This window comes from Arachis stenosperma, chromosome 1 (genome assembly GCF_014773155.1).
Source record: "Arachis stenosperma cultivar V10309 chromosome 1, arast.V10309.gnm1.PFL2, whole genome shotgun sequence".
Taxonomy (NCBI): Eukaryota; Viridiplantae; Streptophyta; class Magnoliopsida; order Fabales; family Fabaceae; genus Arachis; species Arachis stenosperma.
In genome coordinates this window covers 7,682,565-7,752,708 of record NC_080377.1, presented here as the reverse complement: position 1 = coordinate 7,752,708, position 70,144 = coordinate 7,682,565, and the positions used below count along the sequence as shown (strand labels likewise).

The 70,144-nt window shown below is 33.8% G+C and overlaps 9 protein-coding genes and 1 pseudogene across 9 annotated transcripts; 4 read left to right on the top strand and 6 right to left on the bottom strand.

The window, feature by feature from the left end:
* Window positions 1–5,094: 5,094 nt before the first annotated feature.
* Window positions 5,095–6,072, bottom strand: LOC130974496 (uncharacterized). The gene has a single exon (XM_057899372.1). The coding sequence runs from the start codon at window positions 6,070–6,072 to the stop codon at window positions 5,095–5,097; it is 978 nt and encodes a 325-aa protein (XP_057755355.1).
* A 7,572-nt stretch (window positions 6,073–13,644) lies between these two features.
* LOC130946506 (exocyst complex component EXO70B1-like) lies at window positions 13,645–15,983 on the bottom strand. The gene has a single exon (XM_057875273.1). It carries the CDS (start codon window positions 15,825–15,827, stop codon window positions 13,917–13,919), a length of 1,911 nt encoding a protein of 636 aa, XP_057731256.1. The 5' UTR covers window positions 15,828–15,983; the 3' UTR covers window positions 13,645–13,916.
* Window positions 15,984–22,548: 6,565 nt separating this feature from the next.
* On the top strand, window positions 22,549–23,543 carry LOC130974487 (probable ribose-5-phosphate isomerase 3, chloroplastic; annotated as a pseudogene).
* A 3,822-nt stretch (window positions 23,544–27,365) lies between these two features.
* On the top strand, window positions 27,366–29,983 carry LOC130965625 (exocyst complex component EXO70B1-like). Its single transcript, XM_057890642.1, has 3 exons — window positions 27,366–29,190; window positions 29,462–29,572; window positions 29,805–29,983. The coding sequence occupies exons 1-3, from the start codon at window positions 27,497–27,499 to the stop codon at window positions 29,941–29,943; spliced, it is 1,944 nt and encodes a 647-aa protein (XP_057746625.1). The 5' UTR covers window positions 27,366–27,496; the 3' UTR covers window positions 29,944–29,983.
* Window positions 29,984–34,214: 4,231 nt separating this feature from the next.
* On the top strand, window positions 34,215–36,753 carry LOC130969582 (laccase-3-like). The gene is made up of 6 exons (XM_057895369.1): window positions 34,215–34,364; window positions 34,468–34,619; window positions 34,765–35,009; window positions 35,123–35,251; window positions 35,352–36,296; window positions 36,391–36,753. Exons 1-6 carry the CDS (start codon window positions 34,251–34,253, stop codon window positions 36,519–36,521), a joined length of 1,716 nt encoding a protein of 571 aa, XP_057751352.1. The 5' UTR covers window positions 34,215–34,250; the 3' UTR covers window positions 36,522–36,753.
* Window positions 34,468–40,269, bottom strand: LOC130969590 (SWR1 complex subunit 6). Its single transcript, XM_057895382.1, has 6 exons — window positions 39,813–40,269; window positions 39,039–39,233; window positions 38,489–38,675; window positions 38,254–38,356; window positions 37,766–37,872; window positions 34,468–37,646 (listed from the first exon to the last, which is right to left on the bottom strand). Exons 3-6 carry the CDS (start codon window positions 38,582–38,584, stop codon window positions 37,443–37,445), a joined length of 510 nt encoding a protein of 169 aa, XP_057751365.1. The 5' UTR covers window positions 38,585–38,675; window positions 39,039–39,233; window positions 39,813–40,269; the 3' UTR covers window positions 34,468–37,442.
* Window positions 40,270–41,619: 1,350 nt separating this feature from the next.
* Window positions 41,620–45,820, bottom strand: LOC130974477 (cation/H(+) antiporter 24-like). Its single transcript, XM_057899358.1, has 3 exons — window positions 45,527–45,820; window positions 43,651–44,658; window positions 41,620–42,762 (listed from the first exon to the last, which is right to left on the bottom strand). Exons 1-3 carry the CDS (start codon window positions 45,818–45,820, stop codon window positions 41,620–41,622), a joined length of 2,445 nt encoding a protein of 814 aa, XP_057755341.1.
* Window positions 45,821–46,440: 620 nt separating this feature from the next.
* LOC130976149 (serine/threonine receptor-like kinase NFP) lies at window positions 46,441–49,758 on the bottom strand. Its single transcript, XM_057900952.1, has 3 exons — window positions 48,821–49,758; window positions 48,171–48,565; window positions 46,441–47,449 (listed from the first exon to the last, which is right to left on the bottom strand). The coding sequence occupies exons 1-3, from the start codon at window positions 49,578–49,580 to the stop codon at window positions 46,700–46,702; spliced, it is 1,905 nt and encodes a 634-aa protein (XP_057756935.1). The 5' UTR covers window positions 49,581–49,758; the 3' UTR covers window positions 46,441–46,699.
* Window positions 49,759–51,914: 2,156 nt separating this feature from the next.
* LOC130962785 (photosynthetic NDH subunit of subcomplex B 5, chloroplastic) lies at window positions 51,915–53,768 on the bottom strand. The gene is made up of 4 exons (XM_057888954.1): window positions 53,360–53,768; window positions 53,225–53,287; window positions 53,008–53,066; window positions 51,915–52,934 (listed from the first exon to the last, which is right to left on the bottom strand). The coding sequence occupies exons 1-4, from the start codon at window positions 53,643–53,645 to the stop codon at window positions 52,707–52,709; spliced, it is 636 nt and encodes a 211-aa protein (XP_057744937.1). The 5' UTR covers window positions 53,646–53,768; the 3' UTR covers window positions 51,915–52,706.
* A 1,944-nt stretch (window positions 53,769–55,712) lies between these two features.
* On the top strand, window positions 55,713–61,115 carry LOC130946613 (acylamino-acid-releasing enzyme-like). The gene is made up of 17 exons (XM_057875416.1): window positions 55,713–55,928; window positions 56,010–56,150; window positions 56,251–56,557; window positions 56,682–56,912; window positions 57,004–57,222; window positions 57,308–57,376; window positions 57,537–57,675; window positions 57,794–57,945; window positions 58,000–58,082; window positions 58,185–58,306; window positions 58,378–58,456; window positions 58,606–58,774; window positions 59,247–59,307; window positions 59,552–59,872; window positions 60,172–60,240; window positions 60,488–60,564; window positions 60,714–61,115. The coding sequence occupies exons 2-17, from the start codon at window positions 56,018–56,020 to the stop codon at window positions 60,796–60,798; spliced, it is 2,316 nt and encodes a 771-aa protein (XP_057731399.1). The 5' UTR covers window positions 55,713–55,928; window positions 56,010–56,017; the 3' UTR covers window positions 60,799–61,115.
* Window positions 61,116–70,144: the final 9,029 nt, after the last annotated feature.

Sequence of the window (70,144 nt, the reverse complement as noted above, 5' to 3'; positions counted from 1 at the left end):
CATTTCAAGCAACCATTTTGCAAATGACTTGACTATCTCAAGTGTTGGTAAACACAGACTCTGTGCCCAAACCACGCTGCTCTGGTCCACGGACATAAGAGAATTGCGTGTTCCACGGTCTCTATTTCTTCCCTGTAGATTCGACAGATAGGAGTATTAGTTATTTTATTTTTAAATCGGTTATTATATACTGGTATTATATTATGTGCAGCTTTCCATAAAAACATTCTTATCTTCAACGGAATGTGCATTCCCCATATATCTTTCCAAAGATTCGTCATATTTGTGCTTGTTGAAGGCGCCACTTCCTCACTATCTTGTCTTTCCTTCTTTGCCACATGATATCCTGTTTTAATAGTGTAGCCTCCATCCCATCTGAATGGCCATATTAATCTGTCTTCGCTCCTTAGTAAATTTATGGGCGTTTGTAGAATTTTGTTGCTAATGTCCTTAGGAAATAAGTCTGTTATCTTTTCTTATTTCCACCCTTCTCCCTCAATGATTAACTCGTTTACTCTGTCCACTGAATGATTTCTGCTCATAAGGATCTTACCCATATCCATAACCCAGTTGTCTTCCCATACCTTTACTTTTGAGCCCTTTCCAATACTCCATCTCCCATTCCTTCTCAAGAAATCCTTGCCCTGAATAAGACTCCTCCAAGCCCATGATGCCTCACTTCTAACATTTGCATCCCAAAAATAACTATTCTCAAAATATATAGCTTTTAAGATTTTTACCCATATTGCATTTGGATTCTCAACCATTCTCCATGCTTGCTTGGCCAGATAGACTAGATTCTGATACTGTAAGTCCTTGAAACCTAAACTGCCATCCTTTTTATTTTTGCATATCTTGCTCCAACTCTTCCAGTGTATCCCCTTCTCTCTTTCGAGATTGGCCCACCAAAATCTAGCAATTTTTTATCCTATTCTTTGGCAAAAGCTTTTGGACAGCAAGATAATCCTCATAGCATAGCTGGGTATGGCTTGAATTACTGCTTTAATCAAGGTTTCTTTCCCTGCCTGATTAAGCAGTCGTTCTTTCCACCCTTCAATTTTGTTGTCTATCCTTTCTTCTAGCCATGCCAATGCTTTGTTCTTTGATCTTTTCCAATGTGCCAGTAATCCCAAATATTTTTCCAATTTTCCCAAGATTACAAGCCCATTATCTCTTCTATGTTTACCCTTGTTTGAATTGGTACCTGTTGTCCAAACACTATGCCCGATTTTTCTAAATTTATCTTTTGTCCCGATGCATTCGTATATCTATTTAGAATTAAGATGATTTGATATAAATCCTCTTCTTTGGCTTCTGCAAAGAGAATGTAATTGTCTGCAAATAGAAGATGGGTGATGACTGGTGCCGTTGGGGCAAGTTTGACGCCTGAAATACGTCCTTCCCTCTGTGCTTCCTCCATGAGTGCTGTGAAAACCTCTGCTGCCATTATGAAAAGGTATGGAGATAATGGATCATCTTTCCTCAAACCTCTTTGAGGCTTTATCCTTTTAGAGAGTTTACCATTTATTTTAAATTTATAACTTGCACTTTTGACACACTCCATAACTAATTGTATCCAGCACTGTTCGAAACCAAAAGCACACAAAACATTTTCCAAAAAATCCCACTCTAACCTATCATAAGCCTTGTTCATGTCCAATTTTACAGCTAAGTTTTGAGAACCAAACCTACCCTTTTTGTTTAAGTTGTGGAAGGCCTCCTAAATGATAACAACATTGTCTTGTATGAGTCTTCCTCCCACGAAAGCGCTTTGGGTAGGAGAGATTAATCTATCCAAAAACTTTTTTAATCGGAGGACAATAATTTTTGTCACAATCTTGTAAATGTAATTACAGGAACTAATGGGTCTTAGTTGGTTTAGGCGTTCCGACTGTTTAACTTTGGGGTTCAGGACCACCGTAGTTTCTCCCATGTCCTCTGGTATTCTCCTACTAGCAAAAACTTTCTTAATCACATCACAGACCTCTCTGCTTATGATATTCCAATACTTTTGAAAGAATAAACCGTTTAGACCATCTGGGCCAGGCACTTTCAGGCTTCCCATGCTAAAAGCTGCATCCCTTATTTCCTTATCCGACACTTCCTTGAGAAGCTCCCTGTTCATTTACGTTGTGACCTTTTCAGGATAATTCAGGTACATTCCTCCACATTGCTCCTAGTGGTTGTAGCAAATAGATTAGTGAAATGTCTCTCCACCAGTTCCATGATGTCCTTGCTCTCTGTGAACCAATTATCCTATGCGTCCTTCAATCTCTCAATCTTGTTCAAATTTCTCTTTTGAATTGTTGTTGCATGAAAAAAGGAGGTATTTTTGTCCCCAAAACTCAACCATTTTAATCTTGCTCTTTGGCCCAAGTACTTTTCTTCTTTTTTCCATAACTGTGATATTTTTACCTTTAAATCCTTGATCTTTTCTTGCTGTTGTTCTGAAAATTCCAGATTCTGTAGTTTTGAGATTTTTTTTTTCAGTTGGTTAATTCTCTTGTCTACTCTAGAAAAGGTTCTTCTACTCCATAATTTTTCTTGTAGTTTTTTCCATTTATTACTGTCTTCCCATGCTTCTCCCATCTCTGCTTAATGATATTCTCACAATCTTCATGATCCTCCCAGTATGCCTCAAACTTGAAATGTCGCTCAAATTTCTCTCTCGGTTCTAGCCTTAAACCAAAGGGCAATGATTAGATCCTATTGTCGGGAGGGCTGTGAGGGTCGCATTTTGATATAATCTCCTTCACTCCCAGTTGACAAGAGTCCTGTCTATCCTCTCTCTTGTAACAATGCCATTCTTAGGATTGCTAAACCATATGAAATTTTTTTCTTTGAGATCAATATCCATCAATCTATTGCCATTCACAAAGTTGCTAAATTCTTCCACCTGCTCTCTTGGCTTTGGATGCAGGCCCACATTTTCTTCTTGATTCAAAATATCATTAAAATTCCTAATGAACAGCTGTGGTTTATTTTTATTCTGATTTTGAGCTATCAAATCCCTCTATTGCTTCCTTTTTTGCCTAAATTTAGGTCTCCATACACAAAACAACAATCCCATTTATTTCCTTTCCTATCTATAATATAATTCTTAATAAAATTATCACACCAAGAGTAAATATCAAGATTCATATTTTTATTCCATAAAAGACTTAGACCTCTGGACAAGGTCTGGGATTCTACACAAAAGGATTTCTCAAAATGGAGCTCTCTCTTTAACTTTCTGATTTTGCATTTCTTAGCTCTTGTTTCCATGAGGAAAACTATGGCCGGCTTGATCTTTTTGCAAAGATCTTTTAATTTGGAAACTGTCGTGGTTGCCACCACGCCCCGACAGTTCCAACTTACTATACTCATGGCTGGGGTTGGGGCATGTATGGGCCCGCCTCCTCAGCCATTGTGCTACTAAAAATAGTTTGCATTTTTCTCACAACCCTGTCTCTCTCTGTTACCTCTTCTTTCATGGTCTTCTTGGTCTCGGTGTTGTTTTGAAGTAAATCTTCTTCTTCTTCATCTCCTGCAGCTTTTATCATCAGAGTGTCCTGCTCAGCCCTCTTTCTTTTGATATTCAATTTGCTTATGACCTCCATTGTTAGTCTCTTTTCTCATTTATCATACACAGTATGTGTCTCCATTCTCCCACTTTTATCTTTATCCTCCTCTTCAGGTAGCTTCACAAAATATGTGCCTCCCCCTACTGCTCTCTGTATAATTAAATTCTTTTCTTTTGTCATACCATCCTTCTCTTTCCCCTTTTCCCAAAGTGCCCAAATTTTCTTGCTGTCCTCTTTATTAAATTTTAAAGACTTGCCTTTGTTTTGTTGTTCCATTTCTCGTGCTGCATTTGCTGTATTTTTAGCATCAAAACTGGCCTTAAGAATCTCCCCTATTATTTTTGGGCTCGATTCATCTTCTGTTTTGTTGTATTGCCTTTTACACTCCTCTTTTTCCCTGCCCCTTCTTGTGTCTTGTTGGTCCACTTCCATGAGACTTGTCTGGTCTATATTGTTTGGGCTTCCTATTTCTTAGTTAATGCTATCCTCTTCTCCAATGACGGATCCCGAAAATTTTATCAGTGGGGTAAAATATATATAGTATAATAATAATAATTTTTATAATTATACTATAGTATTATAAAATATGAATATTCCTCAAATTATTTAACTAAAAAGTTAAAATAATAAAATAATAATTTAAATAATAAAAAATTTAAAATTTCATTCTTCTGAGTTTCATATTTTAAAAAGATTGAATAATATTTTATTGTCAATACAATCAAATGTCTCTCTTTCTATGTATGTCACTAAACAATCATTTAAAAGTTTATCTCGCATACGGTTGCGAAGCCGACTCTTTATGATGTTCATAGCAGAAAAAGTTCTTTCAACTGATGCAGTTGCTATAGGAAAAACTAAAGCTAACTTCAAAAGAAGAAACACTAATGCATAAATAATATTTTTTCGAGTCTCAACCAATTTCTGAGAAAGAAGCACCAATCCTATTTAAGTTTGAGAATTGATCATCAAAATGCACATCTAGTATGAAGTTCTCAAATTGACTATCAAGTGCAAAAAGTTGAGTAGAAAAAAATTCTAATGGATAGAATTGAGCTAACCGAATTAACTTCTCCTTATCAAATGCAAAAAATGAGTGTGTTGGATTCAGACAAGCTATACAAAGAAGTAATTCAGTATTCACCTCTGTAAAACGATTGTTGAGTTCTTGAAGTTGTCTATCAACTACGTGATAGAATATCTCAACTTAAAAATGATGTAAATTTGAGATCTTTTGAGCTTTGCATCTTGATCTTCCTTGTGACACAAATATATCATCCATTTTTGGAATAGTAATATTATATTTGTCACAAAACAATGAGACTTCGTCAAGTAAAAGAGACAAACAATCATCTCTTATAGTTTGCAACCGTTTCTTAGACACTTTAACCAATGCCATAGCATTTACAATGTCTTGATCGTTCCTTTGTAATGCTTGAGATAATTCATTAGTATTCCCAAGATATTTTTCATCAAGTGCAAGTTAAAAATGAATTCAAAGAATTGAATGACATTCAATAAATGACATGCTTCATCTCTTTGTTCCATCTTCCTCAACATATTCAAGAACATTGACCACGGAAGAAAATAAAGAAATTAATTTAAGTATAGTTCCGTAGTGTGAACCCCATCTAGTATCTTTAGCTCTTTTCAAAGCTATTTCTGGATTCAAACCACATCCACTAGCAATTTCTCCACTTTGTAATGCTTCAATTGTCTTAGTCATCTGACTATTACAAAGCATATTTCTTCGTTTACACGAAACTCCAGCAACATTGCACAAATTGGTTAACAAATTAAAAAGCAAAGCAATTTCAACTTTTTTTTTTGCAACAGTTATAAGAGCTAATTGAAGTTGGTGAGCAAAGCAATGTACATAGAAAGCATAAGAGTTTTCTTTCAATATCAAAGTTTTCAAACCATTAAATTCTCCTTGCATATTACTTGCACCATCATATCCTTGGCCACGTACTCTTGATAAACATAAATTATATGTTTGTAATAATGACTCCAATGTTAATTTCAGAGATAAAGCATTAGTATTAGAAACATGAACAAGACCAAGAAAATGCTCCTTAACTTGCCCTTCTTTATTCACATACCTTAAACAAACTGACATTTGCTCCTTAATAGAAATGTCGCGGGCTTCATCAACCAAAATAGTAAACAATTCATCCCCAAGATCATTAACAATAACTTTTGTCGTTTCACTTGCAGCAGCTCTTACAATATCTTTTTGAATTGAGGGAGCTCTTAGTTTAAGATTCCCACGAGCATTTTTGAAAGCACGATCAATCTCTTCATTATGTTGCGCAAGAAAGTTTAGAAGTTCCAAAAAATTTCCTTGATTAACAAAATCATCTGTCTCATCATTACCACGAAAGGCCAATCCTTGTCGCAAAAGAAATCTAATACAATCAATTGTGGCTGTCAAGTGAATTTGATAATTCTTTTTAGCTTGCTCAGATTGTTTTTCAATAGCAGCACTAATGCGATGTTTTGGTTTCATAAGTGCTTCATATTTTTTCCAAGCTTGATTATGAGCACTATCATAAATCCCAACATGAGTTTGTAATCTTTCCTTTTTTTCCAATTTGAAAAGCCATTGGTTACAAAAGCATCGCCACCTTCAATCTTAGGTTTTATAAGATAACAACAAAGACAAAAAACATCATCTTTTGATATACTATACTCTAACCAATTGCCATAATCATCAAACCAATTAGGATTAAATCTTCGAAAAGAAGAATCACAAGCAGTTTGCAGAAAATCATGAGTCCTTGGTTGATAAGGACCATTTTGTAAATATGCACATCTAACTTTGTCTCTGTCATTCGGATGATAACTTGAAATCTTTGGTTGTTGTCTTGGATCTGCTATGAGACTCTCTACTTCAAATTCTAAAAATCTCCTCTTGTTAGAAGAGGTCGATGAATTGTTTTGGGATCTAATCTCCAATGATAAAGTTCTTTTAAAATATTTCTCCATTACTAATAGAATAAAATTATAAACCTAAATTAATTCACAATTCTATACAAATTGAGAAGTTCGGTATAAAATTATAAATACAAAATTGATCAATTAATAAAATTAATGAAACCTATATTAGAACTCCATCAGAACACAATTACATCAAAACTCCATTAGAATTCCATCATACACAATTACATCAGTCATCAGAACACAATTGTTAATTAACAAAGTAACAAACAATTACATTAGAACTCCATCAGAACACAATTACATCAGAATAAATTCAATCACATCAGAATAAATTAATGAACTATATCAAATTGAATGAATTAATAAACTATATCAAATTAATAACAATGAAGCAAATGAGAATAAAAACTGAATGAAGCAACTAAGTGAACTAACTATATGAATTATGAACTACGTGCTAACTATTGAATATTATTCAATCACATAAAAATATAACACTCCAATAGAACTTGAATCTCAATGAACATAATGGATTTGCTTAGTTTAGTTGCTCATAATTTTTTGTTTTAACTTAATAAGAAAACCAACACAATACCACCTAAGAGGCTAAGACCTAACCAATGCCATGTTCCACAAACCATTCCTTTATTCTGATTCTCCATTCGGCCATTCCCCACCCCAAAGCTTATTTATTTATAATATACATATGCTATAATTAATTAGTTACAGGGTAGACTTGAGAATTGTTTGGTATTTACCACTCTTGATAGGTTGATTTGGGTTCCCAATTATGTACCAAGACTCCAAGAGGCAAGAGTCTAAGACTGAACTCCAGAAGAGGAACGTAGGTACGCAGCAGCAGAACTGCACAAATCATAAGCAGTACCCAACAGCAGAACCAGCGGCACCCAAGACCCAGGCACGGAGGCACCTAGCGGCAGAACCAGCGGCACCCACCAGCAGAACCAGCGACACCCTGAACTACTGAAGACAAAACCAGATCCAGACATCGAAGGAATGGAAAGACAAAACCAGAAGAAGAAGAAGAAGAACTCACCAGACGCTGAAGGAACGCAGCGGAAGAAGCAGACATGGGCACACAGTGATGTAAGGAGAAACCGACGGAGGCACGGAGCCAACGCGGGAGAAAGGCTGAAAGGGACAGCGATAGAAAAACTGGCGGAGTGTGCGAGTGGTGGCAGACGGCAGTAACTCTGGAGGGCTGGAGTTTGGAAGCGGAGGTTGGAGGCTGGAGCAGAGGAACAAAATTAAAAATGGGGAGAAGGAGAAGGGTTAGCCGGTTAGGGATTTGGAGAGTGGGGAGTGGGGGTCAAAATTAATTGGATGGTGAGGAAAAATTAGACATTTCACTAAGAACTACTAATTAATTTTTTTCAAATTCACTGGGGCAGTTGCCTCCACTAGCTGCTGAGTAAATCTGTCCCTGCTCTTCTCCTTGTTGTTTTTTCGTCCAGTTCACAGCTTCTATTCCCTCTTCTATTGGGCTTGGCCCATTAATTTTTCTTCCTCTTCTGGCCCTGATCTCATTTAAATCAGTTATAATTTTCTCTAGTATCTTCTCAGTTCTTTTATTATAATTTTTCGGATTTTTTGCCATCCCCAGCTGACGAGGGATTTCCTCCACCTGCTCTATAGCCCTGATTTTCTTTTGCCATAACTGCTCCTGATTTTCTGCTGCTACTTTCTTTCCTTTTTTCTTCATCCCCTCTTTTAGATTTCTACCTACTCCGTTGGCTGCAGATTCATGTAGCTATTCCACTCTCTCATGGTTGTTTTGGATGTCACGCGCCTCCATTTCTTCATCTTCTTCGTGTGATTTGCTTTGCTTCCATCTTCTTCCCTTTCCTGTATTCAGTGATTTGACTTGGTCTACACCTAACTCAGGAGTATATCTGGGTACCTCTAAATTTCACGAAGCCATTACCATCTTTTTGTTGCATTCTTTTTCGATGTATCCTATGACCCTTCATACAGTAACTATCTTAAAGGCGCTCATATTTAAACTGAACCCAGACATTAGGGAGGTTCTCCCTTACCATATAGAAACCTGTGGGTAATAGCTTGAGAATATCCACGGCTATCCTCACCCTTAGGAAAGTTCTCATGAGCACATGGTTCCTCATCAGGTCTTCCACATCTATAATAATCCCCCATCATGTCTCCAATGATCCTACCGGTTTCGTTGTTCATGTTCTCCAAGGATAGCCCATGTATCTGAATCCAAAATTCTATATATTAGTGGCTGGCTTCTGATATTGATTCATGCTGTGACCATAGTTAGAGATTTAGAAGCTGGCTTTTTATGCTCCACGGTCCCCCTTTTAAAATTTGCCGACCTCTCCACATATTCTTGAAGTTTATCAGTATTTTGTCGTGTCCCACTTCAGAAATGGAAACTCCTCTTAGGTTCCTCCAAATTATTAGAATGGCATTTTTGTCTGCTGCTAAAAGAGATTTCTTTGTTTGATATGATTTATGCAACTAAATTGATGCTATCTACTTTCTATTTCTTTTGGCTCTTTGGTTTAATAGTGGTTGTTTTTTCTTCTATCGGTTCCTTCTAAAGTTGGGTATGCTTTGTGACATTTTGTGGAAATTTATGCATTGGCACTGGTGGATGTGTGTGGTTGTTGGCTTATGGTCAACGAAATAAACTGGTTTGGAAAAAAGAAAGGAAAGTGTGATCAAAGATGTTGGGTTGTAAAGTGGAGGTGAAAAATGGTTAAAGTTTTATATGATTTTTAATATAACTGTGTTTATGGTTGTTCCCCGTTGAAGCTTCTCCCTATTGGAGTAACCCTGTAGTGGTACTCTCCTGTAGAGAGAAAAGGTTTTGAACTTTGTTTTTCTAAGTTATATTATTTTATTTCAAAAGGATAACTAAAATCAACTATGAACCCAGGACATTATAAAAAGGGTATTCTGAAAAGGCTAAAATAGACAAAATCATAACAAAACATTAGATAAGAAAAATAATAAAAAAATAACTGGAACTAAAGTCTAAAACTCAAAGAAGCGGGAATCAAGAGAACCATGGGCTTCTGGCTATGGCGGAAACAAGAAACATTAGAGGCTACAACGAAGTTGCTCGACGACTGGGGAGGTATCGGCGGTACTCTTCTTCCGCTTGCATAGCCCAAATCAGAATTTTCTTGCGGGTTCACTTTTCCTTGTTGAAGATAGCTTCATTTCTGGCGAGCCAGGACTGCCATAGGAGGTATGTCATTTGGTACTTCAAATCTGGTAGTTCTCCCTCTTTTTTAGTTCTTCTATCACTTGATTCTACCAATTTCATACTTCCAGAGTTGAATTTCGACACTAGCCAACAGTGACAGATTCCAAGCTGCTACTGTTTCTGGGCATTATACCACAGCGTGAATTGGGGATTCTGGTACTGTCGAGCATCTGGGGCGATTAGGGCTGATTTGGGGTAGTCTTCTGTGTAATTTTTTCATTACTGCGAAAAGGGGTATGATCTCCAACCCATGAATTATCTCTGATTTTAACTCCACCTTGAATAGTGATATTCCATTTTATACCTTTCTCTAATATCTTCCGTCCTTCTAGTAAACTCTGTCACGCTTATGAAGGTCTGAATCCTGCCTTAACTTCCATAAAAGATGTATATCGAAAGTATTTATGCTTGAAAATCTTGTAAAACAAAGAGTAAAGCTTGCTAAGTAGTCTTCATCCCTACTTTGCCAACATGGTCAGATTGAAAGTTTTGAGATCTTTAAATCCCAATTCTCCTTTCGCGTAGTCTATGTTTAATATACTCCAGCTGATCCACTGCATCCTTTTTTTTTTCTTTTTGACCCGCCAAAATTGCATCATCGAAATGTAATTCATCCAAGAGAGAATCTGGTAATTTAAAACAATTGAGAGTGATACTGAAATGACTGAGTCTACCGCCTTGATCAGCACTTCTCTGTCACTGGTAGAGAGAAATAAGCATTTTCAGTGTGCTAATTTTTTTGCTACCTTAGCTTTAATAAAACCAAAGGTCTCTTTCTTAGATCTATTAATAATCGAGGGTAGGCCTAGGTACTTGTCCTGAGCTTTAGCATTCAGTACACCTAGAACAGTACACAACTCTTTCCTTATATGCTGCTCAATATTCTTGCTGAAGAAAACAACGGATTTTGTGAAATTAATCACTTGTTCACTCATGTTCCCGTACTGATGGAGTATCTACAATAAGTTGAGATAATTTTTTTGGTTTGCTTTGCAAAAAAAGAGGGAATCTTCAGCAAATAGCAGATAGTTGATGGATGAGCATCTGATATTCAATTAAGTCCCTAAAAAAAATCTATTTTGTATGTTTTGTGGAGTAGGTGGGATAATCCTTTTGCATAGAAAAGGAAAGGATATGGTGAGAGGGAATTTCCTTGTCGGAGACTCCTACTTAGTTTAAAGAAATCAGTTGGTGAGCCGTTCACAATAGCAGAATAGGTAATAGTTGACACACATGCTTTCATCCATCCAATCTATTTAGAACAAAAACCCAGCTTTTACATCATAAATCGGACAAAAGACCATTTCACCCTGTCATACGTTTTGCTCATGTCTATCTTTAATGCTAAATCTTCTTCCCCCATGTCTTTATTTTTCAAAAAGTGCATGCATTCATGAGCTATCAGGATATTATCACTAATCAACCTTCTTCTGATAAACGGGCTTTGATTATTGCTAATTAGTAGGTTCATAAGAGGTTGTAGTCTGTGCACCAGTATTTTTGATATGATCTTATAGAAGGTAATGCAGAGACTAATAGACCGAATTCGTTGCATTGTAGTAACATTTGGTACTTTTGGAGTCAAACATATTTGTGTATAATTAAAACTCTTTAAGATGTTGCCACCTCCAAAAGAACTTTTTGCTACTCTATACACAACCATTTTGATAATCTCCCAATAAAACTGGAAAAACTTGACCGTGAAACTATACTCTCCTGAGGCTGTCTCGGCATTAATGGAAAAAACTGCCCACTTTATTTCTTCTTCGAAGACTGGTTTGGTAAGCCACTAAACCCTCTGTTCATGTCTGAGCTGATATTGAACTAGTTTGTTATAAATTTATAATATTAATTTTCTAGCGTTACTTTTGTGAATGAGAGTCACCTTAATGAGTGATATCTGATATGTAAATATTCCTCCCTCCTCAACTGGCGGATTCACTCTAAGCCATCGCTATCAATGATGAGTGTGATGAGGTTACGGAGGGCTTAGCAGAGGAGAGATTAGTGATAAGGGAGTAAAAGTGGCTAGGATTCAATGGAGTTGAGATGGAATCAGCAAATAAAGTGAGGAATTTACCATTTTGGACATTTCACAGATCATGAATATTTTGGACTTCTCATAATTCTGTTAAGAAGTTAATGAATGTCATCCTCATAGTAAAATTGAAACCACAATGAGACATCACATTATTCAATATCCAAGATATAATCGAATCCAATCAAGCTTAACAGATAATATTGAAACAAATCTAAAATATTAAGGTATTTTCAATAATTTACCCAATTAGGTTATTAGTAAATAAACGGAAAATAAAGTAAAACGGAAAACCTATCTAGCCCTACAAAAATTTAATTACCCTAACTAGGTTAAAAGAGAATTTGGATATACCTCGATAAAGACAGAAACCAACTTGCTATTAAAGTAGCATCCAATAGAAGATAACAGAAAAGGCTCAAATTATGATGATTTTATAAAAGAAAAAGTCATGAATGCAATCCATAAAGCAATCATTAACCAAATCAATGTCGTATTGCGATTGTAGTTTACACAAACACGTTCAGAAAAGGGGAAAAAAAAATTATACTCAAACTTGATCAAGCTTCCATTCTTCCTCCTTGTGACGATCTTTCTTGTCCTTTACCTTTAACTCATCCCTATATAGTTAACCAACTTCGTTTATGGATATTCCTCCTCTTAACTAGAACATAAAAGAATAGAACATTTCTCATGCCTTTCAGCTTTTGACCCAAAATAAAAAAGATTATAGTCACAGTCATGTCTGAACATTTTAAATTGATCCAAGAAAACTAAAACACTGAATTGTGGTCAAGCATGTTCCTACTTGGCTACTTGTATATCAGTTAAAGGAAATGGCAAATTAGAACACAAAATGTTTACTAGGTTGTCTATGGAGATCGGTGATGATAGAGAAATTCGGTTTTGGGAGGATATATGGCTGTGTGGCGGCTCTCTGAAAAATCAATATTCTAGGCTCTTTTCGGTTTCAACCCAAATAGGATCCGTTATAGGAGATTGTGGGTTTTGGGATGGGATAGAGTGGAGATGGAACTTCCAATGGAGGCGAGAACTATTCCAATTAGAGTTGGATCTAGTGAACTAGATGCATGATACTTTGAGAGTGATAAAATCTTGCTTATGACAGAAATGATAGAGTTGTATGGAAATTTGATAAACAAGGTTTATTTTCTACTAACTCCTTTGTGCAGGTGCTGCAGGCAGAAATAATTCCGAAGGACATAGCGAATTACAACTTTACTAGGACAATTTGGAAAGGCCTAGTTCCACCAAGAATTGAGCTATTTGTCTAGTTTGCTTTGACTGGAAAAGTCAATACGAAAGAGAGACTAAATCGGTTAGGGATGGTGAACCAGGAAGATGTTGCATGTGTGTTATGTAGTAAAGGAGTTGAAGATGGTCACCACTTGTTTATTGATTGTGAATTTTCTTGACAGGTTTGATGTGCATGGTTATCTTTTGTTGGTAGGCAATGGTCGTGCTCGGGGATGCTAAAGGAACATTTTCAAAGTTGGACCGAGTTACCAACTCGAAAGGAGGAGCGAAAAAGATAAATGGTGTGTTTCTGTACAATTATCTGGAACATTTGGTTGGAAAGGAATAGAAAGATCTTTCAGAATAAAAAAAAGGAGTTAAGGACGTTATCCATTGATCCTTTATGAACTACAAGGAGTGGCTAAGTATAGATCTTTTCTGTTGTTGATGGCAATAGCGAAGATGACAGCGGGATATCTTATAGTGTGATTGCTTTGGTTGCTTTCTTTTTTAACGTTGATACTTTATGTTTGTTGTCATGCTCCACTTGTTGTATTGAGCTATTCCTTTCAAAAATAAAAAGAACACAAATTTAACAACAGCTGTGTTTTTTTCAACTCATGATTGTAGCAACTTCATATTTCATAATATAATCTTTATGAGAAATATAATGTATATACAATAATTTCTGAGCAAAAAAGCCAACAATGGTATATTAGTATACATGTATGATGAGGTCACAAGTACTCTAGGAGTCTAGGACTGCAATTTGTGACATCCAAAACTTTGTATATCTAATTACACTACCAGATTCATACATACATAAAAAGGTCACTCCCTCTATTTAAACTGGACTTGCTCATAGCCATATCTTAAAGCGATGTGAAACTTCTAATACGCTGTTTTCTCCCTGAAACAAATCGTTAAGCCGATCTCCAATGTCATCCACCCCATACTTTACATACTTGTCAACGTACTTGCCGAGTTCCGGAACATTATGGAACCTTCCAATGAAGCTTCCATAGGCAGGCAACAAGATCTTCTCCAGTGCAATTCTGATTTCCTCCCTAAGCTGCTCATCAAACACAACCCAATGAGATTGAACCCTACAAATCTCCTCAAAGTGCAAGTTGAACATCTTCAGCTTCTCCTTCATAGCCTTTACCTCAACAACGACACTAGACCCTGCTGCCATTGTCACCTCACTTGTCTCAACCTTCAAGAACCCCACCACCTTGCTCCATGAACTCCTCTGGTAGCTCACATGAAATCTCCGAATTTTCGCAGTGTGCTTTCGGATCCAATCATCACCTAAAACGGAACCCAATTCGCTGGTTTTCGCCTTCTGAACGATGTACCTCAAATTATTCATCATGAAAACAGAGCACAATGCAAGGTCCTTGTAGATTTTGGACTTGGCTTCCAAATTGCTCTCTAACAAGTCCATTATCCCACACAATTGAACACAAAAATGAGAATCAGATTGATGCTTATTATCATCAACCATAGTGATGAAATCCTTCAATGGAAGAAAATCGCCTTGGAAAACTAGTTCCAAGGTTCGCCGTGACTGGGACGCGGCCACAAGGTAATTCACTACATATTTAGTGATAGGGTGAAGCCCACCGCCGTGAACTGCCGCCTTTGCCGGATCTTGGCGAATCAGGTTTTCCAATTCCACAAAAATTTCCTTGATCGCTTCCCCCAATCGCTTCCAAACTTCAATTGCTTCCGTCTCACATTGTGAATCAGAGAAGAGCGATGCGAATTCAGGAATTAGTTCACGCATTGTGTCGAACACGTGGAGGATTCGAAACAACTGATCCGGCGAGCGGCTGTGACTCGCGACGGCGTCGGCAAACCTCAGCAGTTGTGTCACAGGTTCGCGGCAGACCTCACCGAACGCGATATCGGCGGCGGAACCGCCGGAGAATACGCGATCGCACAGCCGGCGCTCGCTGGGGAAAAGGATCCTGAGTGAGACGTTGGAGGCGTTGATCCAACGCTCGATCTCGTCTTCAAGAACCTGCCATGGCATCTCCTGAATCTCCGAAGCGCAAAGATTCCGAAACCCTAACCTCGAGAAGCTCTCTTCTAAGAACTCCCTCCGGCAACCACCGTACACGCGCGCGCACGAGTCGCCGAACCCCGCCGCCACCATGCGCGTCGCTATCTCCCGGAGATCGATCACCGTACCCGCTGGCAACACATCAATTACCACATCGTCCTCAGAAACCCGTTCCGCCGCTGGAATTCGATGATCCTGAACGCCGTTGCCGCAACTCTCATCGTCTCCTTCAAATTCGCCTCCGTCATCCGAGTCAAACGACGTATTCCGAATTGACTCATCCATGAGTGAGCGGAACTCGTCTTCTGCTAGGACCATAGCCCGACGGAGCATCTCGTCAGCACGTGAGAGGCACGCGCCTACGGTCTCATCCGCGGCGAGAGGCTTCCATCTGTTGACGGTGGCGGTGAGCTCGTCGACCGAAGCGAGGAATGCGGCGGTGTTGACGGAAAAGATTGCCTGGCTGTTGTCGTTGTTGTTGCGTGAGGACACGTGGCGCGAGATGCGTTCATCGAGTGAGTTGAGGGTCTGTTCCAGTGCGGCGCAGCCCAGTGGATCAGAAAGCTTCTCCTTGGAGAATCGAGCATCGAAGTTTGAGAATATTTTGAGTATGTCTTCTGCAACGGTTCGATTGTCGTTCCCCAGCGTCTTCGCTATGTGGCGCGCCACAGCAAGTAACTTCTCTTCCCCGCTGTCAGCCATTTTAGTGTCTGGAATAAAGCTTGCTATGTAGATATTTATCTTGGTTATAGCTTTGCAACGCTAACACAAAAATAATAATAAAAATAGAAATAGTAATAACAATAATAATAATACATTAAATGCTAGTCAAATAACTAATATGAGAAAATGGAGAAGGATAATTAATACCATGCAAGAGAAGATAAGAATGTAGAATAAGGGTGGCGTCGTCTTTGAAACGGGGGGCCAGTTTGAAATGACGGAAATGCCCCCAAGAAAACGCGGTTTCTGGTGGAAAAAGAGGGTAGAGTGAGGGGAAGTGCATGGAGTCAAGTGTGTGTGTATATGGTAGTTAGAAGGGACGAGAAGCGAACGTGAAAAGCGCTTTTTCTTTTATCTCCAAGATGTCGTTTTGTATGGGTGATTGGCAGCTTTCCTTTTCAAGGTCATTTTTTTATGGTGTCATGGAATTGTGGGAAACTTCATATTGTGGTTCTGTCTTTGTTTGAATGTGGATCTAATTGATTTTCCGTGTATTGAGTATTGACATTTGACACTCAACTTGTTTGGTACACTTAGAATATTGCAAACAAATTGGCGGCGACAATAATATTTGATTTCATTTCATGCAGCTTTTTAGTTTCTAAGTTTTCTTAATACAAAATTATACTCGGCCCAATCTAATTCTAATTCTTCACGAGCACATACAGAAACAAAAGTGGCATAAGCATGCACTAGCTAGCAAGTTAGAGAGGGTTATACTGCTAGTTATTTTATTAGCATGGTTTGGTTTATGATATATACACTAAAAAATCACCAGTTGTTAGAATGACAAGACCTACGTAGGTGGAAGTAGTATTACGTTAGAAATTAAATCATCTTGTCTTGTAATCTTGTTGATAAATAATCTTGTGCGCGTGGTTGCATCAGTAGAGAAAATCAATAAAGAAAAAACATGCTGTCAAGTAGTACTAAATTATAGTCGAGTAAATATCGCGGTGAGTATTGTTAAATGGTACTAATTAATGTGTACTTGACATAGAATATTACAGACATTTGGCATATATATCTCTTTGATATTAACGAATTTATAAATGTGTCCTGATATAGTGATACTATTATATGTGGAGTAAACACACACGCAGCAGCTTAAAATGGATTGCTCGAGTAAATTTAATATAATGAGACACTCAATATAGTGGTTTAATTATTAATAATACTCAAGTGCATGTCCAAGATTGTGAATTATAGTATGCCTATAATACGGTGATTGCGATAATTATATAAATATTATTAAAATTAATATTTTTTATATTTTAGTAATATTTTTTTAAGTAATATTTTTTAAAAAATATTATTTAACAATAAAAAATATTATTTTAATTTTAATAATATTTTTAAAATATTATAATCTCTTTTTTTATCAAAGGTAAAGTCATTTATTCACTAGAAATAAATTTACGATCTATATTTGGACACCAATTAAAGAATAGTATTAGAAATATTCTACTAAAAAATAATTAAACTTACAATAAGAAGAGTAAAGGTCTCAAGATTTTTCGTGGCATCTTGGACAAATAAGTACTATTGTTTAAAATTTTTATCTCAATTTCTATTTCACAAGTAAATCCTCATGCATAACTTTTCATAGATAATTTTTAATCTTTGGTTAACATCTGAGTTTTTAAATGACTGTCCATAATTATTTTTTTCTGCAATTTTCTAAAAGAAAATCTATTGGATGGTGAAAAAATTGAAAAGTCACACCATAACCAGAAATTACTGTAAATGTCCCAAATTTTTCTTTCATCCAATTATTATATCTTCTTCTTGGTGAATTGTTGAATTTAAAATAGCATTTGTAATTACTAAATTGAATGCCTCACGAATTAGTATCTGGTTCCATGTTCTATCTGGTAACATCAAATCTGAGATCCATTCTAGTCTTTGACCTTCTGAGTTATTAGGATTAAGAGTAATTGTTTAAAAATATCTTAACCATAGGTCCTGTTGAATCCTAATCATACTGCCTTTGCTAATTCGCCATAGAATTTTTTTTTTCTAGCACTTTTCAACCCTCCAAAACACTTCGCCAAATTCAAGATGGGTTGTTCCCGGCCTCCGCATTTAAAAAATTTTGAGAATTTAAAATATTTACTTTTGTACACCTTATAAATTAGAGAGTGTGACTTACTTATCAGTCTCCACCCTTTACTTCGCTAACATTGTAAAGTTAAAGACTTTAAGATCTTTGAAGTTAAGACCCCTTGAGATTTAGGTCTACAAAAAATTCTCCATCCTATCTAGTGCATCCTTCTTTCCGAGCCTCGTTGTCCCACCAATATTAGAACATGAGCTTTTGAATTTCATCAACCAACGTCTCTGGCAGTTTAAAACAACTTAGATTATAGATTGAAACTGCTGTTGTCACTGCCTTTATTAGTACTTTTCGGCCGCTTGAGGATAGCAAGGCCCTCTTCCAATATTGCAGTTTATGTGTCACTTTATCCTTGATATACGAAAATGTAGCTCTCTTAGATCTCTGAATAACCACTGGTAGCCTAAGATACTTGTTCTGGTTGCTAATGTGAGAAATATGTAAGATGTGAAATATATGATCACGAATGTCCACAGGAGTATTTTTGCTGAAAAATACTGAGGATTTATCCAGATTCACTGCTTGACCGCTAATATCTTCATAAACCTATAGGATCCGAATCAGATTTTGACACCCTTCCTTTGTAGTTTTGCGGAATAAAATTGAGTCATCTGCAAAAAATATATGGCTGACTTTAGGACACTTTTGATTAAGTCTCAAACCTGTAATCTTCAGTCTATGTTCTCCTCTGTGGAGTAGATGAGACAATCCCTCTGTGCAAAATAAAAATGGATAGGGAAAAAGAGGATCGTCTTGATGCAACTCTCTACATGGCTTAAAAAAATCATGAGGCCGGCCATTCACAGTAACAGAATATAAAACTATCGTCACCAATTCCTGAATCCATTCCATCCATCTCCTGCAAAAACCCAACTTCCTCATAATCTCTCAAACGAAGCTCCACTCCACCTTGTCATACGTCTTACTCGTGTCTAGTTTCAGAGCTAATTTATAATTACCGTATCTCTTATTCTTTCAAAAATGCATCAATTTATGAGCAATTAAAATGTTATCACTAATTAACTGCCCTTTAATAAAAGTACTATGTATGTCACTTATGAGTCTATTCATCACAAATTGAAGCATATGCACCATAATCTTTGATAAGACTTTATAAAAAACACTACTCAAGCTTATAGGTCGGCTCTATTTCATAGATTTTGCATTCGGATCCTTCGAAATAAGATAAATATAAATGTGATTAAAGGATTTTAGGATTTTACCTCCCGAGAAAAAATTTCTAATTGCCTAAAAAACATCTTCTTTAATCGTTTTCCAGAAAAATTGAAAAAATTTAGCAGTGAATCCATTTTCTTTTGGGGCCGAAAAAATATTTATAGAAAAAACAGCAATTTTCACTTTTTTTTTTTTTTTCTGTGATCGGTCTAGTTAGTGCATGGTTGGTAGCAACATCGATTTTTTTTTTTGGATACCCTCAATTTTAGTTATTGGGTCTCTTAGATTACTTGATGTAAAGAGCTCTTCAAAGTATCATTGGCCGGTTGATGCAATGCCTTCAGTGCTGGTGGCTTCTCTTGTGCATCTTCTAACTCTTGTACCTTATTTCTTCTACTTCGATCTAATGTGAAATTTGGAGTAAAAAAATTTTGTATTGCGGTCTCTCCATTTCAGCCACTGGACTCGAGATTTTTTCTTCCCATATCGTTCTTCTAATTCAGCCTTCCACACCCTGATAGCTGTTCCATTAGCTTGATCGCCCTTAATTGCCTCCCTTAACATTTTTTTTTCTAATTTGTTGAATTTTCTTTTTGGAATTAGAAGAAGAATTTTACTGCCACTCTATTATACAATGTCTAATTGTCTTAAGCTTTTTAGCTAATTTAAACATAGATGAATCTCTCATGTCTAGCGCCTAATTATGTTTAATTAATTCTACCACCTCTTTATTCTCACACTATCTCTCTTAAAATCGAAATCTCCTCTTTGTTCTCCTCAATTCTCTAACCGAATCAATAAAAAGTGGCTTGTGATCTGAATCCATATCATCTAGGTGTTTAATATAGCCATTTGAAAATTTTGTCCTCCATCGCATTGACACCAATACTCTATCCGGTCTTTTTTTGATAAAATTGCCATCAAATTACCTATTCGACGATATCATAATCTCCTTAGTCACTATAATATAATTATATTAAAATGACCCATATAACATATGTGACTTGAGAGGTCACTCAGAAGTTCTGAATTGGTGGCTTGAGGCAGAAGTAATGCCTAACACCGTTTGAAAGATTGCACATGAATATGTAAACTAAAAATTAAACAAAAAAAATATAGGGTTATATATAGGTTTTGCTCAGGTAGGTGTTATATCTGTAGAGTTGTTAATATACCAACCTAAGCCTAACTGAATGTAAAAGAGATTTTGATTATATATTGATTTTTGTATGAGACCCAATATATTTTCTTTATCAATATATCATAGGTTCATCAATGTCTTTCCCTATACGATATGGCATGCCTTTTAATCTGTGTAGATGCATTATCTCTTCAAAAGTTTAATTTTTCAGGAGTTGACGAATTGATATAATATTGCAAAAATGTTTTCGTTATTGCTTTTGACGTACGGAAATCGTGTAACAAACTAAAGCATTTTTGTGGTGCTCAAGAAATAAAATAGAAGAATCATACGCGTGCAAACTTCATTAATGATCAAACTATACAAAATTATTGATATCTAACTGTTGTATATAATCATTAATCCTTGAATTTGCAGGAATTCGATTTTCTTCCAATTAATAATTCTTGTATTGCACCCTCTAGGTTGGAGTAGAAAAATTCAATCATGTATAGAGAGTAGAGACTATAAACTTGGACAACCAAACTTCAAACTTCGAAGGCCCTTGCAATTTACAATGATGTTCTAATAAAATGAAATAAAAATTCTTTCGATGAAGTTTTATGATTAAATAATGAGAATTTGATATGCTATACTTTTTTCCCTTATGAATTGAGAATGGTTGAAATGGAATTTCAAATATATTAAAATAACTAAACCAATTGGTTTTTCAAATAATGAATAAAACAGTTGATATTGATTAATTGTGTGTTTTTTTTTTTTTTTGAATAAAAGGGAGCTCAACACAATAGGGTGGAGTAATTAGCATAGCTACAACATTAACAAAAAACAAGATAATATATAACCCTTAGACACTTTGGCATGATCATCAACAACCAAAGGGCTCACCACCATTCCATTTTTCGTAGTACGTAACCGATCTGTTTATAATGTCTACCAACCGTGAGCTCTAATTTCGGAAGAGTCTGTCATTCTTTTCTAGCCAAATTGTCCAGATAACAGCAAAGAACCCAATGAACCACCTCTTTCTATCTATCTTCCTTCCTGTAAAGTTCATCCAGCTTTCAAAGTGTTCCTTTAGTATACCTGGAAAGCTCCACCTCTGTTCAAAGGCCATCAACCAAACACACCACACCTGCCATGTGATCTTGCAACAAAAAAACAGATGATAAGCAATTTTCACAGGCTTACAACATAGAATACACGTATTGTTATGGTGGTCAATAACCCGTAGTCTGCACAATCGATCCTTCGTATTCACCCTTCCGACCAACACAAACCAAGAAAACACAAACCAAGAAAGGAGTTCAACCCTCGGGGGGACGAATCCTTTCCAAACAGCACTAGTGAAGTTATAAAAATCAAATTTAACTAACAATAAAATCATGCCAGATGCATGCAATGTTGCTTAATTAAAGATTATGTGATCATTTATATTTGAGTCTCGGACAATTCAACTTGTTCGGTTGCTTGTGTATCAAATGGATCGTGTGTGCTAAATGCTCAGGAATGATGGAAAAACTGAATTCGGATCACCTTCATGCGTCTGGATCTTCAGAACCAGTGTGTAGAGGAGAAGGTCGAAGCTCGAGGTCCTCCTGAGTTGACAATGTGGAGTGAAGAGGGGGATGCCACCTACAAAGGGACTCTAACATTCTAGTTAGTGTCCGTCAAAAGCGGTAGTTAGGGTAAAGGATAAGTGACGTCCCTCTGGGAAAGAGTAGGGCCCTCTCCTTATATAGTCTGCGCTAGGGCAGGTCCCACAGGAATAGACCCACCTTCCAAGAAGCTTCCTTCCCAGCTATCAAATACCTCGCGAGAGGGGTGGCGACATTCGGGCCGCCTCTCGGTTCGAGTCGTATGAGGTCAGCGGGTCGGCCGGTATGTCAGGTTTGGACAATGGGCCTGTTAGACTGGGCCGGAACACAACTCATAGTCTCATACTCAACCAATCAACCTAACAACATCTTTTTAATGGATTGTGCTGCTTTTAGAGTCAGAGTTAGGATAAAATTTAGAGAAAAGTCAGTTTAATCCTTTAATATAAAAAGACTAAAATTAAAATTTTAAGAGGGCTAAACCAAAGTTTAACCATAATGTATATAAAAAAGTTAAAGTTTAGAGGAAATTATTGTTTCTCTTTATGTATGAGTAGTTCTGTCTTTTACTGCTTTTTTACAATTTGACCCAACTATAAATAGATCTTATCTTCTCTTTCACATTTTGACCAAACTACAATAAATCTTATCCTCTTTCGTCAGATCAAAATGAGTCGGATTGACCATGTACAATCTCATGACCTGGTATCCGATCTGATTTGGGAAGTAAGTTAAAAGTTCCTCCATTGCTTTTGTATTTTTTTTCATTCACTTCATATTTAATTTATTAAAATTCTTATTAATTTGAGTACTAAATTTTTTCATAGATACTTCTATTAGCATCCAAGAGAAAATATCGAAGATAATCCAAAAAGTTTAAACCTCACATCTAAATTAAAAAATACTATCTTAATTTTAAGTAACACCTTAAAACAATAACCATATAGCAATTCTTTGATACATCTTATAATTTTTTTTTATTGTGTCTTTTTTTGTTGCAATACACGTAAAATTTATAAAAAAGTATAAAAAATTAAGTGTCTAATCAGCCAAGAATTAAACAACTCAATTAATTATAATTATTAATAACTTCAAATTTTTTAAATTCAAAATTTAAATAATTAAAAACGTATTAAGTAAACCTAATTAAAAACTATAAAAATCTTCCCCTTCTCTCCCACATTAACCTATACACCTCCAACAACAACACATATAAACTCCTCTCCTTCACCATCAGGCCCTTTCCGCCCCTGTCCTCACCCAATACGACTTCAAGAAACTCGCCGCCGACAAGGCCGTCGAGTACATCAAGTCCGGCATGGTTCTCGGCCTCGGCAGCTGCTTCATCGTCGTCGCCAAGCTCGGTCATGTCCTTTCCACCGGTCAACTCTCAAACATCATTGGCGTCTCTACTTCCAAGCGCACTGAGGAGCAAGCACATTCCCTCGGAATCCCGCTCTCTATCCCCTCCTCAATCTCGCCATCGACAGCGTCGTTGAGGTGGACCCGATCTCAACCTTGTAAAAGGCCGTGGTGGCGCTCTTCTCCGCGAGAAGATGGTGGAGGTCGCCTTTGACAAGTTCATTGTGGTGGTCGACAAAACGAAGCTCATGTCAAGACTTGACGGTAGTGACCTTGCGATGCCAATGGAGGTGGTGCAGTAATTTTGGTAGAAGTACAATCTGGTTCAGTTTCAGGAGTTGTTTAAGGAAGAAGAAGCGGTGGAGCACGGACTGTTCTTGAATAATTGTAGAAATATATAAAAAAAAACATCCATTTAATATAAAAAATATCTTAATGTTTAACAGAAGAAATATTCAATTATATTTTGACAAAAACAATCAAATATCTATAAAATTTAAAACAAAAAATATACAATTTTTAAAGAAATAAAAATATCTACATTTGCAACATAAAAAAATTTAAAAAATACATAAAATAAATTCATTTAGTATAAAAAAAATTTCCTGATACTTAGTAAAAAAAATATTTACGCATATGAACTTACTTTTATTAAGATTGATTTTTAAGTTCAGCCTATTAAAAAATTAGCTCACTAGACCTTTATTAGTTATCCAGTGAGATAAAAAATTTATATAAAAAATGAGACATAAATAATATTTCTCCTTTCAATATTTATCAAATAAAATAATTAATAATATTCTCATTCAATTAATCACATTCCTCGCAATACAATTAATTCCACGACACACCATGCAGATGCTAGCTAGTTACCGCTAAACAAAGGAATAATATTTAAACTAAGATTTGAGAATTGAGAATCTTCGGGCTGAAAGCAATGGATTTCACATGAACGCTATAATCAAATCAAATCAAATATATTAAACTCACATACGTGAGAAATAATGGATCCAATGGGAAAAAAAAAAACAATTAAGCATTTGTAGGCTTGTAGCTACACAACAATGTCTTCTTCGGATAAGCTCTCAATCACCATAGCCATGGAAACACTCCAAGCTTCCCTCACAAGCGTTTACAACCACGCTCACCGCTGACCAAGGCGGGAGCTCACTGACCGGAGCACCATCTCTTTGCCAAGTTTTCTTATCAAAGGGATCTCTAGATATACGCATGCATATAAAATATAAAGTATTTTTTAGATAAATTATAATTATATTTTAATATTTTATTAATATTAAAATATAAATTAAATTTTTAATTATTTTTAATGTCTTATTTTAATTATATCAAATATTTAAAATATTGTTTATTTTAATAAATAATAATAAATACTATATCTAAATTTATTTTAAAAATATATGTTAAGAATAATATTGGATACGTTGATACGTGATAGTATTTAGATGTGTCTAAACGTATCTGCAGAAAAAAATTTTTATTTTTTATTAAGCCACCGTTAAATATAGCAGATACGCGTATTAGACGAGTGTTAATAAGTGTCGTATCCAAAATTTGTTCGACACACAAACACAGTAACTCTACAAAGTATCTATACTCCATAAAATCTATACTATACAAAAACATTTATTATTTTTATTATAATTCTTTTACATTAGAAAATTAAACTTTAATCCCTTTCTAATTTTCTGCTAGCTTCGGCAATACATAGAACAACAGCTAGTGATCCTTGGCCGTTCGCCACCGTCATGGCATTGCTGATGACAAGTGTGTTGTTAGAGATCATTTATGCAGTGACGATGGCGGTGGTGATAATTTGTATTTCCGGAACCCTTCGAGCTCATGAGGATATGTTCCTTGAGCAGCAAGAAACAAAGTTATGGGCTTTTGGGCTTCTTGTTGATATCAGGCCCATATCTTCAGCTGAAATCTCATTAGTAGGCCCAACAATTGTTTAGTAATAGCAATGTATGTTCTTGGTTTAACAGTGTATGTTCATGGCCCAGGGTGATTAAGCAATCATATTACGTGTTTATTAATAAATAATCTGCAAATCAACCAATACATATTCAAATATAAAAATATTTATTAAAAATGACTAAATGAGTTATACACCGAATATATTTGAACCCATATACATAGGGGTATATGGATCGGGTGAAACTGAATTTGTATTGATTTGAATCCGATCCTAAATAATAAATGGATCTATTTTCGAGATTCTTATCCGACTTTAAACTTAATAAAATCACACTATTTTTGGATCAGACTAAAACCGAATTTCGACAGGATAAATTCCGGGTCTTGATAAATTTTATATCAAAAAATTATGATGCACTCATTTATGAAGAAAAAAAATACTTGTTATACAATAAGTTGATAACCATTCTTAAACTTGAATTTGTCTATAAATTCTAATTTCATACTTTTTTTTATCTATTTTCTACTTCAACAAATATGATTAAAAACAAAATAATAAGCTTATAATTAATATAACATAATATTAGAATTAATTTAAAATATATATACCTCTTTTAGTCTCCTATGGTGCACATGGCCGATTGAAGCCGAGTTCACCTTGATCCGACTCGACCTTAAATAATGACTGGGTCTATTTTTGAGACTCTTACACAGTCTTAAATCCAGTAAAATCACACCAAATTAACCTCAAAATATTCGGATCCGGACAACACCTACGGATCGGGACGAGTAATGTGCACCCCCTAAAATTACATAATGACTTATTTAATAGATGACTTTTTATGTGTATATAATATTTTTGTTTGACAAATTGTCAATGTCAAAGATTTCTGTATTATTATTCAATTCTATTCATGAAATTATAACATAACAAATGATTATGTTAAAAAAAACACCAATCGAGTATATTATCCTTTGACTGTGTTAAGTTTGTTTTGGTAGTTATTAATAAGTAGTAACGATTTCTGAATATATAATGAGAATTTTTTGACCAAATTTAATTAATGAGATTTGTTTCTTTATAAGCTGGAGCATTATTAATTAGATGTAGATATCGATGAGTGACAAATATTTTGCATAGATGTAACAATGAATAACCTATAACAAGGTTAATTCTTGTGAGAATAACATCAAGTTTATAAGAGCTAAAAGATTCACCCTGACCCAGTAATATTTTGTGGGAAAGTCCTTTTTAGACTTGGATCTCCATCAAAACCGAGAAACAAAAGGACATGAAAATACTTAGAACAGCTCAACTCACGTCGTAAAAATTAAAGGCAGGATTTGACCATAAAAGAATAGAGCAGTGCAAGTTGAATATTCACATTGTTGGTGAATCTCTATTAATCTTAACAAAAATACTATGAATCTCTACAGTAACGACACCCTAAGACTTAGTAGAGAGTGTGAAATTAACATGTAAACTCATCAGGTTAAAGAGATCAATCAATCATCACATAACGAAATGACTCCATGATATCTTCTAACAGAACGAAACTAAACAAATATAAGGGATGGAGAAAACCAAAAAGGTTCAATCTAAATCATGTTACCAAATTGGTTATCATCATATATATGATATTTCAGAGGAGTGCTAGGGGGCCAGCAGTTTTGGTAAGTTGTAGCCATCAATTAGCCATTAATAGTATATTTAATGGTGTAAGATTTCATCTAATGGTAGAGAATCACTCATTTTTGTTTTGCTGGCCAAGTGCTGGCCAAATTTTAATAAATCTGCTGGCTCCTAGACTTTCCCTTATAACATCAGTTCATTAACAATTCATCATTTAAGTAAATTAATCTATAAAATGTAATTTAATGGACTTATTTTGACAATTGCCTTAGTATAGTTTTCAACTTGCCTAGGATTTACCTCACATACATCATTTATGCAACAAGATGTATAGCATTCCAAATCCAAGGCATATTGACCGGCCTCTCAAACGGTAACATTTATGAACTGATTATTCTTATTACCAATGAAGAAAACTATATAGTTTGTTTTTTAGTTTATTTTATTTTATCTATTTAACCTCAATACAATTTCAGCAACATTTCACACTCAAGGACCATGGGCACAAACCAAGTTAAGAATTTTTTAATCCAGAAAAAATTATGGAGATTTGTGGGTTTTTCCTCTACCCCAATTGCTCTACTTTGTTTTGCTTTGAGTTCCTCTTTCAAACAAGTATTTGGAGAATGGAACTTATTGAAGATTTTCATCTATGCAAGTGTGAGCTCCATTATCTGTACCGTGATGTCATTTGCATACAAGTTCCATGTTTCTTTGAGTCACTTATGGAAAGCACAGGTTAGCTTTTTGGGCTTTATGCTAATTTCTTGTTCCTCATTTTTATATGATAAAAAAGTCAGCGGAAAACCAGACATGTTTGGTTTGGTCTCAAGTGTTGCATTTGCTATAATGTCCTTGAGTTTGTCAAGGCAAGTTGACTTTGGATTCGAGGTAGATCTCTTCAATTTCTTCCTTGGATACTTTTTGGTTCAACTCATGAAAATTCACATTGCTCACATCATTTTGGGTGCTTCAATATGTTATTTTTTCTCGTGTCTTCGCTCTTACTTGGATACCAAGCAACCACTGAATGGGAGTAATGTCGCCCATTCAGTGGTGCGAATCGCATTGGAAATTGAAGATGGGAGAACTACAGTAAATAAAAAAGAACATTTATATGTGATTCTTGGAATAGAAGAGAAAAGAGAAGACATGGTGATTTTTCCCATTGATATGGAAGAAAAGATTCGGAAGGCGATTTTCGAAAAAGCAGGGTATGATGAAGAATGCTACAATGTATACCTAACTTGGAGGAGGCAAATCCTTGCTGAGAAAATGAGGAAGATAGATATGCAAAAGCTTCACATAAAGGAGATCAAAGGTGTTCCATTAGATTACTTGCAGAAAAAGATTCAACGCTGGATCATGTCTTTTGAATATTCTATCAGGATTCTATTCTCTGAAGAAAGGAATCTAAGTAACTCTGTTTTTGTGGAGTGTTCTTCTAGTTCAAACTATGCTGATCTCTGTTTTATGGAGCTATGCAGGATACCAATGATTCTGCTACTAGATTTTGCTAACGCAGTGGCGAACAGCGCAGGCTCGCCATTGCGATTGTTTAGGCTGATCAAGGTATTTGAGGCATTGAAAGAAATGTTACCTGAGATTGAAACATTGTTCTCTGATGAATGCGGCGGCCTGGCAATAAGGGACGAAGCGATTGGAATCTTGGCAAGGTTGAGGGAAGCAATCAGAAGTGTTTTCGCCGATTTGGAGACTCTGATATGCAAGAATGAAAATTCAATTGGGATTGTTAATGGTGGAGGGATTCATCCAATCACTTATTATGTAATGAACTACCTTGGTGCTGCTTGTAAATCTTTGATGACATTGGAGCAAGTTTTTGAGAACAAGAACAATAATCATGGAGTGGAATTTTATTTGGCTAGGATTTTGTTATTGTTGGAGCAGAGTTTGAAGGCCAAATCAAAAGAAATGTACAAGGATTCAACTTTAGGGTTAGTTTTCTTGATGAACAATTACACCTACATGGTTAACTGTGTGAAACATAGTAAACTAGGAGAGTTGTTAGGTGAAAATTGGATCAAGAATCACATTGTAGCAAAATTTCGTCAATGTTTTAAAATTTACAAAGCAAATTCATGGGATCAAGTATTCAGAGGGAAGCTTATTAGTGAGTTTGTGTTGAAGTTTGTGGAGATATGTGATGTGCAATCAAGTTGGATTATCTTTGATGATCACCTAAGAAGGAAAATTAGAAATAACTTGAAAGAAACATTGTTGGCAAGGTTCAAAAGTGTTATGGAAGGGTCACAAGAAGACATTAATATTTGTGGTGACTTTGGGTTTGGGGTCAGAGATATTGTGGCTGGAATAGACAAGTTGTTTAAGGGAAGAGATCAGCTCAAAAATCACAGGTAACTTATTTTTTATACAACTATGTTAGGTATATACTAATACTAAAATCGGCTACCAAAATTAGTTATCAAGGTAAAATACACGTTGGAATATAAAAAATACGCTAAAAATAAATTAACACATGTATTTATATGGCGACTGATTTTAGTGTCTGCTTAGGTATATAAATTGCATTTTTGTTTTTCTACAATATCACTCTACAAGTTGAGTATATTTTTAGGTATTTATTGTTTTGTCACCACTGAAATTGTATTTCATGATTTGTTGCAGAGAGATTCATCCAACATGGACTACAGCCTTGCATGAGCACAATATCAAGGATTTTCATAAACATTGGAAGAAGCATGGCCAGAAAACATTCCTTGGTTCTTCATATCCAATGTAATAATCATTATTGCACTCTTTTTTTTTTTAATTTCTCTTCAAAAAATTACTGACAAAACATAACTCTCAATAGCATCGATCTATATATAATATAACATGAAGAAATCTTAATAACTTTTGATAAGAAAAGACTAGTTTGAAAAGGTTGAAATTTTCTAGCTGAAAAATTTAATCCTATGTATAAATAACCTATATTCTTATATATATTTGTTCTTGTTTTGATTGACAGAGAATACTACTGGTGTATTCACAAGTTTAATCAAGGATGCCATGCAACCATTCAAGTGCAACAAATACAAGAAAATCCATCAATGTATGAGACTAGGTATACTGGCCTTCACACATGCAACTTACACACATTCATCTAGAAGTACAATAAATCCGACCCTTAATAGATTTTTATTACAATTTCGCTCAATTTTCAATTAAGTGTCTTGGTTTCAGTTCTAAATTTTGTAATCATGTTGAATCAAGTTTCTATAGTTTAAACATTTCTGATCTAATATATATTATTCATTTTCAATTAGGTCCCTTTTATTTAAAAAAATTGTAATAAGTTAAATACCTAGCATAAACTTTAGTGCAGCTACCCTTTCTATCTAGCTATAACTGCAGGTAATTTTTTACTTTTGGGATTATGTAATTCTATACTAAAATAGGGTAGGACTTTACTTCTTTTTAATTTTCCCTATACACTTGATAAAGGACATTAGAATTCAAAGTCTAAGAATACTGTTCATGTCCTGGCCCAAAGCAACAGCCAGACCCAATTAAATCTAAAAAACCCAATCTAAAGGGTTGGTCTTCACTAATCTACCCGACCTCTCCAAAAAGGTCAGATTCGACATGAGCTGGCAGATATCACTTATTCAAGTAAGTAATTGCCTTTTCAAATCTCTTACCCACTTTTAGAATAGTGATCTTAATAACTCTAAGATAAAGGGACGGTTATTCACCGTCAGAAGTGGAACTACTTCACCGGTGGTTATTGGATCATCACCTATAAATACACTGACACACTCAGGTAAATTCAAGTTCCAATATACTAAAAACCTGCTAAACCTCTTGGTGATTTAGACATCGGAGTGTCTTTGCAGTACCACCTCCATTTTGCAAAACAAAAAAACTCAGAAGGCGGCTTATGGATGCTAACCAGTCTACGATCCCTTCTTTCTAACATTGGGCCACACATTCAAGCCCAATCAGTCCAGTTTTAAGTAAGTCCCGGAACAGATACAATTTCTTTAAATAAAAAGAGATAGAATTAACGACGTCTAATATAAGTGATCTATGATGCACGGATATTGACATAAATATGGAATACAACACGACACGAGACACTCAAAGAGAGAGAATGAGAGAGAGTACACATTGTGCTAAAATAAGCACTGGTTTTGGAATTGTCACTAAATGCATTTTGGGTAACAAGTTTCAACTTTGTCATAACATTTGGTTTGAGAGCTTTAATTAGTTTTGACCCTTTTGGAGTGAAACCCATGTAGATTTCAAGCAATCCAAACTTGTTTCATTGGCTTTCATGTCTTGTATTCAACTAAGAAGTAAGAACTACACCGGCAAAGAGACATTATCTGTTTAGCATTCAAAATTCATATACTATATAGCTACCTACAACTACAAGTGTCCTACAATGTCAGCAATTAACAAATCTGATTATGTCTATCCTTAACTCTTGAAGTTGGTTGGTTTTCTACCTAATACTTTAGAAACAAGGTCAGCAAAAAATTTAATGTATCATCAATTCACCATATATTAATGAAAAATAGTATAGGTATTGAACAATTAAATTGGGTTTAAATTTCATCTAATGGTGGATAAAATATAATTCACAACAATTTCTTACACTATATATATACATAATATAACTCTAATAATATAAGAATAATATCACCAAAAAAGAAAAAACAAAAAATAAACCTTGCGTGGATATATTATTATATAGACATAACAATATAGGGAGTGAGTAAACATATCAAACCTGCTTCTTTTGAAATATATTTCAACACCTAATGTGAAAGAGATCGATGTGCTTTAGTTATATATAGATATCTAAATCAATTAATCGCTAGATCGATGATAAAGAGGGAACTAGTTTCTTTTAAAGAAAAACTTTAACTAACCAAAGTTCAATTATGATAATCAATGCAATTATGCAAAACGTCTTTATAGACAGCTTCAGTTATTAGCAGTCAAATAAAGGTGTTATGCTAGTAATACATTACGTAAGTAAAAACAGCGCCAATAATTGCATGCAAATGGAGTAACTCATGTGTCTGATTATTATATGTGCTAACTGCTAAGGTTGACATTTGTCAAAATGGTTGACTTTGTAACGTGGAAACGATGCTTTTCATCACCAAAACATAATTCCACCTGACCTTATTAACTGCCCTATTATTTCTTCTGCTAAGACTTGATATCGGTTATATTTTTTTGGGTGTACTAACATTATAGTGGCGGAGCTTGAAGATAATTTTTTGAGGGATAAGAATTTATATCAGATAAACAAAATTTATCTAAATAATTTTGGTATAAATTTCACTTAAAATAAATTCATCTAACTTCATTTAGGGCATTTTTATAAAATTTAAAGTTATTTTTCGAAATCTCGTTACAAATAATTAAAATCAAATTTATTATTAAATTTTACTCTTTAAAAATTAGTTGTATTCCATTTTTTTTATACATTATCGAAATTATAGTACTATCAATTAGAATTGACATTATTAAAATTATATATATTTTCTCTTTTTAAAATATTAGTCTTTCTCTTAAAAAGCATCAATAGTAGAAAATTTGAAATATAAATTATAAAATATTTTAAAAATTATAATTTGAATATTTTTATTTACCAAAAAAATTCCAAGAATAAAAAGCTCATAAAGAATAAATTAATATTAAGTTAACTAGATAAATAAAGGTTTACAAAATTAAGAATTTGAAAAAGTTTATGAAATTTTAGAAAGGTTTTATGATTGTGTTTATTTAATTGAATGTTTTTAGTTAGTCAAAATTTAAGAAGCTCAATTATCAAAGTCAATCTCATCTATTAATCTAATATTTGTATATTATTACAATTGAGTATAGATTTAAATCCATATACTCTAAGATATTTGATTTAAAAAACCAAAAATATCAATCAATTGAATAACTAATACATCGTGTAACAAAATTACTAATTTTTTTTTCCAAAACATTTGGGCACCCATTGTCAAAAGAAAGATCTGCCGATGCTAACATGTCCCCTAAGAGGGAAAAAAATTTGTCTAAAATTTGGAGATTTATAAAGTAATAAAATAAAATATGAATAATCATTACATTTATAATTTTTATCGTGTGTAAATCTCACTATCTTAATTCAAAAATAATTAAACTTTCATTTTCTTATTTTACTAACTTTTTCACCTAAAAAGAGTTTGATCTATTCTAAAAATGCATTTTAAAAAAGCTATAAAAAATATTTTACTAAAAATTATTGAAAATGTATTTTTTTATATATTTTTAATGTATTAAATACATCAACAATTTAAAAATTTTCTATTATTATACTATTAAAATGTGCCTTTAAATAAAAGATAGATAAATCCTATTTATTTACACCGCCTATGACTTTTTCCCCTATTTTTTTTTTTAAACATTTTAGATGTCAAAGAATCACAATTTTAACTATGTTATCTTAATTCGTTATACCACTTGGTACTTCCTAAAAAGTCATCTTTGGTACTTCCTGAGCATTGCCTGTTTCTTTTTTTATTTTCATTTTTAGTACTTTCAATTTTAAATGAAAATATAAAATAATTTTATTATTTGGATTATTGTCACTTTTTTCTTCAAAAAATAAAAAACTAAAAAACTAAAAATAAAGCTGAAAACAAATAATTAAAAACCAACAGACTTCGAAAACCCAACTTCTCAAGAAGTATTTTCTCTTGTAACACTCAAAAGGTAAAATATCTGTTACTACGTATCCAACTACAAAATAAGATTAAATCCTAATTACTTGTCAGAAGTTCCATTCACATAAGTGTTTAAAAAGCTATTCACTTTTTAGGTCTGTCCTATGTATGCGTATCAAAATCAAAATGTAGGTCTACTTGGTCTACGAAAATTAAACACAAGGCAAGCCAATAATTCAAACTGTAAAGTATGTGACGTAAATGTAATATTGTTCATTGATTGGTGTTAAGTGTGTTTATCAAACTATTGAATCTACAAACTCTCACTTTGCATGAGAAAGGTCCATAACAATAAATCTAGCCATGTAGTTACTTCATATAGAAACCTTAAAGATCAACTTGTCTTACAAAATTTATAATATCCAATCAAAGCTATACATTAATTCTCATTCCTATAATATATAGTTCTCAAACAAGGCAAAAACTAGGTCATAAACTTTATATCAATAGTGTAACTCTAATCTATACATCTTAATCACAGAATCTAGCTTTGTTACACAGTTGATTGCGCTGGTGGGTGCACCAAATCCTCCACCTTGTTAGACTAATTATCCTTCAATATCAAAGTACCTTGTTGACTATAACATATCTTTTTTTCCAAGAGGGTTTACTCTACACTTTTCAAGCTTTATTACTCTATATAAGGAGCACTCTAAAACTCAAATAACCATGCAACCCATTAAACACAGATTTAGACTAGAATGAAGACTTTCCACTTCCCTAGTAAGATATGTTGCTCCTTGTTCTTACTTGTCCTTTTTGCTCTAATCGCCTCACTAGCTTCAGCAGCACAAACTCAGTACCATAATTTTGTTGTAAGTGCTACTCTAATAATCATTAAAAAGGATCAGTAAAGTTTTTCTACTATGTTTCAAAGCAGTTAGTAATTGTCATTGCTGCAATAATTGATTGAAACAGATTCAACCTAAGCCAGTGAAGAGGCTGTGCAAAGTTCAAAACATACTCACTGTCAATGGTCAGTTTCCAGGGCCAACCGTGGAGGCCAGAAACGGAGATTCTCTTGTCATCAAAGTAGTAAATGCAGCAAAGTACAACATCTCTATCCACTGGTAAATAACGTGATCATTTATCTTCACATGAATATCATTCAGAGTATTTAACTTAAATATTCTCTGTGCTATTAGTTCACAATGCTAGTGATACATAACTGAAATTTGTCTTCCTTGCAATTTGATCCCGTGTCTTGTGCATCAGGCATGGATTAAGGATGCTGCGAAATCCATGGGCAGATGGACCTAGCTATGTGACTCAGTGTCCCATAAAGCCAGGGGGAAGTTACACATACCGGTTTACGATCGTAAACCAAGAAGGGACACTATGGTGGCATGCACACACTAGCTTCCTAAGAGCCACTGTCTATGGAGCTCTGATCATCCATCCCAAAATGGGCTCGCCTTATCCCTTCCCTACGCCTCGGCGAGAATTTCCCATCCTTCTTGGTACTATCCTGCTCTCAACTCAACTTCTAACGATGTCTAAGCACAGTGATCAACCTAAAACAACTAATCAATGCTTAAAAAGCTTAACAGATTATGTTGGGATGATGTCACAGGGGAATGGTTTGACAGGGATCCAATGCTTCTCTTAAGGCAGGCACAATTTACAGGAGCAGCACCAAATGTATCAGTAGCATATACCATTAACGGGCAACCTGGTGACCTCTACAGATGCTCGAGTCAAGGTTTGAAATGTTACAAGAGTCATAACTTCCATATGGGTTTAAATAGTGTTATGATTGAAAAGAATATAGAAATGGTAGATAACACTAGCATATAATGCAGAAACTGCACGCATTCTGGTAGATGCCGGGGAGACAATTCTCTTGAGGATCATCAACAGTGCACTCAATCAAGAACTCTTCTTTGGGATTGCCAACCACATGATGACAGTTGTTGGTACAGATGCTGCTTACACCAAGCCTTTCCCCACAAGAGTCCTAACTATAGGACCTGGTCAGACGATCAACGTCCTAGTCACTACCAACCAACCACCAGGTCGATATTACATGGCAGCACGTGCCTATCAAACAGCACAAAATGCTGCCTTTGACAACACCACTACCACAGCAATACTTGAATACAGATCCGCTAGCCGCGGTAATAAGAACAGACCAATATTGCCGGTTCTTCCAGCCTTCAATGATACAGCCACTGCCACCGCATTCACTACTGGGCTCAGGGGTCTTTCTAGGATTCAAGTCTTTACAAAGGTTGATGTGAGTCTATACTTCATAGTGGGTTTGGGGTTGATCAACTGCACAAACCCTAATAGTCCTAGGTGTCAAGGACCTAATGGCACTCGCTTCACAGCAAGCATGAACAATGTTTCTTTTATACTCCCAAGGACCACCTCCCTAATGCAAGCTTACTATCAAAGAATACCTGGTGTCTTCACCACTGATTTCCCTCCGGTTCCACCTGTACAATTTAATTATACTGGCAGTGTGCCGCGGGGACTATGGACACCTTCCCAAGGAACAAAGCTCTACAAGTTGAAGTATGGTTCTAGGGTGCAAATTGTTTTGCAGGACACAAGTATAGTAACTACCGAAGAACACCCCATGCACATTCATGGATTCCACTTCTTTGTAGTTGGTTCAGGTTTTGGCAACTTCAATCCAGCAACGGATCCAGCCAATTTTAACCTTGTTGATCCACCAGTGAGAAACACCATTGGAACACCTCCTGGAGGATGGGTAGCCATTCGATTTCTGGCTGATAATCCAGGTAACACACTATGCTACTGCAAAATTGTCTCTCAGTTTTTGTTGTATCTACATACTGACATATTACATGATTTTCTTACACTGCTGAAAATCAGGAATTTGGTTTGTCCACTGTCACATAGATTCACATCTAAATTGGGGTTTGGCAACAGCATTTCTAGTGGAGAATGGAGTTGGACCATCACAGTCAGTAATACCTCCACCGATAGATCTGCCCCCATGTTAAGATCAAGAAAGTATTGTTTGTTATAAATTTTGTGTGTTGTTTTTGTTATAGCATTTCTGCTGTGTTTCCCAGGTTGTTCAAGAATATCCACCAAATAAATAATGACTTTCTCATTTATGCTGCTCCCAAACTAAACTATGGTTAATTGAGCAGCACATTAGAGGTTTGTTGATTAGCTGAATTGTAATTCTCTTAAAAATAATTATAATATAAAATTATTTCTTATCGTTATTATACCTGTTTCAATCTATCAAGTTGACAGAAAAACACTTCACAACTAGGCATTAAGTGTGTTCTCATCAGCTTATTCGTTCAAATTTCCAGACAAAATTTCAAAGCAAAAGCTTCCCAAGACGACTTTTAGCAGGAAAAGAGTGTATTTCCCCAAAATATGGTATTAACAAACTTTGACAATGGAACTATTTGGTCCTTAAGTGGAAGAACTGACCCCGTTGCAAGTCTACAGGGTAATAATTGTTAAGAAGGCCATTATAAAACAGCATGTGAAGTTATCCTAATTTGTCATGGACCTCATTTTATGGGAATGCCTAAATCAGTAGAATGCACCAACTGTCAATTATATGGTTTGTATGTATACAACATACATATACATGCAAAGTAAGGAAGAACTATCCCTGTCTCACACTAAGAAAGGTAATATTTTAAGATTTAAATAATAAGTATAGCATATTGAAGCAACAGGCCGAGTAAATCAACAGAACACGAGGGGTCAGATATATGGTTAACTGAATTACTGAATACTACTTAATTAATAGCCCAAAACATTTCAAGATCTCTCTTCTTTTCATGTCAAACATGTGGTAAGTAGAGACAAAGACATGTTTCTTCATAGTAATAATGATATATTACAATATTGCAATTACAGTCTACAATAGCATCTTGCTCAAGAAGTCACATTTATCAAGCTACAAACTTCAAACAACGAGTATCATTGTGCACATTTTGACATCTATAAGAACAGAAGCGCATACCACATCTCACGCATGTGTAACTAGCTGAGAAACCACAAACAGTACAGAAGTGGCGACGGGAGGTTGAACTTGGAGGTCCAACTGCTGCTCTCAAATAAGAAGGAACATGTGGAGGCAATGATTCTAAGTTTGCCTGCATTCATAGGAAGAGGGAGTTAATTGAAGGCCAATGAAGAAATTGCGGCAGAAGAAAAAGTCACAAAATAAAATAAAATAATAATAATAATAAATTGAGAATTTCTTCATAATCACCTCGTGTATAAGCTCAAGGAATGTTCTTGGAGCCTTCCTAGCCTCAAGTGCTTTTGCTTGCCGAGTTTTCCTTTTGGTGCCCTTAGATTGCTTTTTTTGCATATACCCTGCAACAACACAGGTCCAACAAGGAAGTACTTAACATAAATCCCATTCACAAATCAATACACTCAAAAGAACCATGAAACAGGTCCCATAAATAAGGGGATCAAAACTAATACCATATATCAACAAAACAAAAAGCAATCTTCTTTTTTCATGGTATGTGTAACGAAATACATAATTCAACGAACAAGCTTCATGCATCATAAAATATTCAATGAAAAAGAAAATACATATAGCTCAAAAGAAAAAAAAAACAATTCAAAGGATCAAAGATCTGTAGAAAACAATTAAACAACTATCTTTGAAGTCTGAACCATATCATAAATATTCAGAAAAAGGTTTTATGCACAAGCCTCAGCAAAACTAAAATTAATAAACCAAACCTTCTTCATCGTCTAGAGAGGCCTCATCATCATCATTATTAGCATCTGCCACCTCAAATCCTGCATTGTCATTCTCCAAAGCATCAAGTCGTGCAATAGCTGCCTAAAAAATGTCACAAAAACCCCAAATGTCCAAATTTTCAGCTATAACCAAAACCACTGAAAATTGATTCCCCCAAATATATATAAAAAAAAAGAACTAATAGCTGGTAACCCATTTGATTATAGATGATACCTGGGTTCGGTTATCAGTGCTGGCAAGAGCCGCAACCATTTTCGAAGCAACCTTTCGTGTTCTGCTGGACATGCGCCGAACTCCATCATCCTCCATTTCTTTTTCTATTCTTTAATCCAACCAGATAACAAAAAAAGGTTGGAAACTTGCACAGCAAAAGGGTCTCTATTCCTTTCTATGTTTCTTCCTTTAATAGCAATAGTCAATCAAGCAAACAGAGGCAAAATTAGTGTGATTTGCAAATCAACAAAACCGGAGAGTATCACAGAACTCATCATACCTCAACCAAAACAGAAACTATTACAACTAAATTCATCTCCAAATACACAGATTGAGAATTTTCACTTAAATTCATCCCAAACCTAGCAACATTCATCTACAAGTTTCTCCCAAATTCATTAAGAATTTTCATCTAAGGTCACTCTAATAAAATACATTTGAACATAGCAACATGGCAGCAGTAAAAGTAACAGTTACAGAATTATAGCATCAACAGGGGTATTAGATTAAAAAAAAAAAATAGCCAAAAAAAGGGCAGAAGGATCAGTACCTTTCAGAACAGAGACCGGCAGCGAGAGGAGAAACACAGTGCAGAAGAGCAGAGCCGAGTGGCGGAGGCAGCGAACGGAGAAGAGACGAGAAAAGAGATGAGAGGTTAGGTCAGGGTCTTTTTTGTCTTTTTCTGTTCTATATTTTGGTGGATACCATAGTTATTAGAACCCAACTGGTAATCGAGACTGAGTCACTGGGTCACAATTCAATATAAATATAAAATTATAAAAAATAAGTTTAAAATTAAAGATTCAAAAGCATGTCTTTACAAACACATTAATAACAATCAAGTATCAAAATTCTAGCAAAAATAAATCAATAAGTTAATGATTAACAAACTAATTAAAAACTAAATTCAATTAATTATACCAAATCTATTCTTACAGCAACAAATTCAGCTGATTGATAATTTTCAATAACAATTTCAACTATGATAATTTTCACCAACAAAAAATTTAACTCCAAAGATCATTTATAGCAACAAAAAAAAATTGGCTAAGTGATTTCAGCAACACAGCAACAAATTCAAGGTTCAGTAATGATAATCAGCATCAAATTCAACTCAGTGATGATTTTCATCAACAAAAATATTAGCTCAGTGATATTTTCAGCAACAAATTCAACAAATCCTAGTTCAGTCATGATTTACAGCAACATTTACATCAGCAACAAGGCAAATTAATTGATTAGCAATTCAGCAACATGGAAAAATACAGGGAGAAGGGAAATCTGGAGAAGTCAGAAAAGGGGAAGCGATGATGCAGGGACTCACCAACGGTCCACGGTCCACGGCGACTTGGCGACGGATAGGACCCGAAACCAGAAGACGACGAGCGACGAGGAGCCCAGGGAAGGCCGCGAGATGTTGAGACGCCGGCGACGAGACGAGACGAACGGTGAGTGTGACTGAGAGGCAGAATCAATTCATATTCATAAACCCTGAAATGTTCACCTGTTGTTGCAGAGGCAGAATCGAGCAGAGACAAACACGCACGCTGCAGTGCAGGCAGCAAAAACCACGCACAGCTCGAGCACTCACTGGCCGAGGGAGGCGCGGCGAGACGTGAGCAGCCGAGCACAGACGGAAGAGAGAGGCGAGACGCGCGGCGGCGGTGGCGGTGAACCGAGGTGAGCTGTGAGAGAGAGAGAGAGAGAGAGAGAGAGAGAGAGAGAGAGAGAGAGATGGAGGTGGGTGGGCAGCTTCAGAAGTATGGTGGTGTGCCGTTTGTGAGAGCGAGAGACATGGGGTTGGGCTGGGTAGCTTCAGAACTGTTTTTTTTTTTAAAAAAAAAAACAATCAAACGACGTCGTATGTGGACGGGGGTTTTTCAGAGAAAAAAAAAGTCTGAATCCGTCCGAATTTCTCAAACCTGTCATCAGACTCTCAGTGTATCGATTTTTACAAAGCATGGCCAAGTTAAACCGGATCTAACCGGTTTTGTTTCTTTTCATCCCAATGCCTAGTCCCGTAGTCCGGACTGACCTAGAAGCCGGGTCGTCAGTTTGTCGGTCTGACCACTCGAGTTGATTCGATTTTTTTAACTTTAGTCATATTATCTTTACGCCAAAAAAAACTCAGCGTTAAATTTGTAAATTTAAAGGTTGGTTCTACTATAGTTATTAAAATCGGAATGGACCGACTAATAAATCAAATTCTAAATCAGTTCGGTGTAACATTTTAATTGTTTAAGGAAGAAAATCAATTAAAACTGGACAAGTCAATAATTAACAATAAAAAACTCTTTCTTAAATCCTTTTACATGTGTAATAGTTTAGTTGTCATTAGGCCAAGTTATTTTTTGATAAATTTGTCCCCTTTTTAAATATATAATATATAATATATATATAAATTAAATTAAATTTTTAAAATTTATTTATTAATTATAATTTAAATAAATTAATTTATAATTCACTGGTTAACACAAGTAGATTGATTAGTTTGATCACCAATTCGATTATGATAACTATGGATTCGAATATATAAAAAATTGTTATCCAATATTATTTCTGAAAGCCTGAATTCTAAATGATTAGCATTTATTATAATAAATTTCCGATAGTTAGTTTCTGTGATTTTTTTTTCTTGTAATTTTATAGTGAACTGAGTTGTTTTTTAAAGGAAAAAAAGTGGCATAGACATAAAAAAAACTTCTGAAAGTCTATAAATTGTCTTCACTTACTGCAAAAGAGTATAAAAAATTATCTACTAATAACTTGAGTTGGTCGAATAATTAATTTAATCGTATATTTAAAACAAGTGTTAAGAGTTCGAATCTCATCTTATATTTATGTTAATCTATTACAATTTTTTAAATAAAGTTTAAATTTACAACAAATTAATTTATAGATACTAATAGTCTAATACATTCCAAAAGAAGACTTTCATTAACTTTTTACATAATTTAGTACAACTCTAACACTACCATTTATACTACTTTTAATAAAAGTTAATTCTGCTCTACTAATTCAACTAAACCCAATAAGACAGGTTACGTATTATCATCTAAAATTACTAAACTAGCCATGTCAATGTTAAGTTAACAAAGTGCTGCATTCATAACCATTTGACCTCAACTTGTTTATCCTCTTACAATTTGTTGATGTATAACTAAAACAGAACCAGAACTTGGAAAATCTTCAGAAGCAATATAATCTCCTATGAGTCCTAATTCTTCACTCTCACTCCATTCTGATAACCCTGTAAGAAGAACAGGGTTTATCCCTTGTTTTCTTCCAACTATCCAAAGATCATAATCTTCATCACCATCATTATCATTATTATTCATAGCTAGAATACTTGCAATTGTTTCTTCTCCATTCTTAACCACCACTTCTCTGTACCTCACTCTGTTGTTTGTCTCATTCTTAACCCAAAACCATGTCACAATTCCATCATCTAGCTTCTTCTCCCTTTCTTTGTCCCCTACATAGTTTGCGGACAAGAATCGAATCACAGTAAGAGAAGCATCTTGGTTTGCAGCTATCATATCTGCATAAACAAGAGCCTCTCTTGCATCTGCTCCTCCGAGAAATAGCATAGCATATCGCCGTCCGAATCTACGAAGGGAAGAAGGAGCAGCAGCAATATTTCTTGCTGCAGCCATCATTTCAATAAGATTATTACTTCCTTTATCAACAAGAATACCAACAGAGCAAGGTGCATGATTCAGCACTTGAGAGTTTATAGTATGGATCATGCCCTTGTTATAAACATGTGTTTTCTTGAAAGGTAAGATGATGAGAGAAGCTTCATTTTCTAAAGCAATCAAGCAAATGTCTTGGAACATCATTTGCTTCAGCGAAACAACTGTGAAAAACTTTAGCTCCACAAATTTCCCTTTAAGTTCTTGATAGCGCCTTAGAACATTTACAATGTGCATCCATTGATAATTGGAAGGCATTTCTTGGTTGTCATGGTCTATAAATAGAGGGCTAGCACGGCCAACAAGCTCGAATAATCGAACAGTGTGAACTATGAAGGGACGATTTGGATTTGGATTTGATATGTCAAGAACATTGATGAGACCATTTATGCTTTCATCATCTTGAATGCATAGAACCATTGAAAGCTTAGTGTTTGGAAGGTGATGCTGAATGTTCCTTCTTTGGTTCACAATATATGGCCTTGTTGGATCATACACTATGGAGATCAATGGAGTGAATGTTGCAGTTAGAACTGCTGTCATAAGCACTAATAATGTGAAGCCTGGTATCTTTATGATCTGTTTGCATCCACACAAAGAACATAGATAGATACAAGGAGCTATTTAGTTGAAATGTAAACTTTCTATGTCCATGTATAATCAAAACAAAGAAAAAAAAATAAAGAAAATACTCACGTAATGATATCTTCATACGAAAATGACCTTATAAATTATTAGATGATTCAGTCAAACATATTTAGTAACCATCTAACAGTTTATAATGTTATTTCTATATAAAGATGTCATTATAAGAATATTTATCAAAAAATAAATCTACAATTTATTTTCTTAAACTTAAATCCTTTACGATGTGGAATTAAGTTATACAAAGTTATTAAATAGTGCAGAAATTGTGATGTAACACATCATGTGAATGTGATGATAATTTTGTATGAAAAGTTGGCCGGAGGTTCTTTTAAAACCATTTAATAGAGTTGACAAATTAAAAAAATACACCTCTAATTACTAGCATGGATAATTTTGTAAATTTCATTTTTTTATATAATTTTAATATTTTTTAATTATTTTCTCAATTTATGTGAGCATTTAAAATTAAACACTTTAATTCATGTTAAAAGAGTATAAGATGAATTAAACTCTAAAGTAATACTTGAGATTGATCGCATATACTAACGTACTCATTAAGATTTCAATTGTATCAATTATGTTTTGAAATTCTAATTGTATCATAGTCGTTCTTAATGACATGATGAGTCTCGTTCTTAATGGCATGATGAGTCACTTGATAAAAAATGACTGAGAGATTATTATGATGTACTTTTGTCAGTTTCAAATATCTTATTAGTACAATTGGAATCTCTTAAATTTTTTAAGTACACACAATCAATTTAAAGGGCCACTTTAGCATTTAACTTGTATAAGATACACATAATGAAGCTTAGTTACCTTCTTATCCATGAAATGGACAAACATTATGAGCTCAACTTGTCCTCTCAAGCTCATCATAAGGCTAAGTGCAAGTCCATCTCTAAATGGCAACTGCCAATAGAATGTAGCAACCCAAGTGGAAAAGAATTTGGTCAAGTAGCCAGTTAAAACCATGAAAAACAATGGTTCTAAATGAGACCAATCAATCTCACTCATAGCAAACACATCAGTGTGAGTTCCCACCATAAGGAATGAGAATGGTAGTAGAAAATCAGTCATAATAGTCTTGCTCTTTTCCACTATTGTTGCTCCTAAAGGAGGCCCATCAGGGATCACAAGGCCCAACCACAAAGGCCCATTAGCAATTGCCATCCCAAGCATATCTGTCACAAAGCCCAACACAAAAACACCCAAAAGAATTACAACAACATAAGATTGTTCCACTGGGTGCCCTTCTGGGGTGTTCTTATGAATCCACATCATCATGGGCCTTACACAAAACATAATGAACATTAGCACCAGCACAAGAGAAATTGTGTACCAAATTGCATGCTTTGTTCCTGTTTCTCCATGTTTCCCAGCCTCAAATACTACAATTGTACATGTACCGATTGCGTCACCAATTAAAGACATAGACAAAGCCATTCTCCCAACATGTGAATTTATAAGGTTAAGCTCTTTCAAAATATTATGGACAACAGGGAATGTTGTGATCCCAAAGTACGCTGAAATCACACCTAGTGAAGCTATTCTAGAAAGTTCTTCGTCCATGTTTTTTCTCATGTATAGTGACACAAGAAAAGTTAGCATTGAGGGAATACTTATACCAACTAATGCCGTGTACAAATGCATTTTCCCTGATTTTTTCAACAGGCTTGGGTCACACTTCACACCATAGATGAAAACAAAGAACATGAATCCCATTATTCCAAGATTGTTCACCAAGAATTCGGCTGCTTCAGGCATTACATTACGTTTAAACCATCCATGGCGTCCCAAAACAGAAGGTCCAAGAATAATACCACCCTTGAAATGATAACATGGAAATTTATTTATATTTAATCAGTATCCAATTAGTAAAAGTTAACTCCACACCAAAACATTATATTATTATTATTATTAGAAATAATATTTCTTTTTCATGTGTAGTCAAAATACTCACATAAATACTTTTTATAGAAATATGCCAAAGACAGAGAGAATTTACTTTATTTTAGCATTCATTAATTGTCCTTTTTTTTGTCAACATTACCTTACTTTTTATGTATGAATTAATTTTGTTCTCGAAATTTCTCAAAACTTTGATTTGTTCTTAAGGCTGTGTTTATTTATAGAGAGAGGACACTGAGATAGAGATACAGAGATATAAAATCGTATTTGACAGAAGAGACATAGACAGAAACAATATATCTAGAGACACTAAATTAATATATTTTGTGTTCATACAAAGAACCCAACTTATTTTTTATTTTTTCTTTCATTATTTTTGTTAATTTTTTATAATTATATATTTTTATTATTATATTTTTTATCTCAAATTTTTTGAATAAAAAAAAATAAATTAAATTTTCATAATTTATTATAATTTATCACCAAATAAAATAAAAAAAAAACAAAATTTTGTGTTTCTATTTCTTATATCTTGTCCTGTCCTCTTCTCAGTAAACAAACGCACCTAAAGTGCTTATGAGGGCAAAATCTATATATATGTTGGTGCTTATCTATTATTTTGGCTAAGTTCTTTAATTTTATCAACGACTTGGAGCTACATTTAGAAATTTGATATAAACTTATGGAAAATATACATTAAAAGAATAAATTAATGTAGGGTTCCTCTTGAACATTGAGCAATGAAATGAATGTTAATAATACTAAAAATTAAGAAACTTATTACCATCATCTGACAAACCAGCTCAGGTTGTTTGAGAGGCTTAAAAAGAAAGCGAAGAATGCGAGTAACGACGATGATAAGAATGAGATCTAACATTAGAAGTGAGAAAGTAGAGGCTGTATGATTGTTGCCACCGCCATTGATGAAGAGTCCCCCAGCGCGAAACTCTTGCATTGATTGGCAAGAAAGGGCCAAGGAAGTTGCAATAGAATCATCATCATCGATATGTTTCAAGCTTTGTATCAATGTTCGCGAATGACGAATGTGATGATCATGTATTGGGAAAACCCTAGTCATGTGCAACAACGTTAAAGTTTCTGTCTCATAAAACCGTACACATCCAAATCACATTCAAACGTGAAGGAAATGTGAAAGAGGCTGAGATAGGATACAAGAATTGTGGATATACGTCAAAGTGGGAGAATTAGTGTTTCTCTTTCATTCTAATCACTAATCACTATTTTTTATTATTTTATTGTGAGGTAAATATTTTACATGTTTAGTTTTTTTAATTTCATACATCATTGAAGTAGTGGAATTTTGTAGCTACATTTATTTTATTTATTTGGTATAGAGCAAAATTCTTATAGCTAATAATAAGGAAGTAAAATTATATGACACGAAGCTACTTTTGGAGGAACTAAGGTTTTAATGTCATATTTTAGCATGTTAGTTGATGATTGTTAAATATGGCTTATTTGAATTCTTTTAAGTGTATTCCCAATTTGTTATGGGAGCTTGATGGAAATTAATGTCTTTAGTTTTCAACTGATATGACATAAGTCTTCATGAAAATGAAGCCACACAATTAATTAATTTAGGTTGATGAGGTGATTAACAATAATTATTCGCTTAAATAAGTATTAGAAGTTTGAATTATGCATTGTGTATGTAGCAATTCATTGGTCAACGACAAATCTTTAAATAATGTTCAAATTCATAGCAGATTAGTCCTTAACATGTCGGACTGACTATAATAATTTGTGATTTTATTTTGATTTGATTACACGTGGTTTCTATTACATTCAGGGGCTAATTTCATGATACAAAATTTGGAAATTAATACATAAATTGCAAAACAGAATTGTAAAACTAACAGCACCCCTACTTAATTTACATAAACTCTCTCTGAAGTTAAGCTACAGTTGTAGTTGAAAGGAGAGAGTTTGATTTGATTCACCTAGCAGTGACCTTTGGGGATCCAATCCCATCCTCAGAGGTTTCAAACCCTGCATCATCACTCTTGCAGAGAGCATAGACAACATCCACTATGCTAGGCCTCTTTGAAGGCTCCTTATGCAAACAAGCAATAGCAATCCCCAAAACTCCCAACAAACTATCCATAGAGATTGTGTCCTTCAACATTGCCCTGTCCATCCACTCCCTCACCCTCCTACCCTTCTCTTCATCACTACTTACCCCTTCAAAGGTCTTCATAGCACTCATCCACAGTAGATTCCCCTCCTCGTCGATGGCTTCCCTTCCAGAGATGAGCTCTAGGAGCACCACCCCGAAAGAGAAGACATCCATCTTGGTGGAGACGACGCCATCGGCCAGATACTCAGGAGCAATGTAGCCCTGAGTTCCCACAATGTGCATTGTAATTGCATTCATTCCTGACTTGGCAAGGCCGAAGTTGGCAATCTTGGCTCTCATGTTTGAGTCCAACAGAATGTTGCTGCTCTTTATGTCTTTGTGCACTACTCTTGGCCTTGTGTGCTCATGGATGTATTGAAGACCATTTGCTATGTCTATGCCTATTCTCACCCTTGTCTTCCAGTTTAGCTTCTCCTTATTCTTCCCTTCCTCCTCGTGCAGCCACCAGTTCAAAGATCCATTCTCCACGTACTCATAAACTAGATAGCAATTCCCTTCTTCAGAGTCTATGCAAAACCCTTCTAACTTCACCAGATTCCCATGGTTTACCTTCATCCACACAAAACCATCATTTACTAGAGAAAGTGTGTGAAGATATCTTATATGTGAAGATGATATTGTAAACCACTAAATAGTTCAGTCAAACATATCAAATCATTTAACGATTTACAATATTATCTTCGTATGAAAATGTTTATGCTTTTACTATATTTTCTTTAAAAAGTTAAAAGAGTGCAGCAGCATGATTTGTCTGTTATTATGACTCTATGTGCGTACCTAATAATGTGCTTCTTTAATTTAAAAAACTCTGTATAATAAGCTGATAACAATGATCAATCATGAGAGACAAAGATGGAAACGTCACTCACCAAATAACTAAAAGGAACTATTCCATTAACTGCTAATGTTTTATTCTTATTTAAGTGTTCCTCAAAATAGATTAGTTAGCACAAATGAAAAATAATGACAAAAAAAAAATCCAATCTGATAACGTTTTGGATCAGAAATACATGTCTGTTTATTTATTTTATGTTATATTTGAAGGAATAATAAGCGAACACATGTAACGATTCCACTGTTTTTTCCTCCGCCCTTAATAATACCTTAGGGAAACATTAAAAAAATAATGATGTGCATATAGATCTAGGCATCTCCAGGTTTATTCCCTTGGCTTGAGTATGCTTAATAAAATAAAGGATTTGGAAACACACGACATACATGATAGGAAGTTAGAAACAATAAAGATAATTTGACGAGTGAAATTGATTACCTTCTGTAAGATCTTGAGCTCCTCATAGGCATTCCACTTCATCTTCTTGATTGCATAGGTTTCTCCATCAATAGTACCTTTGTAAACAGAACCTTGAATGAGGCAACTGTCACTGAAGGCATCAGTGGCTTCTACAAGTTCCTCAATTCCAAAGACTCTGTACTTGTCCAAGCAGTCAGACACATTGGCCATCAGCTTCACATCCATCGGTTTACTCCCTTTCCCATCTCTCCCTCCCGAAAACACCCTGCCCTCCTTCTGCCTCTGCTCCTCCTCGTCCCTGCCCGCCCACATCCTGCCCTTCAACACACTCTCCCTATACATCCACACCGCACACACCACCATCAGCAGCAAACCAGCAATCCCCAATCCAATTGCCAGCCCTCTCACGGTGCCTGTTGTTATGACTATGCTTAGTGGATTATTCAAAAACCATGACATTCACTAAGCAATTCTAGTTTTTAGAAAATACTCACGCACAGTTATCTTCATGTGAAGTTGATAGCCGAGAACAATTACATTGACTAAATTGTTAAACAGTTCTCAACTATCAACTTCGCATGATTTTAGGTGAATTTTAAATGTCTAGTGGTTATTTTCAATATAGTGAAACAAAAAATATTTAGTTAATTGTTTAGCGAGGTTGTCACCTGTCCTATCATCGGAGCTGCCGGCCGGAGTAGGAGAAGGAGCAGCAGCAGTACTTGTATTCGGCTGTGACAGAACCGGCAGCTTCGTCACCGGGATGAATATGGTATCATAGACGTTGAATTTGTTCCCGTTGACATCAGTGATGGCCTTCTGCTGAGATCCAAACCTGGAAGCAATCGAAGATAGGTTGTCGGACGGTTGGACAACATAGGAGATCATGTAATTGGCTCTTGTGTTGGACACAGTTGTGTTCTTGTCTGGGCACTTGCAGAAGACAGGGAATATAGCATTGTCCCCAATTTGGAGGTTGGTTGCTACAAGGTTTGGGTTAACAACCTCAACAGAAGGGTAGGTAGTGAGGTTCTCAAACTTGATGGTGGAGACTAAGAAGAAGGTATCGTTGGGTTTGATGGTGTAGGAGATGTTAGCATAAGAGATGGAACCAAAGGTGGTGTTGACGGAGTTGCAGGAACATGTTAAGGGAATAAAGAGTTGCTGGTTTTGAATTAGAGGAGAGGAAACTGAATCAGAGGATATGTTGCTTGGGTTTGCAATCATGAGACGGCTGACTTGGAAGAGGTCTCCAATGGAAGCTAGGTCAAGAAACTGACTCTGAGCTCTGTAAAAAGCATAGGCCTGGCATGGATAGCTTCTTCCACTGCACTGGAACCCTGTGTTGTTCTGTTGGCTCTTTGTCTGGCCATGTGAGGGTTCAACAAGCTGCAACAGCAAGATGAGAAGGACAGGCCAAACTCTCATTTTGGCTTCTCTCTCTGCTTGTTTCTATTTTGACATGTTTGTTTATTATATATAGTGTAGAATTTCAAGTGCTGTGGCTGCGGTTAGAGGCAAGGAAAAGAAGAAAAGAAACAATGGACTTAGTTTCCTTTCAGATCTAACTCGGACAGCATTCAAGTCAAACGCTGCTTGCTTATGTCTAAGTTTCCCACTCACCGTTCTTGATATTTATCGTCTATCCCCCAACTATGAATACTAGTCAACATGATTGAATTTTCTATGAGTGACTTAAGATGGGGCCCATTCTTTTTCAGTTTTCAATTATTCCAATCACTGGTATACTTCTAGACTAATTCTATGGTGTTTATTAAATAGTATTTAATTTTTTTAATTTATTTTTTATATTTTTTAAATTAAATATTCATTTTTATTTTTTTAGCAAATTAAAACTATTTTTTAAATACAATAACAATTACCTAATATTTAATATCAACAGTACATAGAAACTTTGCAGGTTATTGGATCACTAATAATTATAATACACAGCTAAATGACTGTTGAGCATTTTTTGTAGACAATTAACTAATTAATCATATCAAATGGATTGATTATTTTTTTTATGGCTTTTAAAGATATTTTTTAGTCTAATATGTTAAAAATTAATCTATTTGAATTTAAATTTTATTTAAAAATTTATCATTTTTACTAAAGTAAAACGAGTAAATTAGCTGTTGGACCAATTGAGTTGGTTAATAGATTGATTACTTTATTCAACCATCATTGTAACGTTTGGTTTGGGTAAATAAAGTTAAAACGATTGGTGATTGGCTATAGGCTCTAGTTTAGAATAAAGCAATAAAATTTATGAAAATATTATTGGTCCTGCCCTTTGGTGTGAAAATGAAACACAAAAGATGAGAGTACGAGGAACGCATATACTACACAAGAAAGTCGTGTCAGATTTGGTTCCCAATAGAGACTTGAGAGTTGACTACTAAATGCAAACTAAACGTATTGGAGAGGTCATTACTTATTTCTATCTTAACAAAGTCACAAGTCATTGCAAAAATTGGACTATGAACATTGATTGCAAGAAATTTCTATGTCCTGGCTAGCAATAATTTCCGTAATTCACACTTTAAGTTGATTATTAATTTATGCCTATTGCCTAAATAGTGTCACTGTTAACCCTGCTCACTTATAGACCAGTCACTTCAAAGTTGAAACCTGAAAAGTTCCTCCGTAAAAGAATCTAGAAAAGTAAAAAACCCAAAGAGCACTCCAGCCTCCAGAGAATTCATGTTTTGTTATTTGATTAGGCTTATATTAATCATACACGTTATTCTAATACTACTTTTTCTAAGTTTGAACTAAGACAATTCATTTGACCGAAAATATATAGTGATGGATACATAACATATGTGCAAAGTCTTTGATACATAACAAACAATATTTGATAGATAGAACCCTAATTCTTGTATATAACACTCCATGCCCATTCTTATTAGTTAAATCACCTCTTCTGTATTTGAAGGTTACTAATTTTTGAAAGATTGAAAATTTTCCTCTTTTCTAAGGTCTAATTGTTCGTGGCATCATCACCAAACATTAGATATTTTTTAGCATGAAAAATAAGTGGGAGGCTCCTATATGATAAGTGGGAGTGGGAGACTTGAGAAATCATGATAATGGGAATAACATTATTAGTATTGGCCAAGTTAGATGCTGTGAATTAGTGATCTAAAATCGGTTAGTGGCTAAGATGATTGACATCTATAAAGATAATAATAATAAAAAAAAGACACTAATTATTGCAATAAACGTTATAAGAATGTGATGTTTGGAAAATGCCTAGATGAATAATACAAAAACGTACCATGTCCAAAGACGCATTATATTTTTTTAAAAAAGTGTAGAGTTCAATTTTAAATAAAATTTACAAAGAATACTATATTTACTATGTAGTGTTTCGTTAGGTCTCTTAAGAATTTCGACTTCAAACTTTTTGTTATCATACAGAATTTAATTAGTACTTCATTTTTTTTCAGAACCTAATTAATTTGAGGTCAAAATTCTCAAACAACTAATTAACACTTATATCTTAAAAATAATATCTTAATTAAATCTATCAAATTCATCACATTTTAGTAATCTATTCTCAAATATCACATTTATAAAACTTAGATTCATTTGATGGAAGGACTAGAAATTGGAATAATGAATAAGTGAGCAAATTTAGCAGTCATCCCACAATATAAACTTGAGTTAAGTTCTCCCATTCTTCTACGGTTATGGTATGTTTGGTTAGAGAGTGAAAATATGAATAAATTTTGCTTAAGAGTCATTTTAGTAAAGTTTTATTCCACTTTTACACACTCAAACCAAACATTCTCTTACAGAAAAATGATGAACATATTAAAGATTAAATTCTCAAAGTAGTCCTTCAGATTCATAGTGTTCACCATTTTAATCCTTTAATAAATTCAAAATTCACTATATTGGTTGTCGAGATCCAATTCTAGGATCATATTTGTTTTTAGACCCTTTCTAGCATTGAGTCAACAAATGAAATGCTGAGCTGATTCTAACTTGTCAAGCTTGACATAGGACTAAACGACGTCGTTTCATTTTGGTAGTTAAACAAGACAAAATTGAGAAGACGAATAACAATTTACATGATGTACAAACCGTTTTTTTTCCTTCTCATTCTCCAAAATAATTTCGTTTTTGCATGCTTGTTCAAGAGCGAAAACAAAATGATGTCATTTAGTCCTATGTTTAGTGTGACAAGTCAAAACTAGCTTAATATTCTGTTCATTGACTCAACACTGAAAAGAGTCTAAAGACCAATATAGTACCTAGAGCTGGATATCAATATAACAATTTTTGAATTTAAAAGGCTAAAATAGTAAAAGTTGTGAATCCAGAGACCACTATGAGAATTTATTTCATATTAAAAGCATTATTTACAAATTACAAATTACAAGACCCAAAGTGACCTTTACGAAATTTTTTATAAGATAACAATAAGGAATATATATACATAATCAAACCTATTGATTAAATAAAATAGTGAAGAGAGAAGAACAAAATTAAAAGGGTTGGCAAGCCTCACCCTCAATATATTAGAATGATTATCTGTTATCTCTATCTTCCTGTATCATCCTTTTTGATAGTAAAATCCCAAAGATCTCCATATTTCTCATTGAAATCCCAAATGTCCATGGTGTTATAGTCATTGATCAACTTATCTCTAGCTCCCCTCTCCATATTATATATCTGAGGTTCAAAGTGGTGAGGCTTATCCGGCTTATCCATCTCGATTATGCAGAATATGATTGTAAATATACCTGCTCCTATGTATAAGTACTCCCCCTGAAATAAACAAACAAACATTCATCAATGAATGAAACTTAGCATTCATAGTTGAAGTCTTCTTCGTTATTACCGGAACATTGAAGAAGAATCCGGCAGCAATAGCTGGTGGGAACAGCCATGAAATAAGCCCTGCATACAATATCAATATATAAGTAAGAATCAGCCAATTTTTTAAAATTATTTTGAATTTCATCATTGCCTTATTGACCCCAAGTGAAATTTCAGCATAATGCATATGGAATGAAAAAGAACCTACATAAACATGAATTGAATAGTGTATGATGTACCTTGGAATCCTGTGGGGGGTTCTGCTGCTGCAATCTCTTCAGCAATGGCACTCCAAAATACTCCTGAAAAGGGATGGATGTAAATGGAAGATGATGTTTGTGATTGTTGAGATGTTGAAAGAGAAAAATATATACCTTTGAGTTCTGCTTCTCCTTCATAGAAAGTGTGGTGGTCATCATAGATTCCATATTGGAACTCTTCAGGGCTGATGCCATTAGTGCGGAATTGGTCTATAGGGTCTTCATTGAGGTCAGGTTCAATCTCAGCAAAACCAGCATTCAACAAGAAAGTTGTTCTTCTTCTTCTTGAAGAGCTCTTTGTGAAGATGGCTTGCAAGTTGGGAGATGAGGACTTAGAAGAAGTGAGGTTGGAGAATGGAGGAAGAGATGAAAGTGAGAGTGAGGAACAAAGGGCCATCATGTCACTGTGATTCGTTGGTCACGTTGCTTCCTTGCTTCTTATCTCATTCATTCATGCTGCTTTTTTATCCCTTATCTTCTCTTCTCTCCTCTTCTCCTCCAACCCTTTTCTCTTATTTGGATTTACTATGTCAAACCCAAATTCTTTCAACTAAAACATGAGAATTCAACGTAAATTATTCCTCATCTTTGCTTGGTAAATTATATTTATTTATTTTTAGTGAAAGTATAAAAATTGAAAATGTATTATTTATTTATAAGGGAAGTATTAGTAGTAAAAAGAGACTAAAGTCCAGTTTGGTAAACAGTTTAATTAAGCTCATTTTAAGCTCATATCAAAAGTAATTTATAAATAAGTTATTTTATATTTGAGTTTTTAGTTTTAAAGTACTTATTTTATAGAAATGTGATAAAAAGTAGTATTATTAGGAGAGAAGTAATTTTTTTTAACTTCTCTATAAACTCCTAAATAACTTCTTAAAAAGTCGCAATTTGATTTTGAAAATTAGGTGGATGTTACAATACTCCCTTGATGTTTGGAGTTTTAAAACTCTATATACTTTTAACAAAAAAAACACTATTAAAATTTAAAATTTAATTTACTTTGCATTGATTTAGATTAACATTTAATGCATACTAATGAAATCAATAAACAATTAATACTTTTTTTTGAAAAACTACAAATATATTAATTACAACTTATAAAATATATTTTTAATAAATGATAATTATAATTATTATAAGAAATTTAATATGCTTTATTAGTATATAAGTTATTTAATTAGTTAATAAAATCTAATTAATTAATAATTTTATATTTTATTTATTTTAATTATTTATTTAAAATGATAATTTATTTCATAAAGTTTAGTTAATATATTATCTTCTTTTGTTCATTGAAAATAATGAATTTGTTCACCGACAAATTTATTCCTATTTCTGTACAATTTGAATCGTATTCGTATATTTTATTTTTTTTATTAATCTAATTTTATTCACATATTTGAATTTTAAATTTTTAAAATTTTTTATTTAAAATTTAGATAGATATAATTTAAATTAATAATTTAATTTAATAAAAATAAACGTATTCGTATTATTTTTATTATCTTAAGCAAAAAATATCTCTAACTATATTTTCTAGGTAAGATTTATTAATCTTTTCAGATATTATGTACTTATATATACACTCTAATATTATTAATTTGAAAGATTACATATATCTATCTTTTTTATTGAGATATTTAAAAACCATGTTTAACCGCTTTAAAAAATAATACGAAAACATTTATTTAAAATAAGATGAATATATTTATTTAAAATTTAAAAATTTTAAATAAATTTATTCGTATTAATTTTAAAATAATATGAATATGTTTGTTTAAATAAAAAAAATTAAAATAATAAGAGTATTATATCTTTTTAATTCTTTTAAATTTTTATTTTTATCATAATTTTATAATAATTTAATATCAATTTAAAAATGAAATAAATTTAAATTAAAACAAAAAATTTAACCCAAATAGAATTTAATGTTAATTCTTTTCTCTTTCCTTAATAATTAAATGATGATTCTTCTCTCTCTTCTTAATTAAGGAGTACTAAAACTCCAAATACGTTAACTTTTGTTTAACTCTTTAAGAAGAGTTTTAATACTCCAAACCTTCTAGGAGCATTGAATCAGGCGCCTGAAAATTATATCAGACATTAATACTACTACTTTTTATAAGTTAAGAGTTCAAAAAAGTTACTTTTAAAGATTCTCAAATGGGTCCTAAATGCTTATAAAAAACAATAAAGGCTTATTCCAATCATCTTTATTATTATACAAATAAAAACTTAATCATAAATATAAGTAAGAGATTTGTTATTAGTTAATATCATTGACAAAAAATCAATTTAATTATTTGAGTAGTTAATTCACTCGTTCTTAATCTAAGTATTAAAAATTTAAATTTATTTTTATGAATATAATAATCTATAGTCAACAACAAACTTTAAAATACAGTGATTTGCGATGAATTAATCCTCGAACTGTTGTAATGTTGATAAAAAAACAAAAAGAACACCGGTTATACATGCTTACTAGTTAAGCTAAGCAGGGAGATCTTGTGAAAGAATAATTAATCAATTAATTAATTAATTAGAGGTGTCCCCAGCCGGCGGCATGTGAAAGAACAAGGCAGGCATGGAAGTGAAGTGTGAAAGTCAACACTGTAATACTAACCGAACTGAACTCAGCAGAGCTAACTAGTCTAAGAATCTTTCTTCAATCTCCAATCATGTAAGTCTTTCTCTTTCTTTTCCTTTTCTGTCTCATGCATACAGATACAGGAAGCATTTTCATGATTCTGTTTGCTGTTAGTTTTAGCCATGGATATGCAGAATCAAATTCCAACCCCTGCCACTGAGGAAGTCAACTACGTTTCCCTTTTTAACTTGCTTCAAGAATTCACAACTATTCCCAATATTGACAAGGCTTGGCTTTTTAACTCTCATTCAACCAGTAAGGCAGTAACCATCTTTTCTTTTATGATTCTTTGTTGTAACTTGTGACATTCACAATCATATTCTCCCACTTCTAACATTAGCAACAATATTAACAGCATTGCAGGGAATGTTTTATATTAATCAACCTGATCTTGTAGCAAATAAGACCAAGAAACTCATGCTATCATGCCAAATCTTTAAAGAATCTGAGAGTTCTGTTAACTTTCTATGGGCTCCATTTCCAATAGAGATTTCTGGAGTCTCCTTGATTATTCCATCACCTTCTGGCTCTAAACTATTGCTAATTTGGAATCCCAAGGATGACGAATCGCCTTGCCGCTTTGAAATTTGGAGTCTGTCTCGAATGGAGAAGGATTTCCATATCCCCCAATCTCTGCATGGCTCAGTCTACAATGATAGATGGTAAATCTTTGATTTTTCATCCTCTTTTGCAATTTTGTAGCAGTAGAATAGAAATGTAGAGGCACTTTTACTAGAGATAGCAATTAGCTTCATACAGGAATCATTCCTTTCTGTTATGATTTAGGTTTGAGGGAGTCTCTTGGAACTTGGATGAGACATTTGTAGCTTATGTAGCAGAAGAACCCTCTCTTTCAAAGCCGGAATTTAGGGATGCAGGCTACAAGAAAGGTGGTGGTTGCGTGCCGGCCGACAAGAATTGTGGTACATGGAAAGGCCAAGGGGACTTGGAGGAAGATTGGGGAGAAACATATGCTGGAAAGAGAAGGCCTGCACTTTTTGTTATAAACATCAGCAGGTTTTGTTTTGTTCTTTTCTTTTTTGCACATCGATTTCGGATGATTTTTTAGCTTAAGGTGTAGTTCTTAGTTGAATTAGTACTGTGACAGTGGAGAGGTACAAGCTGTTAAAGGAATTGACAGATCTTTGAGTGTTGGCCAAGTTGTGTGGGCGCCATTCCACGATGGCTCGGAACAATATCTTGTTTTTGTTGGGTGGTCAGGTGAGAAAAGAAAGCTTGGTATGAAGTACTGCTCTAACAGGCCTTGTGCATTATATGCAGTTAGAGCACCCCATCATGACTCAAAATCTAATGAACAAGAGCTCAAGTAAGTCAGTTTAGTAATATAATCTTCTAAATTCTCCCTCTTTTAAATCCTTTTAGATACATAGTACATATTTCTTTTCATGTAGCTCAACTCAAGAATGGTATATACTGAACCTTACTCGAACCATAAGCAGTGCCCTCTTTCCAAGATTCAGGTATGTATGTTTGTTTTTTCTTCTTTTTTTCTTTTTGATAATTGAATAAGGCTCAACATTCAAAGTGAATGGAGCAAATTTTACTAGTTTATGAAACTATCTCAATTATGGAGAAGGTAGGTGCCTAAAACTGTGACGATCATTTTGGAATTTCGACCAGCCCAAATGGAAAATTCCTTGTGTTTTTATCTGCAAAAAGTGCTGTGGATTCAGGAGTGCACAATGCTACAAACTCACTACATAGAATTGATTGGTCAACCGATGGAAAACTGCACCAATCTGCCAAAATTTATGATATTGTAAGCTCTTCTTCTTCTGTGTGCAGTTTATAATAGCCTTCTGAAATGCTACTTCATAACTCAAGTCCTTGTATTGTCACCATCAGTTAATAACTGCTATTTCCTCTAAATTTTGAAGCTTCCAGTTGTGACAAGCGCCGAGGAAGGTTGCTTCCCCGGGCTTTATTGTACAATTATCCATGATAATCCTTGGCTTCTTGACAACTCTACTATGATCATATCATCTATCTGGCACAGCAGTGAAGTTCTACTCTTAGTGAATGTGTTGAGGCAAGCATATGACAAAACTAAAATAATGTTCAAATAATGTTCATCATGTTATAGTGGGGAAGTTGCACATATCAGCCCAGCAGATCCTAGTTTCTCTTGGAACCTTCTTACACTGGATGGGAACAACATCATTGCCAGTAACAACAAATGCTCAAGTTATCAATAATTTGGCCTTTTAAAGTAGAGAATCAAGTAGTAATATATATCCTTTTTTTTTTCCTTTGTCAATCTTTTTGCAGTTTGCAGCAGCCCGGTTGATGTTCCTCAAATCAAGTACGGAACGTTCACTGAGAAATCAAAGGAAAGTATTCCATGGAGTTGGTCAGATATAAGCAGTCCCATGTTCAGATGCTCCGACAAGGTCGAATCACAGACATATAAATTCCATCTGTTTAGAAATTAGTCAAATGACTCGCCGGATATTTGCTGCAGGTTAGGTCGTCGTTGTTTTCTCTCAAGTGCAGTATACTGAAGATCCCAATCAAGGAGGCTTGCCAAGGCATAGCAAAAGGTATTTTTAAGTTACTTTGGTTCTTACATAGATACATTTTTTACTTCAATGTCTTAATTTATGTTGTCAAATTCAAGCTCTTATAAAGGTTTGGATTTGACCTTATTGTATCTGTCCATTTATTATTAGTAGTAGTATTTCAATTTCAGGTGCTAGTAATCCTTTTGAAGCCATATTTGTGTCATCTAAATCCAAGAAAAATGATCCACTAATTGTGATCCTTCATGGAGGGCCACATGATGTCTCTTTGTCTTGCTTTTCAAAGTCTTGGGCATTTCTATCTTCAGTTGGATACAGCTTGCTGATTGTAAATTACAGGTAAGCAACAAAGTACTGAATTTCTAAGCATTATTTGTTGCCAATATTGCTAAACTTGTGCCGAGTTTGATTGAGTTCTTTGGTATTCCAATCAAACTAACTGTTTGATCAAGAATCATAAACAGATTCTGTCATTGGTAACAGAGACACACATACAAGTCTCTTTGCCAGAATGTGGAAACCTGTCAAAAGATTCTGCGTTAGCAATATGGTTTAGAAGTTGGTGATAATTTAGCTTCTGTTCTATTGGTTTGGATACTATCTCTGAGACAGAATTCACAAAGATAGAGACACAATTTTTGTCTTAGGAACACAAATTTCATGTATTTCCTGAAACTAAGAACAGAAGATATATGTCTCTATTTCCTGAAACACAACTAAAGGGTCTTTGATCAAAACTAAATAGGAACAAAGAAATGCATACTAATTTGTGTATTTTAAGATTCTTATATGTTGTTGCTTCATTCTTCAGAGGTTCATTAGGATTTGGCGAGGAAGCATTACAATCTCTTCCAGGGAAAGTTGGGTGTCAGGTATTTGTTATGTACTGTAGAAACTCACGTACAGTTGTCCTCGTTTAAAGTTGATAGTTAAAAACCGTTAAATGACAATTTAGTCAAACCTGTTAAATTATCTTACAATTCTTGTTTATTAACTTTACATGAAGACAATTGCATGTGAGTATTCACCTTTATATATTTAAAAAATTAAACTTGTATGGGGGAAGGCAAGTGTTATATTTTTCTTGATATATTTTTATGAATGGTGCAAGTGTAGGATGTGAATGATGTTTTGTCTGCAATAGATGAAGTGATCAAGTTGGGAGTTGCTAGTCCATCCAAGATAACAGTGATGGGTATCTCACATGGTGGCTTCTTGACAACCCACTTGATCGGCCAGTCACCGGACAAGTTTGTGGCCGCAGCCGCTATCAACCCTGTTTGCAACCTTGCACTCATGGTTGGCACAACTGACATCCCTGACTGGTGCTATGTAGAGGCTTTTGGAACCAACTCCAAACATAGCTTCACACAAGCACCTTCTCCACAACACTTGACTCTCTTTTACAACAAGTCTCCTATTTCACACCTCTCTAAGGTTTGTACACATTGAACAGGACACACATTTCTTATTGCACTACCACCTAGGAGCATGGACACACCAAGGTGTTCGCATGTCCGACATGCGAACCAACAAAATTTATTATTTTTGGCCAATACTTAGTCAATATATATATATATAATGTTTCTCAATCTTGAATATGCACATATACACCGTGTCCAGTGTTCGTGTTAGTATATGTTTTCGTAGACCCCTAGTAAAGAAAGCAAGTTGAAGCATGAAGCTGATATAATATTTTCTAGGTTGTAATTTGATAAATTAAATTGTAAGTGCAGGTAAAAGCACCAACACTTTTCTTATTAGGTGCTAAAGATGTACGTGTTCCAATTTATGATGGATTGCAGGTAACTAATTAAGTGATTTGGTTGTGCCTTATCATTGAGCTTAGTCAAATTGGAACTATATGTGTTAATACAAAAATGCTATACGCATACCAAAAAATCAGTTACCAAATTAGTTATTATATATTTGTGTATAATTTAACTCATTTTTAAATGTATATTACTGGTAGTTGATTTTGGTATACACTTAGCATGATTGGTATTAATATCTAACTAATAATAATGATGTTCAAATAAATGTCTTTGATAGTATGCTAGGGCTTTAAAGGAGAAAGGAGTCGACGTCAAAACCATTATGTTCCCAAACGATGTCCATGGACTCCAAAGGTACACTGATAAATCATTCATGTGTGTTTATTTATTAGCTTTAAGATTTTGGAATAGAAGGTTCATGACATAAACTTTTGATTTGGAATGCGATGAAATCACTATCATGGTTAACCATCTTATCTTGTTTATGTTATGTTTCTTTTCAGACCACAATCTGAGTTCGAATGCTTCCTTAACATTGCGGTGTGGTTCAACAAGTATTGCAAATTGCAAGGAAAGGATCACACTTGACAACAGTGAAGAGAACGGCTGTTTTGATGATGGCAATTCAAATGTAATGCTAGTTTTGATGATGGCAATTCACATGTAATGCTGTTTTGATGAACGGCTGTTTTGATCCTGCAAGTAAATCAACTAAGACTCAAATATTATTTGACAATATTGAGTCTATTTCATCATTTGTTGCTTCTTTTTAAAAGGTTTTTTGAAGTTATAGGCTTTTTGAATGATTGAGGATCACCCTCTATGTTCATCACAATAAGAAACTTATTTGTCATAGAATTCCTAGTTCTTTCTACTAAAAAAGTGATAGCATGAGAAAAAATAAAATTTGGACCCAAACTCTTTTTTTCTTACTTTCAAACTCTTCCTTAGTTCAATCAATTATTTATCATTTAGACGTTTATTATTTTGATTATTTATTCTTGTAAATGTTAGTATTATTTTGGGAATATTTTGAACGAGAAGTTGAATCATTGATAAATTTATTTTCAATAAATTCTACCTCTCTTGATTCAACAACTATATTAGACAGAAAGTATAATATTATACTTTAGAATTTTGAGCATATCCTATAAAAGTATTTTTTATGGCTCTTGGCTTCAATTTGATTCTCTTTTGATCAGGATCTTGATAAAAGGCTAAACACCCCACACTTTTAGATAGTTCAAATTAGGTTTTCTTTCTTTTCAAATTTCATAAGGAAAAACATTTCTATGTCTTGATGATATCCTATTATGAATATAACATGATATCAATAATGTTTCATCGCACAACAAAAGCAATTTTGCATTTAATAACATTGAATTAACTATATCTGCTAAGGTCCATTTTTTTTTTTTGCCAAACCATTTTGTTGCGGAGTATATGGAGCGGAAGATTTATACACAATACCATGTAATTCATAAAAGTTATCAAATTCATTAGAAAAATATTCTCTACCTCGATCACTACGAAGAACTTTTATTTTCTTATCATGCATATTTTCTACTTCCATGTTATATTTCTTAAACTTTTCAAAAGCTTCATCTTTTTTTCTAAGTAAATACACATAAATAAATCTAGAACAATCATCAATAAAAGTTATAAAATATCTTTTTTCTTCTCTAGTAATATTGCCATTTAATTTACAAATATCACTATGAATCAATTCTAATAAATGTGTATCTCTTTCAATTTTAGGAAAAAAAATTTTAGTAATTTTAGATTGTATGTAAATATCACATTTCCTGTTAAAATCCTTGTTATTGAGATAAATATAGTTATTTTTATGCATATATTCAATTGATTTGTAATTTAAGTGTGCTAATCTACTATGTCATAAATCACAAGAATCAATAACATACAAAGAAACATTCACTTTATTGATACTAAGTTTAAACATGTCTTCAATACAATATTCTTTTCCTATAAATACATTATTATTAGGGTAAAAAACACATATATGCCAAGGGGAGATTGATATTACGCAAATCAGCCAAACAAGAATCTCATTCATCAATCAACCAGAGTACACTATAATGTAATTCGAATTATATTTCTTCATAATTCGAATCAACCTAGATCGAATTATGACCAACCCAAGCATACAAGTAGTTCGAATCAAATAGGGTCGAATTAGACAACCATAATTCGAATTTAGTCAATTCGAATTACATGCATCACGTGACAAAGGGAAGTTCCAATCATATTGATTCGAATTACTCCCTTTTCGTAACAAATTCTAATAAATTTTTTTAATAAATTTATTTAAATTATACTACAAAAAATATTTTATTCTATGCAAAATAATTTTAAAAAATGACTTAAAAATGTTTTTTAAATTATTTTGCATACAATAAAATATTTTTTTGTGGTATAATTTAAATAAATTTATTAAAAAATATTAATGAACTATCAAGAATAGGCAGAAGAGTATTGTATAAAACTCGAATTGCTCACCGTATAATTTGAATAAGGCTTGATTTGGTAAAGCTTTTACTTTTTAAGAGTAGCTCATGAAAGTTGTCTTTTAAAAGACTACTTTTTAAAAGCTACAGCACTTGCGTTTGGTAAAATCACATTAAAAATAGCTTTTAATAAGTACAAGTACTATAATTGTGTTTGGTAAAACAGCTTTTAAAAATTAAAAAAATTATAATAAACATATTTATAATAAAAAATAATATTTTTTTCAAATTTTAGAGACCAATAATTTAAATATTTATTTGATTTACTCTCTATATTAATATAAATAAAGTTATCATTAGTCAATAATAAAGCTTGTACTGATACGTCTATTACCCATTTATATATATTGACTCACTTATACAAATCACAAAAAATGAGACACATATCTCAAGTAAAATTATATGAAGATTGTGTTAGAATTTGTGAAGGTTAGGTTGAGAAATTAGAAATATATGAGGATTCCAATGGCAATATAATGACAGAAAATATGTGTGAAAAAATAAATAAAATATATTTTTTAATTGTTTTGTATGGAATAAAATATTTTTTTTAATTTCTAAATTATTATTGACTATGTAGAGTACTTTATTTAAAATTTGAGTACATGCATGTATTTACCTAAGTCATTAGAATATTACAAATTTTTATAGTACTCCTAACATTTTTTAAGCCATTTTTTTTAAATTGTTTTGCATAGAATAAAATATTTTTTGTAGTATAATTTAAATAAATTTATTAAAAAAATTTATTAAAAAATATTTATGAGCTATTAAAAATGGACAAAAGTATATTGTATGGAATTCGAATTGATAACTCATTAATATTTTAAAGAAGTCTCGTAATTAAATATTTTGTTAGCTTTTTTTAATGCATGAAATAAAATATATATTTTTAATTTTTAAATTATTATTTTTTTTAATAAATTTTTTAATAAATTATTAATTTTTTTAATAAATCAGGGTATAATTCGAATCATCCTGATTCGAATTACTGTATGTGTATAATTTGAATCAGGTTGATTCGAATTAGTGTGTGTATCATTCGAATCAATATGATTCGAATTATATGTAAATGGAGATCGAATTGAGTAGATTCGAAATATATAAAAATGGCTATTGGTAGATTCATGTAGTAGATTTTTATTTGGCTTATTTGTGTAAATTTTTTCTTCTCTTGGTTTAATATAGTGATTTGCCCTTATTATTAAGCAAGATTACTTTATCGATTCCATTACAACTTTAAATCCTTTCTTACACAAGAGACTAGCAGAAACTAAATTTTTTCTCAAATCCGGAACATGAAGTACATTTATTAAACTTAATTTCTTTCCAGATGTAAAATTCAATTCCACAATTCTTTAACCACAAACATTGGTTAAGTTGTCATTGCCCATCAAGACTTCTCTATTGTTCACTTTTTCATATGTTTTGAATTGATTGCGATCATTACAACCCTGAACAACAGCCCCAAAATCTAACCACCACTCAAGTGATTTTCCAGTGTTGCTATGTTGAGTTCTATAACCATGCCAATATGCATATTTTGTACTTTTTCTATAAACATAGCAATTAGATCCTTGTCTTCCACTAAGTTGATCTTTGAAACAATACAAGAAAAATACCCATTCAGCCACACTTTTTTTTAAGCTACATTTGAAAAGCGTAGCCTTGTGTTGCCTTTTTGTAAGAGAAAAGGATACACAAATGCGACATCATTTAAAAAGCGTAGCCTTAGGTATTATAGAAATCACTTAGTTGATATCTATAGGTTCACTTTTCGTATCAAAGAAGACGCTTTTAAAGGGTAACCTATTTTTTAAGTTTTGGGTGCACTTAAAAAGTGATGCCTAATGTATCCAGAGCAAAATACTTATCACTTGGTAACTTTTTTTCCTCTTTTACACGAAAGGAAACCTACACTTAGCGAAAATTTTGTCAATTCCCTCCTTCTAGGTCATCACTCCCCTCCAAAGCCCCTTCATCCTTGCACTGACCCGTGAAGAAACCCTCTCACCACACTCACCATCGCCACTGACCACCCACCATCACGCAGAAACCCTTTCACTGCACAATCGCGAAGAAACCCTCTCACTGCACCATCGCGAAGAAACCCGTACTCATGTTCGCCCTCACCATCGTCATCTCTGCGCATCTCACCTTCGCCAACCTTGTCGCGCACAACCCTCACCGTCGCCACCACTCACTCATCTTCATCACTCACCACTCACCACGCCGTCACTCATCTTCATTGTTGCTTCTCTTCGCTGCGCGCTCACATCAGGAAGACTCTGGCTCAACTGAAAGCCTCTCATCAGTCGCTTACCATTGTCAAGAAGGTGTGTATTCACCTTCATTTCCGATTTTAGGGTTGCAATTTGGGGGTTTGGTACAAAATCTTGTGAACTCGTGAATTGATGAACATGCATGCTAATGTTGCGGTGCAGTAAAACTAGTGAATTTGGGGGTTTCATTCTGTTAGTGTTGCACCCCAGGGTTTACTGTGAGTTGTTGCTAAAATTTTATGGTTGATCTAGTTGTTTGAAGCTGGTAAATTTAGTGTTAGTTGATTTGAAGTTTGTGTGCTATGATTGATCTAATTGTTGAGGTTGTGAAATTAAGATTTCTTTCGATTTTGAACTTTGTTTAAGAATATCGGTCAGCTTGATGAGTGTGGAGGATAGTTCAGTGTTATCAAAATTAAGTAAAATTAGTCACTATTATAGTTTCACATACAGATAAGTACTTATATTTCAAATCATAACTCCTAAGTACGAAGTTGATTTATATTTAAGATGATGAGAGGGACTGATTTCACTTGTATTTAGGAAATTAGATCAAATCCATAAGAAAAATTTGACATAGACCAAAATCATAAATAGCTAACTCTAGAAGTGACTAGAAATTTATTTAAAAAGAAATTTAATTTGGGGGTTTTAGGGTTATAGGTTCTTTTTTGGGTACTGATTCGCCAAAAATAGATTAAGCCAGGGGATTCATGTTTGGTCCATCAATTGCATTGGTGATATTGGTGGCAAATTGATATATCTGTCTCAATTCATTTTTAATTTACAATTTAGGTTGATAATTCTCATTTTTCTGTTTGAAGCAATGCCGTTTTCCCCTTTTGCACTTGAAATTAAGCTGATTGGTATGATTTTGTGAATTTTACATTCAGCTTTAATGAGAATAATAAAAAACCAACAAGTTGAGAAGAGAAAAAGTAAGTGATCAATCAAATAGATACCGTGGTATTGTATCTTATTTATTTAATTTAATGAGCAGGCTTATTATCTTATGAATCTACTCTGAATTCTGTTTGAGTGAACATTTTTATTTTACTGTATGCATAGTACATGATAGGAATTAAAGTTAATTTTTTGCGTTTATGTTGCTTGCTTCGTTTGAATTTGCTTTTTGATTTTGCATCTTGCTTCATTTGCCTGAGTATCCTGCTTCAGCTCCCATTTTGGAGGTAGCTTTGTGTGTGTGTGTGTGTGTGTAGGTATCTAGATGTATTACTACTAATTTACTAAATATATCAGATTAGTTTACATTTAGAATTGTTTCAGGTTCTCTGTGTCCTACTACTTCAGAATGCTGGGCCGAAATTTAAGGATGTCTCTGCATGTTCCTCTTTGGTAAAAGGAAGAGATTAAGCATCAAATTCTAAACAGTATTATCAAGGATTCGGTAAGATTAATAGAGATCAAAAGCAACTAACTTATCCTGTGACCTATAGGTCATGGTAGCAGCCTCATTCATTGGGGCACTAGTTTATGCAATAGCTGCTGTTTTTGTAGTATGTCAGTTCAAAACTAACTAGTATTTTGCTACTAAGTAAAGGGAATATTTGCACTGGCAGAGACACAATACACAATACACAATGCACATATATATCCAAATCAGTTAGATATATCTATGTTTATGAGTTACAAAATATAAATCTGATTAACTTGTTTCTAAATTCTTGTTAACAAGTATAGACTTTTTTGACCTGCCCTTCTCTTGTGGTTTTTTTGCTGATATATAATTCAGATTCAGCTTTTATCTCAGTTAAAGTAAGTAATCAAACAAGTTCTCCTGGTTCTCTTCACATTGATAATTTGGATAAGGTGAGCTTTTTATAGCCCTTTTATTCTGTTTCTTCTGAACTTCCATCTTTGGTTAATAAATTGCTTACTCTCCTTTATTTAGTGAAGCTTTCATGGCCCAAGACATTGGTCAATAAGTGGTTGAATATCAAGTGCAAAACTAATAACTTTCAAGCAGATGATGATGTTGATGATGATGTCCTTTATCAAGGTAATTGACCAATTTTTCACATGGCTTCAATGCAATCTAGGACTCTAGAATTGGGATTCTTAGCTTTCATTTAAAAAGATTGTTTTTTATTTATTTTTTAAATGGCTAGACTAGTTAACTATACATATATCTTTTCAATAATACACCATCAATTCTGTTTAGCTTTTGTGAGCAATGTTCTTTTCTTTTCTTTCTTTGTTTATTTAATTTACCCTTAGTTATGTTGTTTTCCAACTTCCATGGTTTTTCCTACCATTATTGGTACCCCCAAAAAAAATTTTGTTTTATTTTGTTGTGTTGTGTTTGATTGAGTGACATGATTAAATAACAGTGGAAAGAAAACAGTTTTATTTACTTTATGGTTTTTCCTTTTGCATTTGGAATATTGGTGCAAAATTGATATATCTGTCTCAATTCATTTTTAATTTTATAATTTAGGTTGATGATTCTCACTTTACTCTTTGAGACAACGCCGTTTTTTCCTTTTGCACTTGAAATTAAGCTGATTGGCATGATTTTGTGAATTTAGCATTCAACTTTAATGAGAATAGTAGAAAAGCAACAAGTTTATTTTCTTGTATTTTTAATCTTTAATCTGATACTTGCAATTGGAACATGTGCTTCATTTGTTGCTCTTGCCAAGCAGACTTTTCAGAATTCATTCGGTTCTATGATTTTGTTTTCTTCATGTGTCGCGAGAATGGTCAAAATAATATTTGTAAGTAGCCCGGTCATTTTCTTCAATATAATCTTGTATTGATTGCGTATGGTGGTGAATCAGTATGCAAAATCCTTACATGGTTCTCTTTTTGAATTATGATAATCTACCGCTATAAGCAGGGTAGTAACTGGTTGGAAATTAGTTCTTGCTGGGAATGAACAAGGGAATGAACACTGATATAATTGTTAAGGCCAAGAGTTTTTTTGATGGTGATGAAGATCAGCATGAAAAAGATGTGTTTGAGAAGAATTTGAAGGTGCTTCAGAATATCTTTTAGTCATTACGCTGAGATTAAAAGATTAATAATTTTTTGTTTGTTAAGTTCTTTTCGGATATAGAGGACAAACTTTGCATTCTAATTGATATGTGATGCAAGTTTCATGTGACTTAAATTATCTCTTCTTAAGATTATGTCTTTGAATTGTGTAAAGATGATTTTTATTATTTAAAAAAATTATTTAGTATAATTATGTGTTTAATTTTATTTTATAGTATTTAACTCATTTAATTAAAAATGTAAAATTATATATGTAATAATATTATTAAATATTATGTTGTATAAAAAATTATTAGAATATTATATACATATAGAAAATTAAAAAAAACAATGAAGGACCTAAGGCTACACTTATATAGAGTAGCTATGGTTATACAAAAAATTAAAAAAAAAGACCTAGGGCTACACTTATATAGAGTAGCTATAATATACAATGCGGCTACGTTTTACAAGTGATGCAGTAGCGTTGAAAAGCGTAGCCTATTCTGGTAAAAATGGAAGCTGAAAAGCGTAGCTTTTGGTCCTGGACAGCATCACTTGAAAAGCGTAGCCTATTCCCAAACGCCAAAAGCGTAGTCCTTGGTGTTGAAAAGCGTAGCCTTTGAGAATAGGCAACGGCCGAAGAGGAATCACCACAAAAAGCGTAGCCATAGCCCAAAAAGTGTAGCCGTAGCCTAAGACATCATTTTTTTCACTTTTGGCTACACTTTTCAAGTGTACCTGAATGGGTGTTTTTCTTGTAGTGAAACTTTCTTTTTCAGAAGTTTATATTTTTTGATGTAATATCATTTCTTGTGACAATGATAACACTCTCTTTGTCTCTTCTTGCCTTGTTTTTAATCTTTTGAAAACTTTCTTTTCTTCTTATTTGTTTTGTCTTCACCAATATGATTCACTTTAGAACTTTGAGAGAGATACACAACATCACGTTTTCGAGTTTCCTCCTCTATACGTATATGTCTTAGTAATTTCTCAATTGTGAAGTCCTCACCAAGATGTAAAAGTTTCTTCCTATAACCGTTTCATGATGAAGGCAATTTTAAAATAATTGCTCCAACTTGTAATGATTTAGGGATCACCACTTGTAGATCACGAAGTCTACTTACAAAGATTTGTAATTCATGAATTTGATCCATAACAGGCATAGTATCATTCATAATAAATTTAAAATATTTCATCATAATAAACTTATTTGTTTCTTGTCGTTCAGTATTGTACTTTTCTTCCAAAGATTTCCAAATCTCCAATGGTAATTGAATTGACACATAGAGATCATATATAGAGTCGGTCGGATAAAGTATTGAGAATATAACCTCGACATGCAAAAGTATCTTCATCATGTTTCTTTTCCAATTGAACAATTTTTTTCTTTTTCTTCCGGTGTGAAATTTTCAGCGGCATCAGTAATTGGTGTAGTCTTTGGGTCAATCACATATGCAAGAGTGAGAATTGAAAAAAGAAACATCATTTTGTCCTTCCAACGGTTGAAGTTCATTCCATCAAAGCGATCTAACTTGACAAACTCTTTATTCATGACCTTAAACATGGTGTTTTGATCTTGTGCCATCTTCAAGTAATATCTCTCTAAAATTGTTGGGTATATGAAGATGGTTTCAAAGGCACAATTAGATCACTTTTTTTAAAGAGATATTTGTCCCCACACTTAGTTGTTATATGATTGATGACAATACTTTCTCAAGATACAATGAAACCTAAGAATTTCTTAATTAGTAATAGTAAGAAATTCTCAACTCTCTTAAACAAAGAAAATCTCTTAATTGTTAAGTAAAATGTACACTTAGTACTTATATATGTTTGAAATAGTGGACAAAGACTTATTTATACATATTGCACGTAGAAATTATAATTTGTTACGTACACAAATAGTTGTGTCTTTTCTATTGTCAATAGATACAATATTTTGAGCATACACAATTCTTAAAGAATTGTGTCCCTTTAACCAATAGATACAATGTTTTGAATATACACAATTTTTAGAAGGTTGTGTCCCTTTAGTCAAATGGTACTAAATGGTTAGTAACCGTTTATTAATATTAATTAATCAAATTTGTAAATATCTTTAGTGTCAGTGAGTTACGAACCTTGTCT

What these genes read in the sequence shown, in the direction of transcription:
- LOC130946506 (XM_057875273.1), bottom strand. Translation starts at nt 15,827, where the DNA reads ATGGCTGACAGCGGGGAAGAGAAGTTACTTGCTGTGGCGCGCCACATA.
- LOC130946613 (XM_057875416.1), top strand. Translation starts at nt 56,018, where the DNA reads ATGGATATGCAGAATCAAATTCCAACCCCTGCCACTGAGGAAGTCAAC. An exon ending in TTTGTTATAAACATCAGCAG is followed by an intron (nt 56,913 to 57,003) that starts GTTTTGTTTTGT and finishes GTACTGTGACAG; the next exon opens with TGGAGAGGTACAAGCTGTTA. An exon ending in TGGGAACAACATCATTGCCA is followed by an intron (nt 58,083 to 58,184) that starts GTAACAACAAAT and finishes ATCTTTTTGCAG; the next exon opens with TTTGCAGCAGCCCGGTTGAT.
- LOC130962785 (XM_057888954.1), bottom strand. Translation starts at nt 53,645, where the DNA reads ATGATGGCCCTTTGTTCCTCACTCTCACTTTCATCTCTTCCTCCATTC. An exon ending in ACCCCCCACAGGATTCCAAG is followed by an intron (nt 53,067 to 53,224) that starts GTACATCATACA and finishes TATTGTATGCAG; the next exon opens with GGCTTATTTCATGGCTGTTC. An exon ending in GATTCTTCTTCAATGTTCCG is followed by an intron (nt 52,935 to 53,007) that starts GTAATAACGAAG and finishes TGTTTATTTCAG; the next exon opens with GGGGAGTACTTATACATAGG.
- LOC130976149 (XM_057900952.1), bottom strand. Translation starts at nt 49,580, where the DNA reads ATGAGAGTTTGGCCTGTCCTTCTCATCTTGCTGTTGCAGCTTGTTGAA. An exon ending in CAGCTCCGATGATAGGACAG is followed by an intron (nt 48,566 to 48,820) that starts GTGACAACCTCG and finishes TCATAACAACAG; the next exon opens with GCACCGTGAGAGGGCTGGCA. An exon ending in AGCTCAAGATCTTACAGAAG is followed by an intron (nt 47,450 to 48,170) that starts GTAATCAATTTC and finishes GTGTGGATGAAG; the next exon opens with GTAAACCATGGGAATCTGGT.
- LOC130969590 (XM_057895382.1), bottom strand. Translation starts at nt 38,584, where the DNA reads ATGGAGGATGATGGAGTTCGGCGCATGTCCAGCAGAACACGAAAGGTT. An exon ending in GCACTGATAACCGAACCCAG is followed by an intron (nt 38,357 to 38,488) that starts GTATCATCTATA and finishes GACATTTTTTAG; the next exon opens with GCAGCTATTGCACGACTTGA. An exon ending in CTCTCTAGACGATGAAGAAG is followed by an intron (nt 37,873 to 38,253) that starts GTTTGGTTTATT and finishes GTGTTGTTGCAG; the next exon opens with GGTATATGCAAAAAAAGCAA.
- LOC130974477 (XM_057899358.1), bottom strand. Translation starts at nt 45,820, where the DNA reads ATGACTAGGGTTTTCCCAATACATGATCATCACATTCGTCATTCGCGA. An exon ending in AGCTGGTTTGTCAGATGATG is followed by an intron (nt 44,659 to 45,526) that starts GTAATAAGTTTC and finishes TATCATTTCAAG; the next exon opens with GGTGGTATTATTCTTGGACC. An exon ending in TCCATTTCATGGATAAGAAG is followed by an intron (nt 42,763 to 43,650) that starts GTAACTAAGCTT and finishes GGATGCAAACAG; the next exon opens with ATCATAAAGATACCAGGCTT.
- LOC130965625 (XM_057890642.1), top strand. Translation starts at nt 27,497, where the DNA reads ATGTCATTTGCATACAAGTTCCATGTTTCTTTGAGTCACTTATGGAAA. An exon ending in GATCAGCTCAAAAATCACAG is followed by an intron (nt 29,191 to 29,461) that starts GTAACTTATTTT and finishes GATTTGTTGCAG; the next exon opens with AGAGATTCATCCAACATGGA. An exon ending in CTTGGTTCTTCATATCCAAT is followed by an intron (nt 29,573 to 29,804) that starts GTAATAATCATT and finishes TTTGATTGACAG; the next exon opens with AGAATACTACTGGTGTATTC.
- LOC130974496 (XM_057899372.1), bottom strand. Translation starts at nt 6,072, where the DNA reads ATGAAACCAAAACATCGCATTAGTGCTGCTATTGAAAAACAATCTGAG.
- LOC130969582 (XM_057895369.1), top strand. Translation starts at nt 34,251, where the DNA reads ATGAAGACTTTCCACTTCCCTAGTAAGATATGTTGCTCCTTGTTCTTA. An exon ending in CTCAGTACCATAATTTTGTT is followed by an intron (nt 34,365 to 34,467) that starts GTAAGTGCTACT and finishes TGATTGAAACAG; the next exon opens with ATTCAACCTAAGCCAGTGAA. An exon ending in ATTTCTGGCTGATAATCCAG is followed by an intron (nt 36,297 to 36,390) that starts GTAACACACTAT and finishes GCTGAAAATCAG; the next exon opens with GAATTTGGTTTGTCCACTGT.